At 41.5% G+C, this 71,899-nt stretch overlaps 2 protein-coding genes and 2 pseudogenes across 2 annotated transcripts; 3 read left to right on the top strand and 1 right to left on the bottom strand.

Annotated features, from left to right (window-relative positions):
• Positions 1–10,666: 10,666 nt before the first annotated feature.
• Positions 10,667–11,134, top strand: LOC101607659 (protein S100-A4). The gene has a single exon (XM_004660494.2). It carries the CDS (start codon positions 10,721–10,723, stop codon positions 11,024–11,026), a length of 306 nt encoding a protein of 101 aa, XP_004660551.2. The 5' UTR covers positions 10,667–10,720; the 3' UTR covers positions 11,027–11,134.
• A 21,407-nt stretch (positions 11,135–32,541) lies between these two features.
• On the top strand, positions 32,542–64,936 carry Ddx43 (DEAD-box helicase 43). The gene is made up of 16 exons (XM_004660493.2): positions 32,542–32,791; positions 36,146–36,201; positions 41,269–41,395; positions 42,398–42,529; positions 45,813–45,894; positions 51,187–51,343; positions 51,541–51,659; positions 52,646–52,756; positions 53,417–53,558; positions 54,109–54,209; positions 59,269–59,356; positions 60,351–60,478; positions 60,786–60,895; positions 62,080–62,218; positions 64,158–64,245; positions 64,810–64,936. Exons 1-16 carry the CDS (start codon positions 32,542–32,544, stop codon positions 64,921–64,923), a joined length of 1,944 nt encoding a protein of 647 aa, XP_004660550.1. The 3' UTR covers positions 64,924–64,936.
• Positions 64,937–70,366: 5,430 nt separating this feature from the next.
• LOC101602016 lies at positions 70,367–71,096 on the top strand (annotated as a pseudogene).
• A 540-nt stretch (positions 71,097–71,636) lies between these two features.
• Positions 71,637–71,899, bottom strand: part of LOC101601729 — a 1,323-nt pseudogene continuing 1,060 nt past the window's right edge.

Here is a 71,899-nt window from a genome sequence, read left to right as displayed (position 1 = left end):
CTGGGAGAGCACTCACCCCCCTGTCAACTTCATCAGTGCCCCCACAAGAATTGGGGCTGAGGCTTCAGCAGTGGGCTTGGTGTCTCTTCTGGGTGTAACTGCCAGCACCTGTAAAGGAAGGGGTGAGGAGGGGAGGAAAGACTTCACCCAGGGGAGAGGCTCTTCTATCATGTTCCTCCAGGTCACAATATAAGGGATTTGATCATGGTGTCCTAAAGGGGAGGAAGGAATCTGTGCCATGTTATTGAGTCAGGGGAGGAACGTCTGTAGGATTAGGGCAATGACAAGACACACAAGTATTATACAGACACACAAGCCCCCCCCCCCGCCAAAAAAAAAAAAACAGATGTGCGCTACAGATTCAGATCCCTGGTGGCCAAAAGAGTCTGAGTCCTTAAGGGACAGCTCAATAATGCCAAACACGGTACAGATGGGAGCAGGTCTCCCCAGCAGGTTTGCTTTGTCAGGGACAGAGCCCCCACTCAGATTAGCAGGTTTGCTCTGTCCCAGAGGACAGGGCCCCCACTCAGATTAGCAGGTTTTCTCTGTCCCAGAGGACAGAGCCCCACTCAGATGAGGGGGCAGGATGTCTCCTGCCTCATCCAGGTCTGTCCTTATGGCACGTCCACCAGGACATATGACCTGATCAGAAAACAGATGCGGCTAGCCTACAGAGTGAAAGGAAAAAGAGAGCACTCAAGTGGAAAACATACTGACCGGTAGGAGAAGAAACCTTCGGGGTCTCAGATTCGTTGGAGTCTCTGGGGATCCCGGACGAACCCCCAAGATGTTGTGCCAAGACCCCTGATCAGTAGCCAAGTCCCCCTGTCACCCAGGAGTCACCCAGAGAACCACCACAGAAGCTGAGACACTTGAATGCAAAAGCAACAGGTTTCTTTATTGCAAGCCTAGGCCTGGGCTCCGTCCCCACAGTCCGGCACAGCGGTAGTGAGGGAGAGAGCCCCTTTCTTTTGGGGGAAGGGGTTCATATAGGAATTTGAACAAAGAAGTAGGGGATAGATACATGATTGGTTGATTTAAACAGTTCTGATTGGCTTGGGGTTTCAGCGGGCAAAGTTGGGGACAGGAGCTTGGGGCACTCCAGGCAGATGAAGTCATCTCCATTGTCCTTGAAGTGGAGATTCCTCAGTTTCTTATCTAAGCAGGTGGTCAGAGGCCAGAGACTCCCTCCCCTCTCGCCCCCTGCAGTGGAGTGTTTCTGCAAGTCCTTGAAGTGTAGATTCCTCAGAAACTTTAGGGGGAAAGGCAGCAATTAAGCAAGCAAAGTTTACAGGATCAAAAGGTCAGCACATTGGCCAGCTAGTTCTCTATCTAAGTCAGGCCTGGGCCTTTTTTAAAAAAATGGTTATATTTGGTCTCTCAGTTTCATTTCTGCTTACGATGAAACTTGGGTTTCTGTTAGGTCAAACTGTACCTTCACTACCTGCCTGGAACTCCCCACCCCTGGAGCTTCCTGGTACCTGAGTTAACCCCCACTCTGACAATGCCTTACCTCATACTCTCCTAAGATGTCAGGTCAAGTAATTGTAAACTGTTATTTGCTTCTGTATTTTGCTTGCCAAGTTCCCTATTGGAAATCTCTCAACCTTAGGGTTTGTAAATTATAAAAACCTGCCTTCTTTTGCTCAAGGCAGTTCTCTTAAACCCTGCCTTCAGATGAGACAGCTTCTGTGTACACAATACAGCTTGCTTCAATTTGACTGTATATTTGAGTCGGTGGTCTCTTCTTTGCATCATGAGTTGAACATTTAGTGGGCTTTTTATCTATTTCATTTTTGGGAACACCATGATTAATTAGCCAGTACCAAAGGTCTACATAAGTGTAACAGACAGCCTCATGTTGCTGAAATGAAATTCCAAACCAGACATAGTTGAGGAGGAAGGAATATTTGTTGCTGCTTACAGATCCAGGGGAAGTTCCATAAAGAGAAGAATTTGGCCCACTTTCACAGGTCTAAACAGAGAGAGGAAAAACACAAGCTATCACAAGCAAGCAATCACACTTCCAGAGCTCCAGGCAAAGCTCTTGCACTTTGCATGACTTTAGACTTCCAATCCACCCCGACACCTTAGGGCTGGATCCTAGATTCCACTCACAGTGACACCTCCTCCAGCCAAGTGGTGCAAACGTAAATTACAAACTTTAAAAGTCCTGAATATATTTGGGACCATCTATTCAAATTACCACATTCTACCCCTAGCCCCCAAAAGATTCATAACTATCTCAGATTGTACATTGTCAAATTGAAAGGCCCCAAGTCTTTACCAACTTAAGATAGTTTCAAAGTCCTAATCTCAGCTGATATTTAAGGTCGTCTCTTAGGTGTGAGTTCTATAAAATCAAACAAGTTGTATGCTTTCAACATATAAAGGCACAGACAGTAAATATTTTCAACTGCTATATGGCATAAGAGGGAGAGACTGGAACAATGCAAACTCAATAACCATCAAGCAAACATCAAACTTTTGTAGTTCAAACCCAGTATCATAACCAGTGACTGATAGTCTCCCTATTTTCCAATTCTATCCCGCCAGCTGGGCTGGCTATCAGGGAAAACTTCCATCCTGTGTCAACAGCCTCGATGGTATCCCTAGAACAGTTCTAGTATATCCAAACATCCTTGAGTCTCCACTGTAAACCAAAGTCCATCTTTCAATGGCTTTAGCAGCCTGTTTCTCATGGTCAGCAGTGGCTCCTGGAACCATGTGTGCACTTCTTGACCATTCCTCACATTTTTCATGCTTCTGAAATCAATACCAGGTATGCAGGATACAACCATATTCTTAATTCAGGGAAAAAATAAATCAAAACCTTGAAAAGCAGCCTTCCTTCCCCAGTAAACTCTTTTCCCAAAGAGTTTGCATTTCTATTAGTCTTTCCTCAGGCATTTTCCCAATTGTTTCGATGTTAAGTAATTGGGCCATCTTCCTTAAGATTGCTAATGGATTTAACAATAGCATTTTCAGTAATCTAAAGCCAATCTCTGTGTCAGTAAATTTTAAACTTTTTAAAAATCTTAAAAAAAAAACTTAAAATCTTAAATCTCTCAGTCCCATATCTTTAGCCAAGCACATCAGTCCATTACATTTTTTTTGTTGTTTGTTTCATTTTTCAAGGTAGGGTTCCACTCTAGCTCAGGCCAACCTACAATTCACTATGTACTCTTAGGGTGGCCTCAAACTCACCCTGATCCTCCTATCTCCACCTCCGGGAGTGCTGGGATTGAAGGTATGCACCACCCATGCACAGTGTCCATTACAAATTAAACCTTGACCAAATTCTCTGGCCCTGAGCAGTAGAATGCAGCCAGCCTTATGCCAGTAGCCCAGTTCAACAAGGTGTTCTGATATCTTTCCTTTCCCTTAGAAAATTCATAAGCCAAGCCTCCAAACACACTTCTTTCTGCACTTCACATTTTCAAACTCTTATCAAAAGAGTCCATAAAACTTGGCTTACCACTCAAGAGGCATCTTCAGTTGCAAGCACCAATTTTCCCATTCCTCCAGCACACAGTTTCTAAAAGACAAAGTCTGCATGGTGCCAATTCTGTAGCAGACAACCTCAAGTCACTGGGATGAATTTCAAACCAAGTACAGTTATGGAAAAAGGGATATTTATTGACGCTTATAGATCCAGGGGAGGTTCCATAATGATAGAAGAAGATGGCATGCTTTAACAGGACCAAGCAGAGAGCAAAAGCCACAAGCCACCACAAGCAAGCAAGTGAGCACACTTCTGGAACTCCAGGCAAAGCTCCCACACTTTGCATATCTTTAGACTGAAATTCCAATCCTTCCCACCTTAGGGCTGGACCACAGGTTCCACCCACAGTGATACTTCCACCAGCCAGGTGGCTGTAAATCTAAATAACAAACTTTAATAAAATCCTGAATATATTGGGGGCCACCCACTCAAACTACTACATCAAGTCATAGTGTTATGAGAATTATTTTGCCTATGCTGTCCATTATGATAAACATGCTTACCTTGCCTTTGGTGATTCAGAGCTGCCACTTGGCCCCTGTTACTCCAAGACCCAGTTGGACCCATTGCATCTAAGGTACCCTGTGCAGCAACTGTACTTCCCACTGTAAGGTCTTTTTTACATAAAAAACCAATGATTGGGCACTTTAAGTATGCCGGGACTACCCACATGAATCTGGGGGATGGGAGTTGAAGTTCTATTAAAAAATTTTTGTACATAAATGATTTTTATTTATTTATTTATTTATTTATTTATTTTACTTTTTATTTTTATTTTTTGGTTTTTCAAGGTAGGGTCTCACTCTAGCTCAGGCTGACCTGGAATTCATTTTGCATTCTCAGGGTGGCTTTGAACTCACAGCAATCCTCCTACCTCTGCCTACTGAATGCAGGGATTAAAGGTGTGTGCCACCATGCCTGGCTTGATTTTTTAATGTATAATTTTTTACTGACAACTTCTATACTTCTAGACAATAAAACATGATAATTCCCTCCCCTCATACTTACAACTTCTATACTTCTAGACAATAAAACATGATAATTCCCTCCCCTCAACCACTTTCCTCTTCATAACTCTACTCTCCATCATATCGCCTCCCTCTCTCCATTGGTCTGTCTTTTGTTTTGATGCCATTGTCTTTTTCTCTGTTTTTTTCTTTCCAAATTTTTTTTATTAACAAATTCCATGATTATAAAAAATATCCCATGGTAATACCCTCCCTCCCCCTCCCCCCGCTACTTTCCCCTTTGAAACTCCATTCTCCATCACATTCCCTCCCCATCTCAATCAGTCTCTTTTATTTTAATGTCATGATATTTTCCTCCTCTTATGATGGTCTTGCATAGGTAGTGTCAGGCAATGTGAGGTCATGGATATCCAGGCCATTTTGTGTCTAGGGGGAATACATTGTAAAGAGTCCTATCTTTCCTTTGGCTCTTACATTCTTTCTGCCACCTCTTCCACATTAGACCCTGACCTTCGAAGGTGTGATAGAGATGTTATATACTTTGCACTGCTGCCACTTCTTTCCAGCCTTCTGAGTCATTCCAAGGTCACTGCCATCTGAAAAGAGAAGATTCTCTACCCAAAGTGAGAGTAACATTAATATAAGGGTATAAATATTAAGAGAAGTGCTTACTGGGCAGTTTGATAAGCAGAGCATATACACTTATCTAGACATCAGCAGATGTTACACCCCGAGGGCTCATGACTACCCCTGTTTTAAGTTTTCAGTATCAGGGATGTATTCCGCCCCATGGAGAGGGCCTCCAGTCCAATTGGAGGGCAGTTGGTTTCCACCATGAAAGACGTGCCACAATTGCACCTGTTGGCTCATTTGGGCTGGCTGGCCAATTATAAGGCTTGCAGTGTCCACTGTTGAGTGACTTCACTGGTGGTATCTCTTTCTCCCAATGAACGGCATGTAGAATGGCTTCTTCCAGTTTTCTGTCAGTGGGTCTACATGGAGGAGGTTATCAGCTCAGTTCCAGCAGGATTTCTCAGTGGCCTTGCAGCCAAAGTATGTGGATTCTTCAGCAATAGAGTCTTACCATCTATTCCTGGTGGGAAACCAAGAGCCTCAAGGAGCCCACTTTTATATGTTTATATGTTGATGCCAGGTCATCCTCTCCTTTAAGCAGGTGGCAGCTATGTCAACACACCACCTACTCTTGTCTACCAGCCCTTCACCACCTCTAATCTCCTAAGCAGGCATCAACACACCCTACCTTCCTCTGAGAAACCCCAGGCCATATTAGACTTGTCCACTGTCATGGAAACACATAGGCCAACCTGGGACAACTGCCACCAACTTCTCACCTCACTCTATTACCCTAAAGAAAGGTGAGAAGTCCTTTAGGCAGCAAGATCATGGTTGGTGGCACAGACTCCAGCTGAGACACTGAATCCAGAGGGCTTTGCAAACAATGTTTGCTTTGCAAACCGAATGACTGGCAGAATTGGGACTCGAATACAGTCATGGGAGTCCAGTCTCTCAACCAAGTGAGACAAGCCATCCTTGAAGGGGCTAAAGCAGGGGCCAGAAGTAACATCAATTTGACACATGTGAATGAGGTAACCCAGGGTGAAAAGGAGCCTCCCAGCCAATTTTATGAGAGACTTTGGAATGCTTATCACAGATCTACTCCATTTAGCCATGAGGCACCAGAAAACAGATCAATGGTAAACATAGCTTCTGTTGCTCAGTCAGCCTAATGACATACTCTGTAAGTTCTTCTTAATTCTGTAAGCAATTCTTAGAAGGTTTTGCTGGGAAGAACATAAGAGAGCATCTTGAAATTGCTTCCAAGGTGGTTGCCAATAAGGAGGCCACAGCAAAGAAAGAAATGGACAAACATGATGAGAGAAAGGCTCGCATTCTAGCAGTCACCATGAAAGAAGCTGCAAATATAGCAAAAGGAAGACAAGGGTACAGACAAATCTCCTAACCAAAGATCAATGTGCCTATTGTAGGGAAAAGGGACATTGGAAGAACAAATGTCCAGAACTGGGGAAAGACACAGATACCCCAAAGAGAAAACCCCAAGAAAAGGAAATTATTGTTGAAGACTCCAAGAAAAAGGAAAAACTCAATCATATTCTAGCATTGAGAACCCCAAGTAGGGTTCCAAATCAGACTGAGGATAACCAGGCTCATTTGTGATCAGCTCCCAAGAGCCCATGGTCAGGATTGAACTGAGGGGATAAACCATGGACTTTATTTTGGACATGGGGAGCCAATTCTACTGTGACCCCCCTCCCCGACTGGGAGACTCACCAAAGACTCCATCACCATCATGTTGGCAACAGGGACCACCATGAAGTACCAGTTCTATGAGCCTTGAGAGTGCTCAGTAGGAGGCCACCAGGTCCATCATCAATTTCTGTATGTACCTGAGACCCCAGAGCTTCTACTAGGGAGAGACTTGCTATCTAAACTGAATACTACAGTGTTCATGGACTTGGGTTCTGGAATCAACCCTGACCTCTTACTTGTATTTGTGTTGGAAGTCTACCCAGAAGAGGAGTGGAGGCTTCCCCAGGAAACAACAGGGGAAAAGACTACAGTTGCCACAAATATCATCTGGTACCTAGAGTGGTTTCCCCAGGTCTAGGACATATGGGGGAAATTGGCCTTGCAAGGGGCCACCCACCAATAATAGTGGCACTAAAACCAGGTGCCACCTCAGTGAAACAGACAATATTCGATTTTCCCGGAAGCCTGGATTGGGATGGCCCTTCACATCCAAAGACTCAAAGATGAGGGAGTCCTAAGAGAAATCCATTCTCCATGGAACACCCCCTTGGTCCCAGTAAAAGTCAGGAACCAATGATTATCGGCCAGTCCAAGACCTCTGCAGGGTCAACAAAGCCACTGAGACCCTGCACCTAATGGTCCCCAATCTGTATACTTTGCTGAGTATAATACCCCCAAAGGCTGCTGTCTTTCATGCCTGTACTTGAAGGACATCTTTTTCTGTCTGAAGTTGGCAGAAGTTAGCCAATCCATTTGCCTTCAAATGAGAGGACCCAGAGACTGGTTCAAAGGGGCAACATGAACTCATTTGCCCCAAGCATTTAAGAACTCCCCAACCATATTTGGGTTTTTCAAGGTCAGGTTTCAACTCTAGCCCAGGCTGACCTGGAATTCACTATGTAGTCTCAGGTTGGCCTTGAACTCATTGTGATCCTCCCATCTCTGCCTCTCAAGTGCTAGGATTAAAGGCATGTGCCACCATGCCCAGCGGATATGGAACTTTTTACTGATTGGGGTCAAAGCCTACAACAAGAGGAATATCACACTGGGTATGCAGTGACCATCAGATTATAGAAGAGGGTTGACTGCCAAATCACTGGTCCACTCCAAAGGCCGAACCCCATGCATTAACAACAGCATTATACCTGGTAGGAGGGAAATGAGCCACCATTTATACTGACCCTCAGTCTGCTTTTGATACCCTGCAGATTCATGGGGCAATATGTCGAGAAGGGGCCTGCTCACCTCAGGAGGCAAAGAGATTCAAAACAGTGACCAAATCCTCCAATCCTTAAAAGCCATGTTGGCCTCTTGGGCCATGACAGTGGTTCATTGCTAGGCACACATAAAAGGCTGAGATCGAGTAAGCTGAGGAAACCAGCTGGCAAATAGCCAAGCAAAAGAGAGACTGATTGAGAGGGAGAAGAAGTGTGATGGAGAGTGGAGTTGTGGGGGGAAGGAGGGAATTACCACTGGTTATTGTCTACAATTATAGAAGTTGTCAATTAAAAAAAAAAAGCCACACAAGTGGCCCTCCAGGAAGCAATAACTAAGAAAGTTTGCTTCACACCCCCAGCGCTCCCGGTGCAGCCTGTCTATGATGCAGAAGAAAGAAAAGAAGCAACAGATCAGGGAGCGCCTGAGAATCCTGAGAGCTGGCTAATCGCCTCAAAAGAGGAAATAACAGTCCCAAGGATGCTGCACCTAGCAGGCCCATGAAATGACTCACCTGGGGAAGATGGCCTTACAAGACCAATTGGAGAGATACCTGGTAATTCCAAAATTGGCAATGTTAACCCAGGAAGTCAGCAGAGCCTGCTTATAGTGTGCACAAAAGAACCTTAAGCAGGGGTCTTGGGCCCCATTGTTACTGCAGAAACAGAGATCCTACCCATTTGAACATCTAGAAGCAGACTTTATAGATAACCAGCCCAGCAAAGGGTAAAAATATCAGTACTTTGTGGTCATAGTCTGTACTTTCTTGGGATTGGTAGAGACCTTCCCCACCCACACAGAAAAGACCCAAGAGGAGTTCCATGTTCTGGCCAGAGAAATCTTTCCACATTTTGTGGTCCTGATGAGCACTGGGTAAGACAATGGCCCAGCTTTTGTCAGCAAAATCATTCAGCAAGTGTCCAGGGCAGTGGGACTGACTTGGGACTTACACATGTGGTACCATCCCTGATTTCAGGCTGAGTGGAAAGGATGAACAGGACTTTAAAAACAGCAATGGCCAAGCATGGCCAAGAAACAGGCCTTCCTTGGCCTGATACTCTGTTACTTGTACTATTGTACTATTGCCCCAAGGTGTACTGTTGCACACCTGGAAAATGTGGACACTCTCCTCATGGTATTGTGTGTGGGCAATCACCTCCTTTGCTCCCAACAGACTTGGAAGATCTCCAAGAGATTTGACACACACCCCTTGTTCATGAGGGACTTGGCTAACATTGCTCAAAGAATTGCCAAGCAACTAAATTTGTTCTCCCCTCCAAGGGTTCAGGACCCTCTATATCTCTGGAACCCAGGGGACTTGGTTTGGAAAAAGGTCCCAGTCAGGGGAAACCTAGACCCAAGATGGGAGGGTCCTTGTCAAGTTACCCTCACCACTCCCTCAGCTCTTAAAGTTACAAGTGTCAAGCCATGGATTCATCATTCCAATGAAAAGGCTGCCCCCTCTCCAGACCAGACTTGGGCAACAGCAACAGATCATGAAAGTCCATTGCAACTAAAAGTCTCCAAGAAAGAGCTGTTGGCCACTCAAGAAGCACCCTGATGAGCTTTTTCTTCTCACTTCATGGGATCCATAGAGGAATTTTGCCTCCCCAGATCAGATAGTTCTTTACTATTGCCTTGTATTTTATCTTTTTCCTTCCACAAAAATGTCCGTTTCTTTTTGAGGAATGTGGTGTCATCCCTTCCCTCTAGTTGCAGGAGTGTCTTGTGCTCTCCTCATCACCAGTCACAGTCACTTCCATTAACTGGTATTGTACAGAAACAGTTGTCCTAGCTCTTTTTATTTAGCTTTATTTTATCATAATAATTCTTTTGTGTTGCCATCCACATTTTTTAGGACAGTAACCATAAACCAGTTCCTGCTCCTGGTAGTTGTAATGTTGTATTTAATGGTAATAGTGTCAGTGTTCCCAAGGGTGACTGACATATAATTGACCCTAAAGGTCATTCTCACCCAAATTCTGGAAAGAGTGTCTAGCAGAATTTATCCAGATACCTTCATGACTTTTGTGCAGAGTCCAAAAAATGAATTATGCACTGCCACTTTTAGATGGTGTATGGATTACAACTCTCCCATTATAACAAGTCCAGACCAATGGTGCAGACAGAAAAGTAAGATCTGGAAGGAATATTATGGGCTCTCAACTTTTGCCATTTATGGGTGCCATTTATAGTCTGCCAAGAAAGAGATGGTTTGGGGGGAGATTATTGTGCCCATTTAAAGCTTTGGCCCTGTGTTGATTTCACCAGCAGCACCTTCTTGGGAGTCCCCCCACCACCACCAACAACTAGACAAAGGGTAAAAGAGATAAAAGGGAGATGCACGAGGGGGCGCATGCATCCGGAGTTCGTTTGCAGTGGCTGGAGGCCCTGGTGCGCCCATTCTCTTTCTCTGCCTCTTTCTCTCTCTCAAATAAATAATACCTATATAAGTTATATATATGCCTGAGCTATGGACACTGGGTGATGCTTCCTCCCACCCCCGGGGCTCACCCTTTGCCTGCCTGTCTGCCTAGGAACGGGAAGCTTGGCTCTAGGCTGGCCTGGTGGAGGGGGCTGTGACACTTGCCACAGCAGCCAAACGGTAGGAGGGCAGTGCCTGCGCTCCCCCATCCCCTGCATGGGCAGGGCCTCGAGGGGTATAAATAGGTCAGATTGCTGGGCTCTCCCCAAATCTCTCTCTTCAGCACTTCCTTACTTTGGCCTGGTCCTGACTGTCACCATGGCGTGTCCCCTGGAGAAGGCCCTAGATGTGCTGGTGTCCACCTTCCACAAATACTCGGGCAAAGAGGGTGATAAGTTCAAGCTTAACAAGTCAGAGCTGAAGGAGCTGCTGACTAAGGAGCTGCCCAGCTTCTTAGGGAAAAGGACAGATGATGCTGCTTTCCAGAAGCTGATGAGCAACCTGGACAGCAACAGGGACAACGAGGTAGACTTCCAGGAGTACTGTGTCTTCCTGTCCTGCATCGCCATGATGTGTAATGAATTCTTCGAGGGTTGCCCGGATAAGCAGCCCCGGAAGAAGTGAAGGCTCCTCAGACAGCGTGTGACATCTGCCAGTGGGGCGGGGTCTTCCCTGTTGGCCATGAGCATAGTGCCTTACATTGGCTCTTTCAGACACATGCACAATGCTGACCAAGTTTAATAAAAAAAAAAAAGAAAAAAAAAAGAGATAAAAGGATTTCCCTTGGATAACAAAGGAGGGATTCAGATACAGCTAACTTTGAGTGATACCATCACATGGGACACTTGCACTCTTTGTTTAGGACTATATCTCAGGTGGGGAGCACAGTCCCTAACCATGACCTTCCAGCTGCCAGTTATCCAACAGAAAGTTATCCTCCCAGTAAGCAAAGTAAATTCCCTAGACAACCCCTGGGCTTCTAAGATGGTCCCTAAGCAAGACCAGGATAAACAATTTAATCCTGATGCTCCTATTATTAAAATTATGGCTCTGACAAATGCTAGCCACAAGTTACTTAATTTAACAGAACCCATTCTAGGAAGGGATTGCTGGATATATTTGTATGCAAGTCAAGTCACCTATACTGGAGAATGACTAACCAGAGGTGGGTGTGGTGGTGCATGCCTTTAGTCCCACCACTCTGGAGGCAGAGGTAGGAGGATCACTGTGAGTTCGAGGCCACCCTGAGACTACATAGTGAATTCCAGGTCAGCCTGAGCTAAAGTGGGACCCTACCTCAAAAAAGCAAAAAAAAAAAAAGACTAACCAAAGTTTAACAACACCAAAGGGACTTGTATAACTGGACCACCTATTCAGGTAATAGGAGAAGCCTAATGTGTGTGGAATTAAAAAGGCTTTACTAAAATACTAAGAGAGTGCCAGGCATGGTGGTGCATGCCTTTAATCCCAGCACTCGGGAGGCAGAGGTAGGAAGATCACCATGAGTTTGAAGCCACCCTGAGACTATATTGTGAATTCCAGGTCAGACTGAACTAGAGTGAGACCCTACCTTGAAAAACCAAAATAAATAAACAAATAAACAAAAAAACAATAATAAAAATAAAATAGTAAGAGGGGTTGTGGTCCCTGATGACACATATTTTGTCTGCCCTAAAGGTATCTACACCTGCTACCCAGGGGAGAAAGGTAAATTAGTATTTCTGGCTCCTGATTTAGATGTGATCCCAAATGACAAGGTCCAGCAGTATTTGCATTCCCCAACTTCAAGGAGAAAAAGAGCTCTAGTTCTGCTACTGTTCTTAATAGGCATAGCCTTGGCAGGGACTGCTACCACCAGTGCTGCAGCAATTGGTGTCCAACAAGTCCAGCATAGCCAGCTCTCTGCCCAGATTAAGAAAGATTTAACAACTGTTCAGGGAAATGTAAATGTTCTTCAGAAGCAGCTATCCTTATTAGCAGCAATGGTTCTCCAAAATCATAGGGGATTATATTTGATTACTTCTGAGAACTGAGGTATATTTCAAAATGAAGAATGTTTCTTTTGTGCTAATTAATCAGGAATAGTGCAAAAAAAAATGCTAAGAAATTCAGAAAGGAGCAAGGTGGTACAGGAGTTCCTGCACTTGTGCCAGTATGGGGAAGTTGTCATTCATACTGTAGGGAGATATCTGTCAAGTGGCAGGGCAGCTATTTTAGGGTCACCTACACTCTTTGGATGGTTGTATTCACAGAGCAGCTGGCTCATGTTTGCTTGCCAAATGCCACAACCTGAATGGCTGTGAGACTAGACACATGAAAATCATGTGTGGCTATGACTTATCTGAAGAATGGCACTTACTGAAAATGATGGCCAAGAATCATTTTAGTGCAATTCACCTCAGAAACTTGGGCACAGGTAAGGGCCTGGCCAAATGAGGGTTAAAACAGGCCTGAGCTGCCAGGCACGGCTCAGGGGCCCTGGGCTGCAGGAGGCTACTGCTTCTCCAAGCCCGGGACACCTGGATGTCCTGAGACTTAGGCTTTGCTCATAGCTATGTGATCTTTGGCCAGTTGCCTATGGAACTCTTTATCAGACAGCAGCCTTCACACAGCCCATCCCCCTGCAACCCTCTTCCTGCCACTATATAGATCACCTGATGCTCTTCCTACCTGCTGGAATGAATGATGTTCCCAGGCACTGGCTGGCAAACTTTGAACCCACCAGTCTCCTTAGGACAGTCTTCTGGCTCTCTCTCAACTGCATATGAAAACTCAGTCCCCAAGCCGAGCGTGGTGGCGCACACCTTTAATCCCAGCACTCGGGAGGCAGAGATAGGAGGATTGCTGTGAGTTCGAGGCCACCCTGAGACTTTATAGTGATTTCCAGGTCAGCCTGAGCTAGAGTGAGACCTTACCTTGAAAAAAAACAATTCAGACTACAGACTGAATTCCAGGTCAGCCTGGGCTACAGTAAGACCCTATATCGGAAAAGCAAAAAACAAAAAACAACAACAACAAAAAAAAACTCAGTTCCCAACCGGGCAGGGTGGCACACGCTTTTAATCCCAGCACTTGGGAGGCAGAGGTAGGAGGATTGCCATGAATTCAAGGCCACCCTGAGACTTTATAGTGATTTCCAGGTCAGCCTGAGCTAGAGTGAGACCTTACCTTGAAAAAAAACAAAAAAAAACTCAGTCCCCTGACAAATAAACTGAGCTACTCTCTAAAGTTATCTAGCTAGTGTACTTCCTACTGTGCTCACAGCGGCTCAAGACCCTGCTCCATGGTTTCCTGGACACCTTTGGGGAACTGTGGCCTCAATGATCCAGGGACCCACAGAAACTGGTTGTAACTAGGGCAGAAAAGTAAGCACTGTTTGATACAAATAACCGTATTCTTTTCAGAAGGCTAGTGTCAGGTTTTCTACAGTGCCATTTTATTTTATTTTTTCAGAATGGTCACTCTTTTGTAATGTTTTGATTTTTTTTATTAACAATTTCCATGATTGTAGACAATATCCCATGGTAAAACTCTCCCTCCCCCCACTTCCCTTTGAAATTCCATTCACCATCATATCCCCTCCCCCTCCCAATCAGTCTCTCTTATTTTGATGCCATGATTTTTTCCTCCTATTATGATGGTCTTGGGTAGGTAGTGTCAGGAACTGTGAGGTCATGGATATCCAGGCATTTTGTGTCTGGGGGGAGCAGGTTGTAAGGAGTCCTACCTTCCTTTGGCTCTTACATTCTTCCTGCCACCACTTCCGCAATAGACCCTGAGCCTTGGAAGGTATGATAGAGATGCTACAGTGCTGAGTACTCCTGTCACTTCTTTCCAGCACCATGATGCCATCCCAAGGTCACTGCCATCTGAAAAGAGAAGGTTCTCTACCAAAAGTAAAAGTAGCGGGCTGGAGAGATGGCTTACCGGTTAAGCGCTTGCCTGTGAAGCCTAAGGACCCCGGTTCAAGGCTCGGTTCCCCAGGTCCCACGTTAGCCAGATGCACAAGGGGGCGCACGCGTCTGGAGTTCATTTGCAGAGGCTGGAAGCCCTGGCGCGCCCATTCTCTCTCTCTCCCTCTATCTGTCTTTCTCTCTGTGTCTGTCGCTCTCAAATAAATAAATAAATAAATAAATAAAAGTAAAAAAAAAAAGTAAAAGTAGCATTAATTTATGGGTATGAACATTAAAAGAATTGCTTACAGAGCAGTTTGATAAGCATAGTATATACATTTAGCAGTAGACATTACACCCCTAAGGCTCATGACTACCCCTGTTTTAAGTTTTCAGTATCAGGGATGTATTTCCCCCCCCCCCCCATGGAGTGGGCCTCCAGTCCAATTAGAGGACAGTTGTTTTCAACCAAGACAGACATGCCACTATTGCACCGGTTGGCTCATTTGGCCTGGCTGGCCAAATATAAAGCTTGCAGTGCCCACTGTTGAATATCTTCACTAGGGATTTCTCTCTCTCCCATTAAACTGCATGTTCCATAGCCCATTTTTAAATTTTCTAATTTTAATTCTTATTATTTAATTTTTTGAGTTCTTTGTATATTCTAGATATTAATCTTCTATTGGATACATAGCTGGCAAAGATTTTTTCCCATTCTGTAGGTTGCTACTTTGCTTTATTCAAGGTTTGTTTTGCCAAAGAAAATCTTTGTAATTTCTTGAGGTCCCAGTGGTTAATCCATGGTTTTATTGCCTGAGCAATTGGGGTTATAGTCAGAACATATTGCCAAGACCAATATGTTGAAGGGTTTCCCCTACTTTTTCCTTTAGCAGTTTCAGAGTTTCAGGACTGATGTTAAGGTCTTTAATCCATTTAGACTTAATTCTTGTGCATGGGGAGAGAGAAGAATCTATTTTCATCCTTCTACAGATATATATCCAGTTTTCCCAAAACCATTTGCTGAAGAGGCTGTCTTTTCTCCAGTGAGTATTTTTGGCATTTTCATCAAATATCATGTTGCTATAGCTGCCCGGACTTACATCTGGGCTCCTCTATTCTGTTCCACTGATCTACGTGTCTGTTTTTGTGCCAGTACCATGATGTTTTTGTTACTATGGCTCTATAATATAGGTTAAAATGAGGTATGGTGATACCACCAGCCTTACTTTTGTTGCTCAGTATTGCTTTACATATTTGAGATTTTTTGTGATTCCAAATGAATTTTTGAATTGATTTTCCAGTTTCCTTAAAGAATGGCAATGGAATTTTGATGGGGATTGCATTAAATGTGTAGATCACCATTGGTAAGATTACCATTTTCACAGTATTGATCCTTCCAATCAAGGAACAAGGGATGTTTTTCCATTTTGTAGTGTCTTCTGCAATTTCTCGCTTGAATGTTTTAAAGTTTTCATTGTACAAAGGAGAAAGTGGGGGGTAGGGAGGGAATTAATATGGGATTTTTTTATAATCATGGAAAATGCTAATAAAAATTTTAAAAAAAGTTTTCATTGTAGAGATCCTTCACTACCTTGGTTAGGTTTCTTCCAAGGTACCTTTATTTTTTCTTTTGTGATGCAATTGTAAATGGGAGTATTTCTCTGATTTCATCCTCTGGTTTTTGTTGTTAGCATGTAGGAAGGTTACTGATTTCTGTGTTCATTTTGTATCCTTCTACATGGTTGTAGGTGTTTATCAGCTCTAATGGTTTGCTGGTAGTAGAGTCTTTAGTGTCCTTTATGTATAGAATCATTTCATTTGCAAATAATGATAACTTGATCTCTCCCTTTCCAATTTGTATCCCTTTTATGTGTGTCTCTTGCCTTATTGCTATGGCTAAGCCTTCCAGTACTATATTAAATAAAAGTGGGGACAGTGGACACCCTTGTCTTGTTCCTGAATTTAGTGGAAAAGCTTCGCTTTTCCCCATTTAGTAATATGTTGGCTGTCAGTTTGTCATAAATGGCCTTTGTTATATTGAGATATGTTCCTTCTATTCCCAGTCTCTGTAGGACTTTTATCATGAAGGGATATTGGATTTTGTCAATGCTTTCTATGCATCTAATGAAATGATCATGTGATTTTTTTTTAATTTTTATTTATTTATTTGAGAGCGACAGACACAGAGAGAAAGACAGATAGAGGGAGAGAGAGAATGGGCGCGCCAGGGCTTCCAGCCTCTGCAGATGAACTCCAGACGCGTGCGCCCCCTTGTGCATCTGGCTAACGTGGGACCTGGGGAACCGAGCCTTGAACCGGGGTCCTTAGGCTTCACAGGCAAGCGCTTAACCGCTAAGCCATCTCTCCAGCCCGATCATGTGATTTTTATCCTTCAGTCCATTTATATAATGTATTACATTTATCGATTTGCATATGTTGAACCATACCTGAATCTCTGTGATAAAGCCTACTTGGTTGGGGTGAACAATCTTTCTGATATATTCTTGTATTCTGTTTGCCAATATTTTGTTGAGAATTTTTCCTTCTATGTTCATGACAGAGATTGGTCTGTAATTTTCTTTCTTTCTTTCTTTCTCTCTCTCTCTTTTTTTTTTTTTTTTTTGTTCTATCTTTGCCTGGTTTTATTTTCAGGGCAATGCTGGCTTCATACAAGGAGTTTGGTAGGATTCCTTGTTTTTCTATTTAATGGAAAAACTTAAGAAATAATGGTGTAGTTCTTCCATAAAGGGCTGGAAAAATTCACCAGTGAATCCATCTGGGCATATATGTTTTAGTTGGGAGATTATTTTATTTTATTTTTGTCAATTTTTATTTATTTATTTGAGAGCAACAGACAGAGAAAGAGGCAGAGAGAGAGAATGGGCACGCCAGGGCTTCCAGCCAATGTAAACGAACTCCAGACACATGCACCCCCTTGTGCATCTGGCTAATGTGGGTTCTGGGGAATCAAGCCTTGAACCGGGGACCTTAGGCTTCACAGGCAATCACTTAACTGCTAAGCCATCTCTCCCGCCCCTATTTGGGAGATTTTTGATAAGAGCTTGGATCTCCATAATTCTTATAGTTCTATTTCTGTGATTAATCTCATCTTGATTTTTTTTGTTATTGTTGTTTTTAGTTTTTCAAGGTAGGGTCTAGCTCTAACCCAGGCTGACCTGGAATTCACTATGTAGTCTCAGGGTACCCTTGAACTCACAGTGATCCTCCTACCTCTGCCTCCCTAGTGCTGGGATTAAAGCCATGTGCCACCATGCCCTGCTTTCATCTTGATTTAACTTAGGTAGGTCATATAAATCAAGGAAATCATCAATTTCTTTTTATTTTATTTTATTTATTTTATTTTTAATTTTTATTAGCATTTTCCATGATTATAAAAAAAATCCCAGGAGACAGAAAGGGTAGAAAAAGGGAGGAGGAGGATACTTAATAGGTTGATATTGTATATATGTAATTACAATGATTGTAATGGGGAGGTAATATGATGGAGAATGGAATTTCAAATGGGAAAGTGTGGGGGTGGGAAGGGAGGGAATCACCATGGGATATATTTTATAATCATGGAAAAAGTTAATAAAAATTTTTAATTAAAAAAAAAATCCCATGGTAATTCCCTCCCCCCCACACTTTCCCCTTTGAATCAATTACTTTCAAATTTTTATACTTAGTATATTTTTATAGTATGTCCCTATGATTTTTTTAATTTCTCTGGTATCTGTTGTGATGCTGCCTTTTTCATCTCTAATTTCATTAATTTGTGTCTCTTCTCTCTTTCTTTTAGTCAGATTTTCTAAGGGTTTATCAATCTTGTTTATTCTTTCAAAGAACCAACTCTTTGTTTCTTTGATTCTTTGGATTTTTTTTTTTGGGGGGGGGGCTTCTGTTTCATTACTTTCTGCCCTAATGTTTATTATTTCTTCCCATCTACTGATTTTTTCGTTTGCCTTGTTCCTCTTTTTCCAAAGCTTTAAGGTGAAGCATTAGTTCATTTACTTGTGACTTTCCTAATTTCTTTAATTATAGGCACTTAAATCTATAAATTTCCCTCTTAGGATGGCCTTCATTGTGTCCTAAAGGTTTTGTACATTGTGTGCTCATTATCATTTGACTCTGAATATTTTGATTTCCATCTGATTTTTTTTTCAGTTACTTTTTTTTTTTTAACTTTTTATTAGCTTTTCCCATGATTATAAAAAAATATCCCATGGTAATTCCCTCCCTCCCCCCCCCCCCCGCCACACGTTCCCCTTTGAAATTCCATTCTCCATCATATTACCTCCCCATCACAATCACAATCATTGTACTTACACATATACAATATCAACCTATTAAGTACATTCCTTCCTTCCTTTCTCCTCCCTTTATGTCTCCTTTTTAAGTTACTGGCCTCTGCTACTAAGTATTTTCATTCTCACGCAGAAGCCCAATCATCTGTAGCTAGGATCCACATATGAGAGAGAACATGTGGCGCTTGGCTTTCTGGGCCTGGGTAACCTCACTAAGTATAATCCTTTCCACATCCATCCATTTTTCTACAAATTTCATAACTTCATTTTTCTTTATTCCATTGTATAAATGTGCCACATCTTCATGATCCACTCATCAGTTGAGGGACATCTAGGCTGGACCAGATTGCATTCCCACCAGCAGTGTAGAAGGGTTCCTTTTTTCCCACATCCACACCAACATTTATGATCATTTGTTTTCATGATGGTGGCCAATCTGACAGGAGTGAGATGGAATCTCAATGTAGTTTTTTTTTTTTAAATTTTTTTTTTTGTTGTTGTTTATTTTCATTTATTTGAAAGTGACAGAGAGACAAAGAGGCAGATAGAGAGAGAGAGAGAATGGGAGAGCCAGGGCTTCCAGCCTCTGCAAACTAACTCCAGATGCGTGCGCCCCCTTGTGCATCTGGCTAAAGTGGGACCTGGGGAACCGAGCCTCGACTGGGGTCCTTAGGCTTCACAGGCAAGCGCTTAACCGCTAAGCCGTTTCTCCAGCCCCTCAATGTAGTTTTAATCTGCATTTCCCTGATGGCTAGTGACGAAGAACATTTTTTTAGATGCTTATATGCCATTCATATTTCTTCCTTTGAGAATGCTCTATTTAGCTACATAGCCCATTTTCTGATTAGCTTGTTTAATTCCTTATTATTTAACTTTTTGAGTTCTTTGTATATCCTAGATATTAACCCTCTATCAGATATATAGCTGGCGAAGATTTTTTCCCATTCTTTAGGTTGCCTCTTTGCTTTTCTCACTGTGTCCTTTGCAGTGAAAATCTTTGTAATTTCATGAGGTCCCAGTGATTAATCTGTGGTTTTATTGCCTGAGCAATTGGGTTTGTATTCAGAAAGTCTTTTCCAAGACCAATATGTTGGAGGGTTTCCCCTACTTTTTCCTCTAGCAGTTTCAGAGTTTCAGGTCTGATGTTAAGGTCTTTACTCCATTTGGAGTATTTTGGGCATTTTTATCAAATATCAGGTAGCTATAGCTACTTGGGCATACATCTGGGTCCTCTATACTGTTCCACTGATCTACATGTCTGTTTTTGTGCCAGTACCAAGCTGTTTGGGTTACTATAGCTCTGTAGTATAGGTTAAAATCAGGTATGGTGATGCCACCAGCCTTATTTTTGTTGCTCAGTATTATTTTAGATATTTGAGGTTTTTTGTGATTCCAAATGAATTTTTGGATTGTTTTTTCTATTTCCATGAAGAATGCTTTTGGAATTTTGATAGGGATTGCATTAAATGTGTAGATTGCTTTTGGTAAGATTGCCATTTTCACAATATTGATTCTTCCAATCCAGGAACAGGGGATATTTCTCCACTTTCTAGTGTCTTCTGCAATTTCTTGCTTGAGTGTTTTAAAGTTCTCATTGTAGAGATTCTTTACTTCCTTGGTTAGGCTTATTCCAAGGTACTTTATTTTTTTGCAATTGTGAATGGGAGTGATTCTCTGATTTCATCCTCTGTGTGTTTGTTGGTAGCATATATGAAGGCTACTGATTTCTGTGTATTTATTTTGTATCCTGCTACATGGCTGTAGGTTTTGATCAGCTCTAACAGCTTGCTAGTAGAGTCTTCAGGGTCCTTTATGTATAGAAGCCTACTTGGTCATGGTGAATGATCTTTTTGATATACTCTTGTATTCTGTTTGCCAATATTTTGTTGAGAATTTTTGCATCTATGTTCATGAGGGAGATTGGTCTGTAATTTTCTTTTTTTGTTCTATCTTTGCCTGGTTTGGGTATCAGGGTGATGCTGGCCTCATAGAAGGAGTTCGGTAGAATTCCTTCTTTTTCTATTTCCTGGAAAAGCTTAAGAAGCAATGGTGTTAGCTCTTCCTTAAAGGTCTGGTAAAATTCAGCAGTGAATCGATCTGGGCCTGGGCTTTTTTTAGTTGGGAGATTATTGATAACTGTTTGGATCTCCATGTTTGTTATAGGTCTATTTAAGTGATTAATCTCATTTTGATTTAATTTATGTAGGTCATATAAATCAAGGAAATCATCCATTTCTTTCAGATTTTCATACTTTGTGGAGTATATGCTTTTATAGTATGTCCCTATGATTTTTTGAATTTCTCTGGAATCTGTTGTGATGTTACCTTGTTCATCTCTGATTTTATTAATTTGTGTCTCTTCTCTCTTTCTTTTGGTCAGATTTGCTAAGGGTTTATCAATCTTGTTTATCCTTTCAAAGAACCAACTCTTTGTTTCATTAATTCTTTGGGGTGTTTTTTGTTGTTGTTGTTTATATTTCATTAATTTCTTTCCTAATCTTTATTATTTCTTCCTGCCTACAGATTTTCTGTTTGCCTTGTTCTTCTTTTTCCAAGGCTTTAAGGTGAAGCATTAGGTAGTTTACTTGCAACCTTTCTAATTTCTTAATATAGGCACTTAAGGCTATAAATTTACCTCTTAGAACTGCCTTCATTGTGTCCCAGAGATTTTGATATGTTGTGTTTTCATTATCATTTGACTCTATAATTTTTTTGATTTCCTTCATGATGTCTTCATTGACCCATTCATCATTCAGTAGTGTATTGTTTAGTTTCCATGATTTTGTGTATGCTCTATAGCCTTTCTTGCTACTGATTTGTTGTTTAATTCTATTGTGGTCAGATAGAATGTAAGGAATTATTTCAATTTTTCTGTATTTGTTAAGATTTTCTTTGTGTCCTAATATATGGTCTATTTTAGAGAATGTTCCATGTGCTGCTGAAAAGAATGTATATTCTGCAGCCTTTGGATGAAATGTCCTGTATATATCTGTTAGGTCCATTCCTTCTATGACCTCATTTAGTCCAGATGCCTCTCTGTTTATTTTTTCCCAGGCTGACCTGTCAATTGATGAGAGTGGGGTGTTAAAGTCACCCACTACCACTGTGTTTGGTGTTATCTGTGTCCTTAGTTCTAATAGTGTTTGTATGACGAATTTGGGAGCCCCCATGTTAGGTGCATATATGTTTAGGTTTGTAATGTCTTCCTGTTGGAGTGTGCCCTTAATCAATATAAAGTGACCTTCCTTATCTTTCTTGACTAACGATGGACTAAAGTCTACCTTGTCAGATATTAGGATAGCAACCCCTGCTTGTTTTCTAGGTCCATTTGCTTGAAACACCGTCTTCCAACCTTTCACCCTAAGATAATGTCTATCGTTTGTAGAAAGGTGAGTTTCTTGGAGAAAGCAAATTGTAGGATCCTGCTTTTTAACCCAGTCTGTAAACCTATGTCTTTTTGTTGGGGCATTGAGGCCATTGATATTAAGAGATATTATTGAAAAGTGTGTATTTATGTTTGCAATTTTTTTTTTTGTGGTTCCGGTTCTACGTTTGCTCTCTTGTGTTAACTAATATTTGAGTATTGCTTGTTTTTTTCCAGGTTCCTTATATGTGTACTTTGCCTTTTCTTTAGCAAGGAGGATTCTATCAAGTATTTTCTGTAGAGCTGGTTTTGTCTTCAAATACTCCTTTAACCTGCTTTTGTCGTGGAATGTCCTTATTTCTCCATGTATTTGAATGGATAGCTTTGCAGGATAAGTAACCTTGGTTGACAGTTGTTATCTTTCAGAACTTGGAATATATCACTCCAAGCCCTTCTGCCTTTTAAAGTTTGTGTGGAATAATCTGCTGTAATCCTGATGGGCTTGCTTTTGTAGGTAACTTGATTTTTCTCTCTAACTGCTTTCAATATTTTTTCTTTAGTTTGTGTGTTTGGAAGTTTGATTATAATATGGCGAGGAGAGGTTCTTTCTGGGTTTTGTCTTGCTGGGGTTCTAAAGGCTTCCTGTATCTGCATTGGCACCTCTTTCCCAATTGGGGGATGTTTTCTTCTATGATTTTGTTGAGGACACTTACTGTGCCTTTGGAGTGGAATTCTTCTCCTTCTATGATGCCTTGAATTCTTATATTTGATCTTTTCATACTTTCCCGAATATCTTGAAATTCCCACTCATACTTTTCTATGTTTGTCTTTCTCCTTGTTGGCCTGTATTAGATCTGCCACCTGGTCTTCTAGCTTAGATATTCTGTCCTCTCCTTCATCCATTCTACTGGTGAGATTTTCTATAGAGTTTTTTATTTCATTAACTGTGTTCTTCATTGCTAGTAATTCTGACTGGTTTTTCTTTATTATTTCTATTTCCTTATTTATGTCTTGTATTGCCTTCTTTATTTCATGAAATTGGTGTCCTGCATCTTCTTGATTCCTTTGATTTCCTCTTTAAGTTCCTCTTTGACTCCTTTGATTTGTTCTCTGACTTCTTTGAACATATTTATAATCATTCTTTTGAAATCTTTCTCAGGCATTTCCTCTAACTCGTTCTCACTGGAGGTCATTTCTGATGCATTAATACTTTTAGGTGGATTTACATCATCTTGCTTTTTAGTGTTTCTTGTGTTATAATGTATATATTTTTGCATCTTGGATTAAGTTAATGCTTGGATTTTCTAGTTTGCTGGGTATTCTTAGCTGTATCAATTGATTTGATGTTATATATTTTCAGGGTAGGAGCTTAAGGTGTTAGGTGTGGCTCTTAATACTCTCAGAGTATCTACAAAGGTGCTCCTAGGGGTTGAGTTTCCCTGCTATGGGAGTATTCAAGCAGGCTGAATGGAGTAAAATACAGGTAGATTCTAAAATTTAACTAAACACTGTACCCATTCAATCAAAAACAGCCCCAAGTATGTATGCCAGACTAGTTATTATAACAACCAGCTCCTCTATCAACATAGAGGTTAAGATTTCTGGTCTGTTGAGGGATCCAAGTCAGCTTGTGACCAAGTGAGACCCTTCCTTGGTGCAATCCCAGTTACTTTGGATGATTTTGGTCTCAGTCAAGTTGCTGCCTGGGTCATCAGGCTGCTGTTCTGATTTCTAGAGCTGGGCACTGGCTTTTCCTGCAGGACAAACCGAGCCTGGCAACTGTGGCCCTGCAGATCAGCACACCTGCTGCTGGAACTGCTGCTGCTAAAGCTGCCTCTTCTGAGTCTGTCAGCAGCTGAAGCTGCTGCTGCCTTTGCTGCTGCTGCTGCTGTAGCTGCCGCTTCTTGAGCCACTGCTGCTGCTGAAGCTGCTGCTGGGTCCACTGCCGCTGCTGCCACTGAAGCTGCTGTTGCTGGGTCTGCCAGTGCTGCTGCTACTGGGTCTGTTGCTGCTGGGGCCGCTGTTACCGGTGCTGGAGGTGCTGATGTTGCTGCCAGACTCTGCTCCTGCTTGGGTCCCGCTGTTGGCCCGAGTTGGTGTAGTCAGGTCCCGGGACTGCTACTCTGTTTTCTGGAGCTGGGCTCAGGTGATGGGGGAGGGGAGGGAGCCATAGCTGCTCTAGTTCTCTCGCTGTTCCACGTGTTCTTCTTCCTCCTGGTCTGCTCCTCCGTTGCTCACTGCTGCTCTCCCTTCATGTTTCCTGAGTTGTGGAGAGCGCCGTTGTGAGGGGAAAATCCCCGCACCTGGCTTTTCCTGCAGCTGGTGCCAAGTCTTGCAGCTTTCTGGTGCACACACCACCGCAGTTGGCAGAGCTGCCGGAGCCGCTTTTGCCGGCCTGTGTGGGCTCTGGATGCTCTGGATCTCTCCTACTTCTCTGCCGCTTCAATTTCCTATACACCTCACTTTTTAGTAAAAGTGTGTATTTTGCTGAGTTTTTTTGGTCTTTTTCCCCCCTAGGCTGCTTTTGCGTGGAACCTACGCCGCCATCTTAACCGAAAGTCTCCTTCTGATTTCTTCATTGACCCACTCATCATTTAGTAGTGTGTTTGATTCCCTGTGGTCAGGTAGAATGTAAGGAATTATTTCAATTTTTCTGTATTTGTTAATATTTGCTTTGTGCCCTAATATATGATCTATTTTAAAGAATGTTCCACGTGCTGATGAAAAGAATGTATATTCTGCAGCATTTGGATGAAATGTCCTGTATATATCTGTTAGGTCCATTTCTTCTATGACCTCATTTAATACAGATGCTTCTCTGTTTATTTTTTGCTGGGATGACCTGTCAATTGATGAGTGTGTGGTTTTGAAGTCACCCACTACCACCGTGTTTGGTGTTATGTGTAACCTTAGTTCTAATAGCATTTGTTTGAGGAAGTTGGGAGCCCCACGTTAGATGCATATATATTTAGCATTGTAATATCCTCCTGTTGGAGTGTGCGTTTAGTCAATATAAAGTAACCTTTCTTATCTTTCCTAACCAATGTTGGACTGAAGTCTACTTTGTCAGATATTAGGGTAGCAACCCCTGCTTGTTTTCTAGGCCCATTTGCTTGAAACACCATTTTCCAACCTTTCACCCTAAGATAGTGTCCATCCTTTGTAGAAAGGTGAGTTTCTTGGAAGCAACAAATTGAAGGATCCTGCTTTTTATCCCAGTCTGCATACCTATGTCTTTTGGTTGAGGCATTGAGATATTGAAATATTGAGATATTATTGAGATATTATTGAAAAGTATGTTTTTATTTTTGCCATTTTTTGTAGTTCTTCTGGTTTTACCTTTGCTCTCTTGTATTAACTAGCATTAACTATGGTTTATATTTTCAGGTTACTTACATGTGTGCTTTTCTTTCTCTTCAGCATGGAGGATTCTTTCAAGAGTTTTCTGTAGAGCTGGTTCTGCCTTCAAATAGTCCTTTAGCCTGTTTTTATTGTAGAATGTCCTTGTTTCTCCATCTATTTGAATGGATAGCTTTGTAGGATAGATTAACCTTATTTGATAGTTGGCTTTTAAAGTTTGTGTTGAGCAATCTGCTGTGATGCTGATGGGCTTGCCTTTGTAGGTAACTTAATTTTTCTCTCTAACTGGTTAAAATATATTTTCTTTGGTATGTATATTTGGTAATTTAATTATAATATGGCGAGGAGAGGTTTTTCCCCAGGTTTTGTCTGGTTGGTGTTCTAAAGGATCTGCTTTGGCACCTCTTTTCCCATTTGGGGGAAGTTTTCTTCTCTGGTTTTGTTGAAAATGCCTACTATGCCTTTAGAGTGAAATTCTTCTCCTTCTATTATACCCTGAATTCTTATGTTTGATCTTTTCATAGTGTCCCAAATATCTTTAAATTCCCATTCCTACTTTCCTATTAGTTTGTCTTTCTCTTTGTTGGACTTTATTAGATGTGCCACCTGGTCTTCTTGTTTAGATATTCTGTCCCTTCCTTCATCCATTCTACTGGTCAGATTTTCTACAGAGTTTTGTATTTCGTTGACTGTGTTCTTCATTGCTAGTAATTCCGACTGGTTTTTCTTTGTTATTTCTATTTCCTTATTTATGTATTGACCTTTTTATTTTATTAAATTGGTTTCCTGTGTCTTTTTCAATTGCTTTGATTTCCTCTTTGACTTCCTTGAGCATATTTATAATCATTCTTTTGTAATTTTTCTCAGGCATTTCCTCTAGCTCATTCTCACTAGAGGTCAGTTCTGATGCATTGATACTTTTTGATGGATTTATATTGTCCTGATTTTTGGAGTTTCTTGTGTTTTAATATATATATATTTGCATCTTGGATTAATTTAATGCTTGGATTTTCTAGTTAGTTGCAGTATTATTAGATGTATCAATCAATCTGATATTATATATTTTCAGGGTAGGAGCTTAAGATGCTAGGTGTGGCTCTTAAGACTCTCAGAGTATCTACAAAAGTGACTCTTGATTTTGCATTTGCCTGCTATGAGAGTATTCAAGTAGGCTGAGTGGAACAAAATGCAAGCAGATTCTAAAATTTAACTCAACAATGTACACATTCCATGAAAAACAGCACAGGGAATTTATGCAAGAGTTGATATTATGACAACCACATCCTCTAACAAAGTCACTGTCCCTTAGGGTGTATATTGCCCTACACCCTTAATCCTGTCAACAAGAAAGTTAAGATTTCTGGTCTGTTGAGGGTTCCATCAGCTTGTGACCAAGTTAGACCCTTCCCTAATGAAGAACAGAAGAAGAAACAAAGACACTATAAATCAGGAAGCAACAAATAAGAAGCCCAAAATATAGCTTATTTAAGAATGGCAAATCTGACCATCCATCAGATTTAATATTTAATTTATCCTGATATGGATGGTGCAATTAGTACTTCTGGATCAGGCCTATATACCACCCTTATTTGACCTGTACTGACCTTGTGCAATCCCGGTTACCTTTTGGGATAATTTTGGTCTCAGTTATGCCACACTCCTGCTTGGGTCCTTCTTTGCTGCACTGTGGGTCTAAGTAGGTTGGCTGGGTCACTGGATCAGAGCTCTGGTCGCTGGTGCTGGGTGTTGTGAGCTCCCTTCCCCAGGCCTCTGGTGCTTGCTGGTGCTTGTGCTTGTGGTGGAGGAGGGGAGGCTGTGGATGGTGGTTCTTGTTCTCCATGTGATCCTCTATCTCATGATTTGCTCTTCTATTGTTCACTGAAGTCCTATCTTCACATTTCTTGTGTTTTTGAGGAGCTCCAGTGTGAGTGGAAAATACCCTCACCTGGCCTTTCCTCTGCTGAAACCAAACCTTGAAACTGTGGCCCTGCAAACCTGCTGCTGCTGGGGACCTGGTGTCACTACTGCTGGAACAGCTTCTGCCTATGTGGGCTGTAGATGTTCTGGATCTCTCCTACTTCTCTGCTGCCATTGGTAATTTCTTATACACCTCACTTTTTAGTAAAAGAGTGCATTTTGGTGGTGTTTTTTTGTTGTTGTTGTTTTCTTTTTCTCCCCTAGGGGCCTCTTTGGTGTGGCTCCTATGCCTGCATCTTAACCGGCAGTCCCTGTATTGCCATTTTCATCTTTATTCAATGTCAATAAAAATTACTTAAAAAATAAAAATAAAGAGAGAGAGAAAAGAAGGTAAGGAAAAAAGGAAGGAAGGGTCTAGGGAAGAGGTACAAATGAAGCTCAATAGAATTCAATGTGGACTACATCAGGACCCTGGATATCTCTTTTAATGGGGCTTCTCATAATAATTATGCTGGGACTTATGTTAGGACCCTGTGTTCTAGATGCTCTGTCCAGTTTCATCCAATATGGTATGGAAGTGATTAAGCTATAGTTGATTCTCCAGGAGTACCAACCATTACATTCAAGATCATGAAGTATTATGATGCTGAAGAGCAGAGAATGTGATAGAAAAGAAGTTGGAAGTTGAATTGATACACTTACTTACTGTAAGAGTTAACTGCTGAGTTGCTGAACATATCCTTGTCAGCAGATGGAAAATCCCAAATGAGACCTTTCCAGGAAGGGCCCAGAGGGGTGGTAAAAGGGAAGAATGGTATAGACTAAAATGGAGTTCACCCTTAGTAAGGTCAGGGTGACCCAGCCACAGTCATGATTGATATGTTTTGTAAAATGTTTTAAAATCACATAGACCACACAAGCAAACTTGCTTTACTGCCAAGTTTTATTTCTCTAAATCCCTGCTTCCTGCTTGCTTATGCTCCTGCTCCTCCCACAGCTATGAAAACTATAAAATGAAAGTAACATCTCAGCTTAAGGCTGAAGCTTTTTGGGAGTTATTCCAGCTCTTTGGCTTCTGAGAATAAACTCCTCTACCTTCACTCATACTGGGGTTAGAGTTATCTTTCTAGAGAAATTCTGCAACATCTTGTCCCTGTGGAAGAACCTACACTGAAGGCCTTTATTATGCAAAATCCATAGTTTATAATAGAGTACACAATCCCTGATAGCTCTATTCTAGCCTAGTAGAATGAGTTAGGATGTGATCTCTCTGTGTTTATTTTGTTGTTGTTTTCTTTTTGTCTTCTCTCTGTATTTATTTTTTGTTAGACATTCTGTGAAGCCAGCACTACCCTAATGCCAAAAACTAGACAAAGATATTTTGAGAAAAGAAAGCTACCAAACAAAATTTTCTTATGAGTAAAGACACAAAACAAATCCTTCATTATTTTAGAAAATTTACCCTTTCAGCTTGTTGTTAAGTACTCATTTCTGATAAAGGATTAGAGGCTAAGTGAAATGTGTAGCATATTCATTTGACAGTTTAAGTACTCATGTTACTTCAGTAGCACTTTATTCATGTTCCTTTGGAGATGATTATGTTAAGGCTTACTATTGTTACAATCAGGCTTGGTGTGACACATCTGCAATCCCCATCACCTGAAAAGCTGAGGCAATAGCATCAATTCAAGGAGGACATCCTCTGGGCCAGTCTAACTTACATGAGGCCTTATCTCTAAAACAAACAAACAGGTAGTCATCTCTGTGCTAGTAGTCCTTCCTATGGAAATACTCACTGAATTGGGCCAGTAAAAGGAGAAGATCTAAGATTATTGGGACAGAGGGAAAGTGGCTCCTGGGAGTAGACCATTCAGCAAAAATTGAAGTTCCAGCCCTCAACCTCTCTGATTGCATGTGAGACAAAGTGTGGGGACTGAATAGCTGAAAGAAAACCTTCAAAGGCCCCTTAATTCACAGTGGGTAAGAACATGCATTTTAATCTTTACTCTGCTCCCTGGGCAATGGGGGAAGGTCAGTGGTAGAAAGACCTGAAAAGCCCTGTGGTCATACCAATTTTCTAGTTTATCCTACTTGGAATCTAAGATAAAATATTTTACTACTTTTTATCTTAAAGGTTTGCTGTCACAGGTCTGGGGACAATGGACTGAGCCAACCTGATCTGGTTTTAGGTGCTGCAAGGCAAGCTGTGTACTCAAAACAGACTTTTAGGGAAATCCCTATTTATCATCATAAGCCTACATGTAGTTGTGTGTGCATATGATTAAAATTAGGTACATAGGTTGGAGAGATGGCACATCAATTAAAGGTGCTTGTCCATAAAACCGCCTGCCATTGTTTGATTCCCTAGTAGCCATCTAAAGCACAGGGTGGTGCATGCATCTGGGGTTTGTTTGCAGTGGTTAGAGGTCCTGGTGAAACTATTCACACACACACACTCTCTCTCTCTCCTTGCAAATAAATAAATAAATATATGTTTAGAGCTGGGAGTGGTGGTGCATGCCTTTAATCCCAGCACTCAAGAGGCTGAGGTAGGAGGATCACTGTGAGTTCCAGGCCAGCCTGAGACTACATAGTGAATTCCAGGTCAGCCTGGGCTAAAATGAGACCCTACCTCAAAAAAAAATAAATAAATAAATAAACTATATATATTTTAAAGATTAAATCAGATACAACATGGGAAAGAACACATGATATGAACATAGGCTTATAGAATCCAAGCCTGTCAATCAAAATTATTTATTTATCTGACACAGAAAAGAGGGGAATCAAACCACTGGGCTGTCAGGCTTTGAAAGCAAGTAATTTTAAACACTGAGCCATCTGTAGCGTTCCCCATGCACACAAACACACACCCATACCCACAAGGCTGTAAATCAAAACAGAACATCATCCATACTCCAACTCTAGCAAGCAACTTCAATTCCTTGGACCAGGAAGCAATCCCATGTGTGTCCCTGATGCATGTCTCCCTCTTCCATCTCCATTTCTGTCTCATTCTGATCCTTATGGCTGTGGCCATTCAAAGATGACAGCCAAAGCAGGGACACTTAGAGCTTCGTTCCCAGCCCTGGAGTACTAAGTCCAGCCACAGAACTAGGTTGCAATGAGAAGAATGCTTCCAGCATTGATTCAATTTACTTATTTATTTACTTATTTACTTGTAGTATTGGGAATTGAACCTAGGTCCTCACACATGTTAGAAAAGTGCTGTGCTACTGAGCCATATTCAAGGTAGGGTTTCACTCAAGCCAGGCTGGCCTTGAGCTCACAGCAATCCTCCTTCCTCTTCCTACCAAGTTCTGATGGTAGTGTGTAAAAGATTGAACAAAGTTGGGGCCGGGCGTGGTGGCGCACGCCTTTAATCCCAGCACTCGGGAGGCAGAGGTAGGAGGATCGCTGAGAGTTCGAGGCCACCCTGAGAATACATAGTGAATTCCAGGTCAGCCTGAGCTAGAGTGAGACCCTACCTTAAAAAAAAAAAAAAAAAAAAAAAAAAAAGATTGAACAAAGTCTCTCAAGTCAATAATATTTAGGAGGGGGAGGGAGATGTTTGTTTTGACAAAGTCTTGCTATGTAGTCCAGATTGGCCTATACCTCTACCTCTCTTCATAACTGAGGCTGACCTCAAATCCCCCATCCTCCTGCCTCAGCCTCCTGAGTACTGGAAATGCCAGTGATACAAGCACCACACACACTTTAGCCAGGAATTTTACACTTTGGATTAAGTTAATTTTGTGAGCTAAAAATTTTAGTGCCAGTGATGGGATACCTTCCAGTGAGTTGTTGGCCAGGGAGTTTCCTTATACCCCCAAAACATTACAGATCATTGCCAAGGCTACTGGTCTCCCGCCAGAACTAGATGGTGAAACCCTATTGCTAAAGACTCCACATGCTTGGGCTGCAGGTCAATGAGAAATTAAGCTGGAGCTGAGCTGAAAACCTCCTTCCTGTGAACCTGCTGACAGAAAGCTAGAAAAAAGCTATGCTGCATGCAGCCCAATGGGAGAGAGAAGTCATCAAGAGTGATAAACAACAGTGGACAGTACAAGCCTTAAGATTGGCCATACAAGGGCTGGAGACAGGCTGACCTGGAATTCACTGTGTAGTCTCAGAGTGGCCTTGAACTGTTGGCGATCCTCCTACCTCTGCCTCCCCAGTGCTGGAATTAAAAGCATTTGCCACCATGCCCCACTACTCTCACTTTTGGTTAGAGAAGCTTCTCTTTTAAGATCAAAAGACTATAGTGCTTAGAAGTGACAAAATGTTCAGCAATGAGACAACTCTATCACACCTTCCAATGCTCAGGGTCCATTGTGGAAGAGATGGCCGAAAGAATTTAAGAGCCAGGGCTTAGTGGTTAAGTGCTTGCCTGTGAAGCCTAAGGACCCCAGTTTGAGGCTTGATTCCCCAGGACCCACGTTAGCCAGATGCACAAGGGGCCCACGCTTCTAGAGTTCGTTTGCAGTGGCTGGAAGCCCTGGCGCACCCATTCTCTCTCTCTCCCTCTCTCTGCCTTTTTCTCTCTGTGTCACTCTCAATCAAATAAATAAATTAATTAAATTTAAAAAAAATTTTAAAAAGAACTTAAGAGCCAAAGGAAGGGCTGGATCCTTACAATGCAATCTTCCAGACACAAAATGGCCTAGGTATCCTTACCTCGCAAGACTAATTGAGAGGGAGAGGGAATATGAGGAGGGGGAATTTGTGAGGGTTAAAGTGGTGGAGGGGAGAGAATTAACATGGCTTATTGTCTGTAATTATGGAAACTGTCAATAAAGTTCTTTTTAAATTATGGGTTAAGATCATTTTTGGCTGCAGTAGCCACTGGGAGCGTGCAGACTGAGTCTGTTGCCAGTGCCAGGTGATTGGGGTCCCTAGGCGAGTTAACTGCAGAGTTCCTGGGATGTGCTGGCCTTGAATTTATGATCCTTCCCACCTCAGCCTCCGGCACCACCAAACCCTTAGCAAACTTGAGTTTTCGGGCACCGTTGGAAAGCCCGATGGAAACATTTCAGAGGCCCAGAAGCACCACAATCACTGTGGGTGTTTAATTCTAGATGTGAGAGAAATCACCCTCTTAAGAGGAGTCCAGGCTCTGAGCGCTGACTGGGTGCAGGCGCCCTTCTGAGAGCGGATTGGCCGAGCTAGGAAGGCCCCGCCCATGCCGCTCGTCTGCCAATGACCGCGCGTCTAGCGCGGCTGCGTGGGCGTCCAGGAGGGTTCTCTTCGAGAGCGCGGCCTGGTGGTGCAGAGGCGGAAGCGCAGATTCTTCTCCGAACCATGTCTGGGCGCGAAGCAGCAGCCAACGCTTCCTCTGGGGTCGTTGCTTCCCGGCGAAGCTCCACGGTGTCCCGGGGCGCGGAGAGAAGGCCGGCGGAGGAACCTGGTCGAAGAGGTCGGGGAGGTAGTCGGGGCACCCGAAGGAGCGGCTGGAGAGACCCCACTGGTGTCCCCGTGGCCGCAGCGGCTGGGCGTGGGGAACCGCCGCTCTGCTTCGGAGTGAAGACGGAGCTGGTGGGCGCCGTCATAGGTGAGAGCGAGCTAGGCCCGGGCCCGCCGGCCCCATCGCGGCCCAGATGGGAGCGCCAGAGCTCTCCTGGGGCTACTGAGACCTGCTGGTAGAATAGATGCGCCTCCTTGGGTTCCCACACACTTTTCACAGTGTTTGGGGAGAGCAATCTTTTGGAAAGAGAAGGACACTAGCAAGGTCTTTTGACAGACCCCTCAGTAGAGCAACCAGTGTCGAAATGGGTCTGCTTGTATGAGCATTGGTTACAGCTTTTAAAGAAAAGCGGGGTGTTCCCGTAGAGCTGGGCAGAGCCCCAGCATACCTTTCCCTTAGTTTAACAATACATGCTGGAACACCGTACACGTTAAGTTTTTACAAGTTCAGTTAATTATTTTGATATGCACTTAAAAATTATCCACTCTCCCCCCCCCCCCGTTTATTTGTTTCCCATAAGTTGTATAGTCATCACAACGTCTTTCCTGTTTGGTATTAGAGTGGTTTTATTTTGTTTTTACTTTTTCAGTCTTTATTTTATTTATTTGCAAGCAGAGAGAGAGAAAGAGTGTGGACGGCCACTGCAAACAAACTCCATGCGCCATTTTGTGTATCTGGCTTTACATGGGTACTGGGAAATTGAACCTTGGTCGTTAGGCTTTGCAGGCAAATGCTTTAACAATTGAGACGTCTCTACAGCCCTTAGTCTTTTTACTGTTTCAAAATTATTTCAATGAAAGCACAGAGAGAGAATATGAGAATGGGTACGCCAGGGGCTATTTTTTTTTATTATTTTAGTTTATTTATTCACTTACAAACAGAGAGAGACAAAGGGAGAATAGGCAGACCAGGGTATCTACCCACTGCAGATAAACTCCACATTGCCAGCACCACTTTCTGCATCTGACTTTTCATGGGTACTGGAGAATCAAATTCAGGTAGGCAAGCACCTTAACCTCTGAGCCATCGCACCAGCCCTGTTTTTACTTCGTTTAACTCATGCCGAGAAAATGAAACCATTTTGCTAGCTATTTAATATTGGACTATGAAGCCAATTGCTTGACATGCCAAAGATTCATTGACCTTTTAAAAAGTTTAGGCACAAAAGATCTGAAGACTGCTTCACAAGTCCAGTGTAAATCCCATCTCAACACTCAGCAAGCAACAGAGAAATACAGGCCTCGGTGCCACACTCATGCCAGGTTGGATCTGGACGCATTTTACGCATTTGATGCTGGGGACTGAACAAATACTAGGCCCACTCTACCATGGTGCCACACATCTCTAGCTATGGAACTATTTTTTTTTTTAAGTTTAGAGAGACTATTTTTATATTAAGAGAGGGAAAAAGAGAATATGAAGAGGTCCTGCCCATGAGAAGGCAGGAGGGGTGTAAAGCCCAACTAGAGACCAAAACTGGGGTCATTAATAGGAAACCATTTTTCTGTGGTTAAAAAAAAAAAAAAAAAAAAAAAAAAAACAGCTGGGCATAGTGGCTCATACCTGTAATCCCAGAACTCAGGAGGCTGAGGCAGGTGGATCAACATCACTTAAAGGCCAACCTAGTCTCTATGTTGTGAATTCAGAATAGCCTGGGCGACAGAGTAAAAGCCCATATCATTTAATAAATTTATTTTTCTTTCCCTCCCTTCATTCCTTGCTTCTTTCCTTCTTTCTTCCTTCTTCCCTCCCTTCCTTCCCCAGGACACATCAGGGCCTCCAGCCACTGCAAACGAACTCCAAAATCGTGCTTACGTGGGTCCTGGGGAATCAAACCTGGGTCCTTTGGCTTTGTAGGCAAATGCCTTAACCGCTAAGCCATCCCTCCAGCCCCTCTCTTATTTTTAAGTATATGATTCAGTATTAATGATAAAAGGCAAGGTTGCTTCCCAGATTTCTAGAACTTTCAGGACTAAAACTATCCAGGGCTGGAGAAATGGGTCAGCAGTTATAGATCCTTGCTTGCAATGGGCGTGATGGTCCACACCTTTAATCCCAGCACTTGGGAGGCAGAGATAGGAGGATTGCCATGAGTTTGAGGCAACCCTGAGAGGACATAGTGAATTTCAGGTCAGCCTGAGCTAGAGTGAGACCCTATCTCGAACCTCCCCCCCAAAAAGATGCTTGCTTGCAAAGGCTTGGATTCGACTCCCCAATACCCATGTAAAGCCAGATGCACAAAGTGGCACATTCATCTGGAGTTCATTTGCAGTGGCAAGAGGTCCTGACGTACCTATTCGTTCTTTTCCTCCCTTTCTCTCTCCCCTTGCAAATAACTTAAAATTTTTAAAACTGTACCCATTTCTCAGCTCCCCATTTCTCATGCTCTTATTCCTCAAAACCACCATACTATGTTCTGTTTAAGTTTATAACTTTAAATGCTCAAGTACAGGCAAATCATAATTTTTTAATATTTTATTTTTTCTATTTAAGAGAAAGGGGGGAAGAGAGAATGGGTGGGTACACATACTCCAACTTGTGCATCTGGCTTCAGTATATCCTGGGGAATTGAACCTGGGTCCTTTGGCTTTGCAAACAAGCTCATTAAATTCTAAGCCATCTCTCCAGCTGTCAAGTCATCGTTGTTTTTGTTTTTTAAGGTAGAGTCTCACTCTAGAGAGTGAGAATTCACTCTGTAGTCTCAGGATGGCCTCGAACTCATGGCGATCCTCCTATTTGTGCCTCTTGGCTTTAAAGGTGTGTGACACCATGCCCAGCTTAATTATTATTTTTGTTCTTTTTTTTTTTTTTTTTTTGAGGTAGGGTCTCACTCTAGTCCCAGTCAGGCCTCAAAATCACAGTGATCCTCCTACCTCTGTCTCCTAAGTACTGAATTAAAAGCCATGCTCAAGTCTAGTTTTTATATGTGTTGTTATTAGCACCCTTAATCTCCACCTCTAGAAAAGAAGCCTCCTACTACTTGTAAATGTTTTCAATAGAAAGCCAGGCTTGGTGGCACACGCCTTTAATCTTAGCACTCAGGAGGCATAAGTAGGAGGATCGTTGTGAGTTCAAGGTCACCCTGAGACTACATAGTTAATTCCAGGTCAGCCTGAGCTAGAATGAAACCCTACCTCGTAAAAAACAAAAAAGTTTTCAATCGAGGGGCCAGGTGTGGTGCATGCCTTTAATCCCAGCACTCAGGAGGCAGAGGTAGGAAGATAGCTGTGATTTTGAGGCCAGCCTGAGACTATATAGTGAATTCCAGGTCAGCCTGGGCTAGAAAAGGCCCTACCTTGAAAAAAAATTTTTTTAAGTTTTTCAACAGAAACTTCCCTCTTTGCAAAGTTTCCTTTGACTGATTTATGTATGAGGAAATGACAAGAGTCCCATTTATTTCAACTTATAACCACATATTCCTCTATTTAAAAATAAAAACAGGTCGTGGTGGATCAAAAATAAGAGAAATTGAGAAAACAACAAACACCAGAATCCAGGTAAGTCATGTGTTCTTGACCTTGAAAGCATAGTTTATTCACAAGGCAGTGTCTAACTGTTGTTTGCTCAGATATGCCCAGCTTGTTCTCTGTTATAAGAATGGTATCTGCTGGGCATGGGAGACAGAGGTAGGCGGATCACCTTGAGTTGGAGGCCACCCTGAGACTAAAGTGAATTCCAGGTCAGCCAGGGCTAGAGCAAGACCCTACCTGGAAAAAATAAACAAATAAAAAACATAGGTGTCTCAGCAGTGTTGTGGCTGATGCCTGTAACCCTCACAGCTGTGGGAGGATATGGAAGGTGGCAGATCTTGAATTCAAACCAGCATAGGCTACAGAGAAATTCCTTGTCTGAAAATAGTTGTCCTTTTGGGATATTCATCATGCTCAGGTGACTACCTGTGTGAGTCCTCTGTCTCAAGTCTTCAGCAGCTCCTGTGTTCCCATCTGGGGTCATTTTTCTGTGGTACTTCCTTCTCCCTATCTGCCAATGACTTGTTGATATCCTGTACTTTTCCAGGTTATGTCAGCATTTTCATTTTTTCTTAGCTGCCACCCTGTTTCTTGTTTACTCTAGCCATTCTTCACTGCACTCAGGGCAGTCTTCCTGAACCAAAAATTATATGCTTCCTTCCTGCATAAAAACTTTCATACTGGCTTTTTTGTTTTTGTTTTTGTTTTTCGAGGTAGGGTCTCACCCTAGCTCCAGCTGACCTGGAATTCACTATGTAGCCTCAGGGTGATCTTGAACTCATGATGATCCTCCTACCTCTGCCTCCCGAGTGCTTGGATTAGACTTTTTTTGTTGTTGTTTGTTTGTTTATTTGTTGTTTTTGAGGTAGGGTCTTACTCTAGCCCAGGCTGATCTGGAATTCACTATGGTAATCTCAGGGTGGCCTCCTACCTCTGTCTCCCAAATGCTGGGATTAAAGGTGTGCGCTACCACGCCTGGCAAAACTTTTATACCAGCTTTTAATTAATTATTTGTTTGCATTGCTCAGAATTAAACTCAGCCTTACGCTCATTATGCCGGGAAAGCATTCTTCTACAGAGCTATATCCTCAGCCTTTGTTTTTTTTCTTAATTTTTATTGACCGTTTCCATAAGTCTAGACAATAAACCCTGCTAGTTTCCTTCTTCCACTTCCATTCTCCCTCTCTGAAATCCACCCTCCATCAAATTCCCTCTACCTTCTAAATAGTCTGTCTTCTATTTTGATAGCATTATCTTTTCTTCCTATTATGAAGGTCTTATGTAGGTACTGTCAGGTATTGCGAGGTATTGCATTGTAAGCAGTACTACTTTTCCTTTGGCGTGTGTGTGTGTGTGTGTGTGTGTTGTGTGTTTTATATATATTTTTGTTTTGTTTTGTTTTTCAAGGTAGGTTCTCACTCTAGCCCAGGCTGACCTGGAATTCACTATGTAGTCTCAGGATAGCCTCAAACTCACAGCAATCCTCCTACCTCTGCCTCCCGAGTGCTAGGATTAAAGGTGTATATGTGTGTGTGTGTGTGTGTGTGTGTGTGTGTGTGTGTGTGTGTAGTATATATATGTATTTTTTTGTTTTGTTTTTTAAGGTAGGTTCTCATCTAGCCCAGGCTGACCTGGATGTGTAGTCTCAGGATAGCCTCAAACTCATAGCAATCCTCCTACCTCTGCCTCCCGAGTGCTAGGATTAAAGGCGTGTGCTGGTGCCCAGCTTGGCTCTTACATTCTTTCTGCCACCTCTTCCACAATGGACGCTGAACCTTGGAAGGTGTGATAGAGATGTTTCAGTGCTGAAAAGAAGTAACATAGGAGTGTTCAGCAGTGCTTTTGAGTAGTGATTTTTGAGTTGTCATCACCATCTGAAGGGAAGCTTTTCTAACAGATTGAGAGTTGCATTAATATTTTGGGTATAAACATTTTTTTAAAAATGCTTACAGGGCAGTTTAGTGGGCATTCAACTAGCCAGACAATAGCAGGCATTACTCCTGTAGAGCTCCTGACTTACACAGCTTTTGACAAGGTTTTCCATACCAAACTTGTATTCCCTCCCATGGAGCAGGCCTCTAGTCCAATTAGAGAGTGGTTAGTTTCCCACATAACAGACATGCAACTATTGCCCCAGTTGGCATATTTAGCCTGGCTCATCAGTCTTAAGGCTTTCAGGGTTCACTGCTGTTTAACACCATTGGTGAGTTCTCTCTCCCAAAGAACTATGTATAGCATAGTTCTTTCTAACTTTCTGACAACCAGTCAACAGGGAAGTTTCCAGCTCAGCTCCAACCTGATTTCTCAGTGACCTGCAGCACAAGCATGTGGAGTCTTCAGCAGTGGGAATCTCACCATGTAGTTCTGGTGGTCAACTAAAAGCCTTGGCAATGGTCTGTAATATTTTGGGGGCATCAGGGACCTCCCTAGCCAACAACTTACTAGAAGGTATCCCATCCCTTGATTTGAAATTTTCCTAGTAACAATCTGTGGCTTCTGGGTATGCCATTATCCAACAAAGCAAGTTTCTATATGGCTTATCCATAACATCTTAAATTTCGATTAACCCTCCCACTCACCCTTCCTTTACTTACCTTCCCCTGCCCCCACTTAGACCATTCCATCCCCAGTAATCTTCCTTTGTACTTACATATCTACAATATCCTCCCCTTAAGTCCTCCCCTCTCCCTCCTCCCTTATAACCCCTTCCTAGAGTCCTGTCCTCTACTACTGAGTTTCACTCCCAACTCACATACAAGTCTAAACATTTGTAGCTAGGATCCACATAGGAGAGAGCACATGCAGCATTTGGCCTTCTGGGTCTGGTTTAACTTAGTATAATCCTTTCCAGATCCATCCATTTCTCTGCAAATCTCATAATTTCATGCTTCTTTACCACTGAATAGAACTTCATCTTCATTATCCATCAGTTGAAGGAAATCTAGGTATTCCTAGCTATTGTGAGTAGAGCTGCAATAAACATGGATGAACAAGTATCTTTAAGATAGTGAGTAGAGTCCTTAAGATATCTGTCAAGGAGTACTATAGCTGGGTCATGGTAAATCTATTTTTAGCTGTCTCAGGAACCTCCACACTTACTTCCATGATGTCTAGACCATTTTACATTCCCACCAACAATAGAGAAGGGTTCCTCTGTTCCTACACCCTCATCAGCATTTATTGTCATTTGTTTCCTTTTTGTTTGGTTTTCTGGGGTAGGGTCTCACTTTAGCCCAGGCTGACCTGGAATTCACTCTATAGTGTCAGGCTGGCCTCAAACTCATAGAGATCCTCCTACCTCTGCCTCCTGAGTGCTGGGATTAAAGGCTTTTTAGTCTTGTTTTTTCTTTAATATTTTCTTTGTTTAAAACAAGAGCAAGGAAAGAGAGAGATTTATTTGCAAGGAGAGAGAGAATGGATGTACCAGGGCCTCTACCCACTGCAAACAAACTCCAGATGCATGTGCCACCTTCTGCATCTGGCTTATATGAGTACTGGGAATCTAACTTGGATTCCTAAGCTTTATAGGCAAGTACCTTAACTACTAAGCAATCTCACCAACCTCATGGGTGTTTTTTTTTTAATTTTTTATTTTATTTTTTGTTATTTTTTTGCAAGCAAAGAGTGATAGAGAAGAGAGGCAGAGAATGGGCATACCAGGGCCTCCAGCTGCTGCAAACAAACTCAGATACATGCACCAGTCTGTGCATCTGGCTTTACATGGGTACTGGGGAATCAGAGAATGGACATGCCAGACACATGCATCTGGCTTATGTGGGTACTGTAGAATTGAACCTAGGTTCTTAGGCTTCACAGGCAAGTGCCTTAATTGCTAAGCCATCTCTCCAGCCCTGCTGGGTTTTTTGTTGTTGTTGTTTGTTTGATTTTTAAGATCAAGTCTTAGTATATAGCCTTAGTTAGCCTTGAACTTGGTTTGTAGTTCAGTCTTATCTGAAACTAGATTCTTCTGTGCTACCATCCTGAATAGTGAAGTTAAGTAGGCACCACTCCAGGCAGCTGGTTTCTGAGCCTCTAAGCCCAGACTTCTCAGTGTAGTCCATTTGACCTCCGGCCTGTTTTAACCTTCCTAGTCCCTCACAAATACTACCATCTACTTTCTCACATTTTCCTGTTGTAATAATCTCCTTGCAGGCAGCACCCACTCAGATTTCTGGTAAGCCCAGTTAGCATTTCCAGGGAGATCTAAGGCCTCCTGCTCCAGTTTATGTAGGTTTCTCTTCCATCTTAAACATCTCATAATTTCCTCATTTCAGTACTTAACATAGAGTGGTCTGTGTGTGAACCCTGGTGATGATAAACATTGAATAACAAACCTAAGAAGACATTTGGTACATATTCATTGTTTCTGAGGTCATGCATTTACAAAGGTGTTACTTGACAGCTTTGTGCCTCTGGTCTATAATGCTTGCTACTCAGAAGGATCACAAGTTTATGGAGTGCCTGGACTAGTGTGAGCTCTAGGTCAACCTTGGAAATTTAGTGAGACTATCTCAAGTTGAAATGTAAGAAGAGGGCTGGAGATACAGCTTCAGGGTAGAGCACTTATAGCCAGTATATATGAAAACCTAGGTTCAATAACTGCAATAAGTAATTAGATATATGTTACTTATAGATTTTAGCTTCAGTGTTGTAACACCAGCTTTGTTGAAAACTTAGCTCCTTCATAGTGTACATGTGTAAATAGAGAATTCCATCAAGTTAAAACTTTGCATAACTACCTACTTATTCAGTAAACTCTTAACTATATAGTATATAGTTTAATCTACTCCAGCTATATAATTCTGTAAGATAAACCACAAAAGTACCATATCATAGGTGAAAGAACACAGACTCATAGTAATTCATAGTAATGTCATGTTAATATTTTAATTGTCCTTCTAACACTATTTAATTTACTCTCTGTTTTTTGTTTCTTTGTTTTTTGAGGTAGGGTCTGTTGCCCAGGCTTACCTGGAACTGGACATTGAATAATAGTAATACTATCTTATTTTATTTTCACACTATTAGAAGCTAAGTGACTATTGCAACCTGGTGAGACTTCACTCTCACATATTTTCTTCCCTTCATGTCTAGGTAATAAAAGGAAACCCTGAGGCAGAAATCAAAATTTTTGGCAATAAGGAAATGCAGACAAAAGCAAAAGCAGTGATAGATAATATTGTTAAGAAACAACAAAATTACACCCCAGAACACAGCATCAGTAAGTAGTTTTTCCCACTGAAACACTTTAGAAATTCAAATTTTTCTTTCAATATCTTTTAAATTTTGTTTTATTATAAAATATAAGTCAGCTAAAACTTAATCTTTTGGGCTGGAGAGAGAGCTCAGAAGTTAAAAGGTGTTTGCTTGCAAAGCCTGCAGGCCAAGATTCAGTTCTCTTATATACTAAAGCCAGAGACACACAAAGTAGCAAAGGGTTTGGAGTTTGTTTGCAGTGGCAAGAGACCATTTATTCTCATCCTTTCTCAAATAAATAAATAACAAAAATACTTAAACAGTCTTTTACCATTAACACGGAAGTATCTGTATTAAAGGGTTATTTTATTTTTACTTACCTATGGCTAAAATTAAACCATGATATTAAATAGCCACAGATATTATGTAAATTTTTTAATTAATTAATTTATTTGCAAGCAGAGAGAGGAGAGAGATGAAGAGAATAGATGTATCAGGGCCTCCAGTCACTGGAAACGAACTTTAGATTTATGCGCCCCTGTGCATCTGGCTTTATTTGGGTACTGAGGAATCAAACTCGGGTTTTTAGGCTTTTCAGGCAAATGCCTTAGCCACTGAGCCATCTCTCCAGCCCATATTATTTAAAATTTAAAGAAACAAAGTAATGTGGGATTTTGTAGAAAAAATGTGCTTGTAGCTTATGGATATCTAAAGCTTTGCAGGATAAATAGAAGCAAGTATGAACCTTGTAACAATGAAAATAGCCAACCTATAATCCCATACTCACAAGGCTGAGGCAAAAAGAGTGTGAGATTGAGGTTAGCCTGGGCTACATGTGACTCTGTCTCAAAACAAACAAACAAACAAAAAAAACCCATAAATAAATAATGACAGAATGATAGGATTGTCATGGTAATGTAGTATGAAAACTGTATGTTTTCTATTTTAGGCGTTAGTGTCTAGCTCTTGAGTACATGCTGATTTGGGAATTTATGGTAAAATGAAAGTTGTAAAAATATTTTAACAGGTATTGTTGCATTCCAACCTAGTGTTGGAAAAGACACCAGCGCAAACAACAGCATAGCAGAAGACCACCCTTTGATAGACTGGGATCAGATCCGAGAGGACGCTTTGAAATGGGAAAAACAAAAGTGGGCAGGTCAGTACTGTACCCTGACATTTGAAGGTTATATAAAAACATGAGAGTCATGAAAAATTTAACAAAAGTAACAAGCTTTTGAACACGGAATAACCAAAAAATAACAAAATCAAACAGATAGGGCTGGGGGTATGGCTAGTGGTTAAAGGCACTTGCTTGCAGAGCCTACCATCCCAGGTTCAATTCCCCAGAATCCATGTAAAGCCTGATACAAAGTGAACCACACATCTATGATTCCAACTTGACTACAACAGTGGGAGCCGAAACAGGAGAATTGAAGCTTGCTTGCCAGCTAGTCTGACATTCATTTGCAGTCTGATAGATTGTTTGCAACAGCATGAGACTCTTTCTCAAAGAAGACAGAGCGCAGACACCTTGAAGTTGTCCAGTGACTTCTTTGTGTACTGAGTGCATACATATGTACATGCCACACACACATAGAGACACTTTTAAAAATATTTTAAAATATTTGTATTTATTTCTTGCGGGGTTGGGAAGCAGATAGAGAATGGGTGCACCAGGACTTCCAGCCACTGCAAACAAACTCCAGTCACGTGTGTCACCTTGTACATCTAGCTTATACATGGGTACTGGGTCCTTAGGCTTCGCAGGCAAGGACCTTAACTGATAAGCCATCTCTCCAGCCCCACAGACACTGTTGAAAATCAAACACGTAATGATGTGAGGTGCTTCTGTCAGCACTCATCCAAGTTGCATCACACTGCACTACAGCCCTTGTTCTGAACACACGTTCATTTTGTGCTGTGCATGCTGTCGCGCCGCGAAGCACTAAAACACTTCAGCTTAGATTTGATGAGATGTCCTATGTTATGAATCTCATTCTTTTTTAAAAAATATATTTTATTTATTTAAGAGAGAGAGAAGAAAGTTAGTATGGGTGTGCCAGGGCCTTCTGCTACTACAAATGAACTCCGTACATGTGTTTCACTCTGCATCTGGCTTTATGTAGGTAGTGGGGAATTGAACCTAGGCAGTCAGGCTTTGCAAAAAAAAGTACCTTTAACCTCTGAGCTCTCTCTTGAGCCCTAGTTATTTTTCTTAATTTTTTATTTTTTGGGGGAAACGCTGGCCCAAAGCCAGGGGACATCTGGTTAGCTCTCTGCTTGGTAGTTCCCACTGGATCTGTGTCCACAGCTTCCTAACATGGTCCCTGGACATCCAGACTCTACCAAGCCTGGACTCACCTCTGTCCCTTAGGTGACTTTCAGGAAGGACAGTGGGGAGCTCTGAGATGCGTGGGGCCATCACCTTTATAGGAACCCTTTAGCACTCACGTGGTTGTTTAAAGCACCTTCAAAATATGTCTTTAAATTTTTTTTGCTGTTGTAGAATTTTTAGTTAATATACAGAGACTTAGGCATCATTTATTTTGATAAATAATGGCCACAAATGGTACATGTATCTAGAGTCTGTTTGCAGGGCCTGGAGGTCCTGACACGCCCATCTTTTCTGTCTCTTTTCTGTATCTCTCTGCTTGCAAATAAGAATAAAAGCAACAACTTTTAAAATATATACTTTGGAGCTGGAGAAAGGGCTTAGCAGTTAAGGCACTTGCCTGTGAAGCCAAAGACCGCTTGTTTGTCTCTACAGGTCCCACGTGTAGCCAGATGCAAAAATGATGCAAGCATGCAAACATACCCACCAGGGGGCACACATATCTAGAGTTTGTTGGCAATGACGGAAAGGCCCTGGCATGCCCATTCTCTCTCTCTCTCTGCCTCTTTCTCCCTTTCTCTCTCAAATATGTGTGTGTGTGTATATGTGTGTATAATGTTTTGTTTTTTTTTTTCAAGGTAGCATCTCACTCTAGCCCAGGCTGACCTGGAATTCATTCAGTATTCTCAGGGTAGCCTCAAACTCATGGTGCTCCCCTTACCTCTGCCACCTGAATGCTGGGATTAAAGGCATCCGCCACCACTCCCAGCTCATTTTGATGAAATTTTAGTCTCCTCAGTAGTTTCCTTTTGAAGCTTCTCTGACTTTTGGTGAAAGCAGTACTAATGTAAACATAAATCGTTAAAGGGTAAATTGAGAAGCATAACATTCATTTAGCCAAGCAACAGAAGGAGCTTGCCTCTTAAGGCCATAACATTCCCAGTCAAAGGCCTTTGATTAGGTTATTAGAAGTTCATCCTAGGGAGAGCAGGCCTTAAATCCAATCAAAGAGAAGTTGGTTACCCCATAACAGTCATGCCATTATTGCATCAGTGGGCACATCTTAACTGGTTGTGTAGCTCATGGGGTCCACTGCTGGTTAAGACTATTGATAACTTTTCTCTCCCAGGAGCCTATCTGCCCAGAAAGCACTTTACAGCATTATGACAGATAGCAGGAGGGAAGCTCTGAGCTGTTTCTGAAAATGAAGTATGTGGTGTCTTCAGCAATAGGGTCTTATCATCTAGTTCTTTTTTTTTTATTTTTTAATTTTTTTTCTCAATTTTTATTAACATTTTCCATGATTATAAAAAGTATCCCATGGTAATACCCTCCCTTCCTCCCTCCTCCCTACTTTCCCCTTGAAATTCCATTCTCCATCATATCCCCGCCCCATCTCAATCAGTCTCTCTTTTATTTTGATGTCATGGTCCTTTCCTCCTCTTATGATGGTCTTGTGTAGGTAGTGTCAGGCACTATGAGGTCATGGATATCCAGGCCATTTTATGTCTGGAGGGAGCACATTGTATGTAGTCCTACCCTTCCTTTCTCTCTTACATTCTTTTTGCCACCTCTTCCACATTAGACCCTGAGCCTTGGAAGGTGTGATCGAGATGTTACTCAGTACTCCAGTCACTTCTTTCCAGCACTGTGATACCTTCTGAGTCATCTCAAAGTCACTGCCATCTGAAAAGAGAAGATTCTCTACCCAAAGTGAGAGTAGCGTTAATATAAGGGTATAAATATTAAGAGTAGTGCTTACAGGGCAGTTTGATAAGTATAGTATATACATTTTTCCAGACATCAGCAGGTGTATCATCTAGTTCTTTTGGGCAACCAAGAATGTTGGGGATAGACTATATTATTGGGGGACCTAGGGGCCTTCCTAATCAGCAGTGAAAAAGGTAGCTGAAAAACCAACCAAAAGAAGCTATTTTAGACAGGTGAAAGCCTGAGTGACAAAGTGTAGCACTGTCTAAAACTATGCATAGAGTACTTACATATATTTTAGTTTGATAACTGTAGCTTCAAATAAATGTTAATGAATTATTTATCATTTTTAATCATTATTTATCAAAGTCTGGATATTCTTCTTTGTCCCATGCAGATTTACCTCCAATTAAGAAAAATTTTTACATAGAGTCAGCAACAACAAGCTCAATGTCACAAGTACAAATAGACAATTGGAGGTGGGTAGTTTCATTTTTCACCTGTTGTTTGTGATGCTAATCTCTGTTGTCAGTTTGACAGGATTTAGAATCACCATGGAAACAAATCTCTAGGCAAATCGGTGAGGTAGTTTCTAGAAAGGTTAACTGAGGTGGAAAGAGGATACCTTGAAGATGGCACCAGTCCTTGGGCTGGAGTCCTGAGAAATCATCCATTTCTCTTTGCTTCATAGTAGACTAAATGGTCCTGCCATGATGAACTGTGTGCTCTTAAACTGTAAGCTAAAATAGGCCCTTCTTCCTTAAGAAAAGTAACTAATACAGTTCTCTTCTGCAGTTCTTAGTATTACCTCTATAAGCAAGAATTTTAAATAATTTTATTTGAATACTATTCACACCTTCCATGTTTATTCATTTTAAAACCTGACTACATTTTACATGGTAAATTTTAGAACATTGGTATTGGTGTACTACAGCCAGGCATGGTGGCACATGCCTACAGTCCTAGTAACAGGGTCATGAAAGCAAGACTGTCTCAGACAAAAGAATAGAAATTGGTCTGTAGGTATCAATGAATTTGGAGCTGCCTTTTTTAGAACAGATTGGCAGTGAGGGGAGCCTCAAGGATTCTTCTGTCTCACTTTCCCCTCAGCACTGGGATTTACAAGATGCGTGGCCATATCTGGCTTTTAACTTAGGTACATACAACTATTAGGCACTTGATACAGCTGCTACAACTGAGGAACTAAGTATAAGCATATGTTGCTGCTGGGGATATTCAGTCAACTATGGACTGTAGGATAGGAGCTCCTTGAGTATGTAATAGAGATTAAATACTACTATTTTTTTTTTCTAGTGATTATGGTTATAACAGTGCAGTGCATTACTCACATGTTTGTGGTGATAATGGTATAAACAAACGTACTCTGCTGCTGATCAAATGTATAGCATAATTATACATAGAATTTAATACGTTACTGGTTTATGCATTTGCTATACTTTTACCATTATTTTAGAATATACTTCTGTTGATTAAAAAAGTTTACTAGGAGATGGCTCAGTGGGTAATAGCACTTACAGCACAAGCATGAGGACCTGAGTTTAATCCCTAGCCCATGTTAAAAGCCAGGAATGGCCCCACAAGCTTCAAACCCTAGTGCTAAGGGGAAAGTAAGATAGGAGAATCCCTGAGGCTTGCTGGTCTGCCAGTCAGCTCCAAGCTCATTGAGAGATTCTATCTCAAGGAAATAAACCTGGAAGCAGTAGAAGAGGATACCTAATGTCCTCTGGCCTCCACAGGCATGTCCATGGAGTATGCATATCTAGACACATACACACATGAACACATACACCACACACACACCCCACATATGCATACATGAACACACAAGCTTACTAGGGTTGGGGGTGTCACTCAGTGTTTGAATGCCTGCCTGGCATGTGTAAGACCCTACACTTGGCCCCCCACACTTAAAGAAAACAAGAAAAAACTTAAAAATAAAATATGCTTTATTATGCTACTAGTAAACTCGTAAGTCTTGACTGTACCTCACACTTACTGAGTGCATTAAGAAGCAAGTTATGGGGGGATGGCTTAGCTGTTAAGGTGTTTGCCTGTGAAGCCTAAAGACCCAGGTTTGATTCTCCAGAACCCATGTAGGCCAGATGCACATGGTGGTACCTGCATCTGGAGGTCATTTGCAGTGGGTGGAGGCCTTGGTTCATCCATTCTTTCTCTCTTCCCCTCCCCCAATAAATAATTAAAAACAAAATATACAGAAAGGAAGCAAGTTATACCAGGTGTGGTGGTGCACACCTTTAATCCCAGTGCTCGGAAGCTCATGTAGGAGGATCACTAAGTTTGAGGCCAGCTTGAAACTACATAGTGAATTCCAGGTCAGTTTGGACTAGAGCAAGAGCCTACATGGAAAAACCAAAAAAAGAAGAAGGGGAGGGGGAGGAAAGAGGAAGCAAGTTATTGGGAGAGGTCTATGCAGAGGATAAATAAGAACACGAACACACTGCCAGTGTAGTAGCTCGTATATGTGATCCCAACTCACTTGGGAGGCTGAAGCTGGAGTATCATCACCATGAGTGAGTTCAAGACTGGCTCAGGTTAAAATGTGATGTCCAGGTCAGTCTCCCTCAAAAAAAAAAAAAAAAGAAAAAGAAACAGGCAAAAGGTAAGATGACATACATGTAAATGCCATAGTGAAACCTATCACCCTGTGCTTAACTTAAAATTTAATTTTAGGAGCTGGAGAGATGGCTTAGCAGTTAAAGGCACTTTTCTGCCAAGCCAAAAGACCCAGGTTCAGTCCTCCAGAACCCTTGTAAGCCAGATGCACAAGGTGGCACATGCATACCCGCCCATTCTCTCCCTCCCTCCTTCCCTCTCTCTCTTTCTCTTTTTTTTCCTCTTCCTCTTTATCTCTCTCAAATAAATATTTATTTATTTATTTTTATATATTTGACAGAAAAAGAGGGAGAGAGCAAGAGCACGCATGCGCATGAGACAGAGAGAGAGAGAGAGAGAGAGAGGGAGGGAGGGAGGGAGGGAGGGAGGGAGGGAGGATGGGCGTGCTAGGGCCTCCAGCCACTGTAAACGAACTCCAGATGCATGCACCCCTTGTGCATCTGACTAACGTGGATCTAGAGAATTAAACCAGGGTCCTTCAGCTTTGGAGGCAAACACCTTAACTGCTACACCATCCCTCCAGCCCCAAAATAAATATTTTTTTAAATTTAATTTTAGGGCTGGAGAGATGGCTGAGCAGTTAAAGGCACTTGCTTGCATAGCCTGATGGCCTAGATTCCGTTCCCCAGTACCCATGTAAAGCCAGATGCACAAAGTTACCCATGTATCTGTAGTTCATTTGAAGTGGCAAGAGGCTCTGGCATTCCTACTCATTCTTCTATTCCCCCTCTCTCCTTGCAAATAAATAATTTTTTTCTTTGATTTTTCAAGGTAGGGTCTCACTCTAGCCCTGGCTGACCTGGAATTTAGTATGTAGTCTTAGGGTGGCCTTGAAGTCACAGTGATCCTCCTACCTCTACTTCCCAAGTGCTGGGATTAAAGGTATGTGCCACCATGCCCAGCCAAAAATTTTTTTTACATTTTTAGGTGTTTTTAATTTGTTTATTTCAAAGAGAGAAAGAGACAGATAAAGTGAGAGAGAGAATGGGTGCATCAGGGCCTTCAGCTACTACAAAGGAACTCCAGATGGATGTGTCACCTTGTGTATCTGGCTTACATGGGTCCTAGGGAATTGAACCTTGGTGTCTTGGCTTTGCAGGCAAGCGCCTTAACCGCTAAGCCATCTTTCCAGGCCTTTATAAAAATTAATTTAAAAAAGAAGTTTGAATGGGCTGGAGAGGTGGCTTAGTGGTTAAGATGCTTGCCTGTGAAGCCTAAGGACCCAAGTTTGATTCCCCCAATGCCCACATAAGCCAGATGCACAAGGTGGCACATGCATCTGGAGTTCCTTTGCAGTTGCTGGAGGCCCTGGCATGCCCATTCTCTCTGTCTCTCTTTCTCTTTATCTCAAATAATAAAAGTAAAATATTTTAAAAAAACAGATTAAATAGTTGCCAATAACATGTAGACTTGAGTAAGTACACAACAGAGGAATTACCTAGCAATGCATTTCTCAGAATACATCCCATCATGAATTGACAAATGACTGCATTTTAATTATAAATATAAATAATCATATGTGAGTGGTGCCTGCTGGGTAACAGTTTCAGATATTTTCTCCCAACAGTGGAAAATTTATTTTATTTTATTTTTGATACCGGGACACCTGTACCCTAAGTGGACTTTGAACTTGCTATGTAGTTGGGATGATCTTGAACTCCTGATCATCCTGCTTTCACCTCACTCATTCTGTGATTACAAGTATGTACCACCACGTCTGATTTATGAATTGCTGGGAACAGAACCCAGGACTGTGGACAGGCTGGGCTACCCCTTTTCATTGAGCTGCATCCCCAGCTAACAGTGGAAAAATATTTTTCAGTTTTATTTTTGAGGTAAGATCTTGCTCTAGCCCAGGTTTACCTAGAATTTACTGTGTAGTCTCTGCTGGTCTCGAAATCACCGTGATTCTCCTACCTCTGACTCACAAGTGCTGGTATTAAAGTTGTGTGTTAGGCTAGAGAGATGGATCAGCAGTTAAGGTACTTGCATGCAAAGCCTAGCAACCTGGGTTCAATTCCCCAGAACCCACATAAGCCAGCTGCAGGTCCTGGCACACCTATTCTCTCTGTTTTTCTCTTTGTATCTCTCTGCTTGTAAATAAACAAAACTACTTTCTTAAAAAGTCGTGTGTCACCGTGCCCAACCAGAAATATATTTTTTTATGTGGGTACTGGAGAATCGAACCCAGGTCATTATTTTGTTTTTTTTTGAGGTAAGGTCTCTAGCTCATGTCCACCTTAAGTTTGTTTGCAGCAGTAGGAAGCCCTCGTGTGCCCATTTCATAATCTCCCTTTCTGTATAGCAGGAAGATGGTTAAAGTAAGACCCAAACCTTTGGCAGACAGCTAATCTTAGGGTCATGTGTTCATCTGATTTCTTATTATAATGCATGATTTGGGGGCTCCATTTTCTATAATCTTTCATACTTGAAAAAGTATCAGCTCATTCATCCATGTAATTAAAAAGATTCTCCCTTGTTTCTGTTCTTATTCTCTCATAAGGGAGAGATGGAGTCCTGTGTCTATTTCTTTTAAGTTTTTTTTTTCCTATTTTTATTTATTTATTTGAGAAAGCGAAAAAAAGAGGCAGGTAGATAGTGGCCTCCAGCCACTGCAAACAAATTCCAGATATATATGCCACCTTATGCACATGGGTCTGGGGAATCAAACCTTGGTCCTTTGGCTTTGCAGGCAAGTGCTTTAACCACTAAGCAATTTCTGCAGCCCTCCTGTATCTATTTCTGTTTATTTGTTTTGAGACAGATTGTGTATCCCAGACCTGCCTCAAACTGGTCCTCTCATTTTTTTAGTATATTTCACTGTAAGTATTCTACCAGTCTGGTTCAAGCAGGTGCAGTTAAATTTTTAGGTATACCTGAAGTGATTGTAAGAATATATTTTCTTTACTTGTGGAGTAAAGTGAACAAAGCCACTAACCCTTGTTTTGTTTTCTTTCTCAAGGTAGGGTTTTTCTAGCCCAGGCTAACCTGGAATTCATTCAGTAGTCTCAGGGTGGCCTCAAACTCACAGCGATCCTCCTACCTTTGCCTCCCAAGTACTGGGATTAAAGGTGTGCACCACCACACCTGGTTAATCCTTGTATTTTTTTATAAAGGAAGGAAAATTTCAATATAACATGTGATGACTTGAAAGATGGTGAGAAACGTCCTATCCCCAATCCTACTTGTAAATTTGAAGATGCCTTTCAAAGTTACCCAGAAGTTATGGAAAACATTAAAAAAGCAGGCTTTCAAAAGCCAACACCAATTCAGGTATGCTCTTATTAATTCTAGTATCTCACTGTCCCATTCTCCCCACACACACACCAAACAAGATCTAGTAGAAGTTAAATCACCAGGGAGTACCTATCTAACACTCAAGACCTGTTGAAAGAAACTTGCAGCTGAAGGGCAGGAATAGATGACAAGAAGTGTGCTTTTTGTTTCAGTGTTTTGTCATTCTTTTCCAGTCACAGGCATGGCCAATAATTCTACAAGGAATAGATCTTATTGGAGTAGCACAAACTGGAACGGGGAAGACATTGTCCTACTTAATGCCTGGACTTATTCATCTAGACTCTCAACCACTGTAAGAATTCTTTGGGCTGGGTTCTCTTATTGGGGCTTAATAGGCATAAACACCAAAAATATAGCTATTTTTTTTCCACTCTTGCATTAGTCAGAAAGTAATGTCTCTTAGGCAGGATGCAAGGAAGCATAAATATAATTTGAAAAAAAAACATTTTTAGGAAACAGTACTAGGTGATGTCTACCAAAGGCCTTTTTAAAAAACATTAGAATCAGGCTAAAGAGGTGGCTTAGCAGTTAAGCACATGCCTGTGAAGCCTAAGGACCCCGGTTCAAGGCTCGATTCCCCAGTACCCATGTTAGCCAGATGCACAGGGGGTCCGCACACATCTGGGGTTCATTTGCAGTGGCTGGAGGCCCTGGCGCACCCATTCTGTCTCTCTCTGTGCCTCTTTTTCTGTCTGTCGCTCTCAAATAAACAAAAATAAGCAAAAACAATTAAAAAAAACTTTAGAATCAAATTCATGTCAAGTTGTTTAAATAAACTTGTAAGAATTGTCTAATACAGTTCATTCAGTAAGAAAATGTTCAACATTAAGTGAATGTTAATGAAAAAAGTCATGTTATATGAAAAAATAGTTATTCGAGACACTGAGTTTATGTGATCTATGGCTTGTTTTCTAGATTTCACCACTTTGTGATAACTCTTGTTTTTGTAATCCAGAAAAAATTTATAGAAACCCATACCAGTATCTTATTTTTAGATATATGAATTATGGTTAGCAAATCAAAATTTGTAGGAAGAATTTTTTTGTTTATCTGTCTGTTTTTTTTGAGGTAGGACCTTACTCTTGCCCAAGCTGACCTGGAATTCACTATGTAATCTCAGGCTGGCCTCAAAATCATGGTGATCCTCTGTAGGAGAAACTTTTTATCATATAATTCACAAGAAATACAAATGTGTCTGATTGACTATGTCTGATTTTGACATTCATTGTTAGGTTTAATGAATGTATCATGCATCTGATTACTGTTTCCTTTTCAAAGAGCTAGAGAGAAAAGGAATGGACCAGGCATGTTAGTCCTTACACCTACTCGGGAATTAGCTCTTCAAGTGGAAGCTGAATGCTCTAAATATTCATACAGAGGTCTTAAGAGGTAATTTTATATATACACATTTGAGATCATTTTATTTATTTTATTTATTTCAATTTTATGGGTTTGGGAACTGAATTTACAGCCCTATGCATATTATCCTAGTGCTCCAACACTGAGCTGTAACCCCAACCCTATAAATTTATTTTTATCTGGTACATAAAAACAAAGTCATACACATTAGTAGGGTACCATGTGATTTTTTTTCAGTGTATATATGCATTGTTCAATGTATAAATCAAGTTAAACCTTTCCTCAAGCCTGAGTTTATGTTTCAGAACATTCAAGAGCCTTTCTGTGTAAATGATTACTTGTAACCACCTGATTTCACTGAGTGTTATGAGTTTATATTTTTTAATCATTTGTAACTTTTCATATCCTCTCCATTATTTTTACACCTTTAGAATCTGAGTGACTTAACAGATGACTTCTGACAGTAGCCATGTAGTGGCATGAAATAATGGTACAAACATGGTTCTTTAGGAAACAACACTATGGGTTGATGGGTGTGAATAGTTCTCAGAAAGGAGCAGATACCCCTAAAGTTATCTGGTACTCTCTTATTCCATCTTATCCTGTATCCAGAATACTTAGGTTGGTTGGGATTTGAGGTAATGATGGTATATTCTTTGCCTAAACATGAACCTCTGAATTTTTTTTAAGTGTTTGTGTATATGGTGGTGGCGATAGAGATGGACAAATACAAGACGTTTCAAAGGGTGTAGATATCATTATTGCAACTCCTGGAAGATTGAATGATCTACAAATGAATAACTTCATCGACCTAAAAAGTGTAACCTATTTGGTAATCATGGAGTAGGGGGTTTGGAGTCCTGGGAGGAAAAATAACTGAACTCATATTTAGTCTTTTTTTATTTTAGAGAGAGAAAGACAGAGAGAGAGAGAATTGGCATGCCAGGGCCTCAGCCACTGTAATCAAACTAGGTGGTACTTGCACCACCTAGTGGGCTTATGCAAACTTGTGCTTGCCTCAACATTGTGTGTCTGGCTTACATTAACACTTGTGCTTGCCTCAACATTGTGTGTCTGGCACATTAACCACTAAGCCATTTCTCCAGCCCAAGGATGATTATTTTGTAATGATTTTAGATCCTAGGAATATTTCCCACTCTTTAGCATGATAAAGATCAGAAATTTTAGCTATCCAGGTTTTCTAACTCAGTAGTCCTAGAAGCTATTGAAAAGCCAAGTAAAACATAGCAATCCGTATTCCTTATGACTGCAGATAGCTTATACTGGTCTCTGGAGATACTGAAGAGTATTAGGCAATAGGGAATGAGTGATGAGAGCTACTTCTTCTATCTGATTGGCCACATTCTTCCCTGTGTATGCAGGTATTAGATGAAGCAGACAAAATGTTGGACATGGGATTTGAACCCCAGATAATGAAGATTTTGTTAGATGTACGCCCAGACAGGCAGACTATTATGACAAGGTATGTATGCCTAATTATATATTCAGAATAGAAGTCAGTGGAGTAGAAAACCATTCTGTTTGGTTGATTTCTCCATATTTTAGAGAGCATTACTTCCAAGTACTTTGAGATTTTGTTCTTTATTTATTTATTTTGGTTTTTCCAGGTAGGGTCATCCAGGCTGACTTGGAATTCACTATGTAGTCTCAGGGTGGCCTCGAACTCATGTTGATCCTACCTCTGCCTCCCAAGTGCTGGGATTAAAGGTGTGTGCCACCATAACTGGCTAGATTCTGTTCACTAAAGAAAAAAATGGTTTTTTATATGCAAGCAAAGAGAGAGAGAAGGCGAATGTACATGCCAGGACCTCCAGCCACTGCAAATGAACTCCAGATGCATGCACCACTGTGAGCTAGCTTCACCTGGGCATTGAGGATCAAACTCTGGTTGTTAGCCTTTGCAGGCAAGCACCTTAACTGCTAAGCCATCTCTCCAGCTCCCTACTTTGACATTCTTTTTTTTTTTTTGGTTTATTTTTATTTATTTATTTGAGAGCGTAAGATAGAGAGAATGGGTGCACCAGGGCCTCCAGCCACTGTAAATGAACTCCAGATGTGTGCATCCCCTTGTGCATCTGGCTAATGTTGGACCTGGGGAATTGAGCCTTGAACTGGGGTCCTTAGGCTTCACAGGCAAGTGCTTAACCACTAAGCCATCTCTGCAGCCCAGGATTCTTTTTTATTTTTTTTATTTATTTTTTTTTAATTTTTATTAACATTTTCCATGATTATAAAATATATCCCATGGTAATTCCCTCCCTCCCCACCCCCACACTTTCCCATTTGAAATTCCATTCTCCATCATATTACCTCCCCATTACAATCATTGTAATTACATATATACAATATCAACCTATTAAGTATCCTCCTCCCTTCCTTTCTCCACCCTTTATGTCTCCTTTTCAACTTACTGGCCTCTGCTACTAAGTATTTTCATTCTCACACAGAAGCCCAGTCATCTGTAGCTAGGATCCACATATGAGGGAGAACATGTGGCGCTTGGCTTTCTGGGCCTGGATTACCTGACTTAGTATAATACTTTCCAGGTCCATCCATTTTTCTGCAAATTTCATAACTTCATTTTTCTTTACTGCTGAGTAGAACTCCATTGTATAAATGTACCACATCTTCATTATCCACTCATCTGTTGAGGGACATCTAGGCTGGTTCCATTTCCCAGCTATTATAAATTGAGCAGCAATAAACATGGTTGAGCATGTACTTCTAAGGAAATGAGATGAGTCCTTTGGATATATGCCTAGGAGTGCTATAGCTGGGTCATATGGTAGATGAATCTCTAGCTGTTTTAGGAACCTCCACACTGATTTCCACAATGGCTGGACCAGATTGCATTCCCACCAGCAGTGCAGAAGGGTTCCTTTTTTTCCACATCCCCGCCAACATTTATGATCATTTGTTTTCATGATGGTGGCCAATCTGACAGGAGTGAGATGGAATCTCAATGTAGTTTTAATCTGCATTTCCCTGATGACTAGTGACGTAGAACATTTTTTTAGGTGCTTATATGCCATTCGTATTTCTTCCTTTGAGAACTCTCTATTTAGCTCCATAGCCCATTTTTTCATTGGCTTGTTTGATTCCTTATTATTTAACTTTTTGAGTTCTTTGTATATCCTAGATATTAATCCTCTATCAGATATATAGCTGGCAAAGATTTTTTCCCATTCTGTAGGTTGCCTCTTTGCTCTGTGTCCTTTGCGGTGCAAAATCTTTGTAATTTCATTAGGTCCCAGTGGTTAATCTGTGGTTTTATTGCCTGAGCAATTGGGGTTGTATTCAGAAAGTCTTTGCCAAGACCAATATGTTGAAGGGTTTCCCCTACTTTTTCCTCTAGCAGTTTCAAAGTTTCCAGTCTGATGTTAAGGTCTTTAATCCATTTGGACTTAATTCTTGTGCATGGCGAGAGAGAAGAATCTATTTTCATCCTTCTGCAGATATTTATCCAGTTTTCAAAACACCATTTGCTGAAGAGACTGTCTCTTCTCCAATGAGTGTTTGTGGCATTTTTATTGAATATCAGGTCAGCCCAGGATTCTTGACTAGTGGGTCTTCTATATTATAGATACAATTTTATATTAACACATTTAATTTGCATATAAAGATCTTAACTTGGACTAAGGAACCACTTGTTAGAGATAAATAGCAATTTCTGAACATGGACTAAAGGTTCACTTATTAGAGTTAAATAGTGATTTCTGAATATTTGTTTCCTCAGATTACAATGAGAAAGCAATAATTATTTGAGTAATTCATAAAGATGAATTTCTCCTAGGTGTTAGCTAACTCATTACTACTAAGAACAGTGTATAAGCAGGGAACCATGGCTTGAACCTATAATCCCAGCATTTGGAAGGCTACACCTGAATAGGAGCATCACCAGAATTGAGGGCCTGCAATAAAGTGAGATAGAGGTCAGAGTGAGACCCTGCCTCAAAATAAAGATAGTATATGAGTAAAAAAGTATTCTAAATCTCCTCACTTTATTTTCCGTAATCTCAATGTTAGATTTTGTTGTGATTACTATCATGATACAAAAGATGGCAGTTTTCATCATTTTAAATATGGTTGAAGAAACATTTAAATTTATATGCCTTTTGGATGGCATACTTAAAATTATTTGTATTTGTAGGCTAGAGAGATGGGTCAGTGGTTAAAGGCATTGGTTTGCAAAGCCTGATGGTCTGGGTTCAATTCCCTAGTTTCCCCATAAAGTCAGATGCATGAAGTGGTACATATATCTGGAGTTTGTTAGCATTGTCAAGAGGCCCTGGAAGTGCCCATTCTCTCTTTCTATTTGCCTCTTTCTCTCTCTCAAATAAAGGCATAAATACAAATTTTAAAAAACTATTAAAAATAAAAGTTTTTTAAAAAAATATTATTTATTTAATTGAGAAAGAGAGAATGGGTACACCAAGATCTCCATCTGCCACAAATGAACTCCAGATGCATGCTCCACCTTGTGCATATGGCTTCTTTGGGTTCTGGGGAATTGAACCTGGGTCCTTTGGCTTTGGAGGCAGGCGCCTCAACTAGTAAGCATTCCTCCAGCCCATTAAAAATATTTCTAAAATATTTGTAGTTAGCATAAGCACATTGTAGGAAAGATAGGATTGAATCTTTCATTAAAAAAGCTAACATGGGGGCTGGAGAGATGGCTTAGCGGTTAAGCGCTTGCCTGTGAAGCCTAAGGACCCCGGTTCGAGGCTCGGTTCCCCAGGTCCCACGTTAGCCAGATGCACAAGGGGGCGCACGTGTCTGGAGTTCGTTTGCAGTGGCTGGAGGCCCTGGCGCGCCCATTCTCTCTCTCTCTCCCTCTATCTGTCTTTCTCTCTGTGTCTGTCGCTCTCAAATAAATAAATAAAAAATTAAAAAAAAAAAAACACTTTAAAAAAAAAAAAAGCTAACATGGGCTGAAGAGATGGCTTAGCGGTTAAGCGCTTGCCTGTGAAGCCTGAGGACCCCGGTTCGAGGCTTGGTTCCCCAGGTCCCACGTTAGCCAGATGCACAAGGGGGCGCACGCGTCGGGAGTTCGTTTGCAGAGGCTGGAAGCCCTGGCGCACCCATTCTCTCTCTCCCCCTCTATCTGTCTTTCTCTCTGTGTCTGTCGCTCACAAATAAATAAATAAATAATTTAAAAAAAAAAGCTAACATTAAAGTAACCTAATACAGATTCTTTTAATACCTTTTTAAAGAATATATGAGAGTGAAGTGGCAAACCAGGGCCTCCACCCTCTACAGTTGGAACTCCATATGCATGTGCCACCTTGTACACATGTGTGACCTTGCACATGCATGGGTTACAAGGGATCTGTGGAATCAAACATGGGTTTTTAGGCTTCACAGGCAAGTGCTTTAACCACTAAACCATCTCTCTAGCCCTAATACCTTTTCATAGGTTAGAATTCACTTGAAAGTATATAACAGAACAACTTTTATTAGCATGTACTTGTGTATGCATGCATGCAAAGGCCAGAGGAGAATATCAGGTGTCCTCCACTATCACTCTTCCACCTTATTTCCTTGATACAGCGTCTCACTAAACCTAGACTGGCTTTTTATGTGGATGTTAGGGATTGAATTCAGGTCCTCATGCTTGCATAGCAAAACCTCTTACCCACTGAGCCAACCCCTAAAAAAACCTTTTGTTTTAAAACATTTTCCATGATTATATAAAAAAAAACCTTTTTTTTTTTAAAGATTTTATTTTTATTTATTTATTAGACACAGAGAGATGGAGGGAGAGAGAGTTGGCACACCAGGGCCTCTAGCCACTGCAACCAAACTCCAGATGCATGTGCCACCATGTACATCTGGCTTACATGGGACGTGGAGAATCAAATCTGGGTCCTTAGGCTTCTCAGGCATGTGCCTTAACTGCTAAGCCATCTCTCCAGACCTCTTTTTTAAAATTATTTTATTTTACTTATTTATTTTAGAGAGAATGGGTGCACCAGGGCCTCCAGCCATTGCAAACAAACTCCAGATACATGCACCCCTTTGTGCATCTGGTTTAAGTGGGTACTGGGGAATCAAACCAGGGTCCTCTGGTTTTGCACACAAATGCTTTAAACTGCTAAACCATTTATCCCGCCCCCTAAAAAAACTTTTTATTAGACTTATTTAGGGGCTGTTAAAGGTGTTTGCTTGCAAAACTTGCCTGCCTGGCTTCAGTTCCCCAGTACCCACATAAAGCCAGGTATACAAAGTGGTGCATTTATCTAGAATTTGTTTGCAGTGGCAAGAGGCCCTGTCATACCCACACTCAGTCTCTCTTCTCTGTCTTTCTCAAATAAATAAAAACTCAAATATTTACTTAAGGTTTTATCAAGTAGCTTTGGTATAGTTAACAGCTTTGAAGAACTCACCTGTATAACTTGTTTCACTTATTGAAATGATAGGGAGTTGTCATTCGTGAGTGATGTAGTTCATAGTATGCTTAAGTACATTTTGTATTGTACTGTAATAAAATGTTAATGTTGGTGTATCTTGTTTGTTTCTAGTGCTACTTGGCCATATGCTGTCCGTCGACTTGCACAGTCTTATTTAAAAGAGCCAATGATTGTCTATGTTGGTACTTTGGATCTAGTTGTAAGTTTGTTGTTTATTATGATTAAAACTTTTCTTATGACATTTAAAGCACATAGTTAAAGAGTGAGATGTGTAACTCATTAATTGAATCCATATTTAGCATATATGAGGCTCTGGGTTCAGTCTCTAACCCCCGGGGAAAACACCCATAGAATCAGAGGGAATCACCCCATAAAATGCATAGCAAATTTTGGCATATCTGCCCACTCATGAATTTACCATCAGCATATAGTAACAAATATAAAATAATAGTTATTTTATAAAGTGAACATAAAACATCTGGGAAAGATGTGTTTAAGTGTTATTAAAAAATCTATTTTAGCTAAAGAACTAATTTTTTCATTGTAGGTTAAAGAATGGTAGCAATCAGTCTGTATTGCCAAAATATTGAATTGACACTTCTGTAACCATCTTTCACTGAAAGGGTGATTTAAATTTCAGGAAGGTAATTCTTGCAAGCACAGCATACTTCATAGTTATTGCCCTGCAGTAGCAGCAGTTGCTTTCAGCATATTCTTCCAAGAATCCAGATGTTCTAAGATTTAGTTTGGGTTAAATAAGTGATCAAAATGAAAGGCTGAAAGCTGGATATGGTGGGACATGCGTTCAGTCCCAGCACTTGGGAGGCAGAGGTAGGAACAATCACCATGAGTTCAAGGTCACCCTGAGACTACATAGTGAATTCCAGGTTAGCCTGAACTAGAGTGAAACTCTACCTCAAAAAAAAAAAAAAAAAAAAAAAGGCTGAGCTTTAAGTCTTGAGTAGGAATAGGCAATTTTGCTATGAGCTCTAATTTTTTGTTTTCACAATAAATTAACCAATTAATAAATGAGTTTTGAGCCAGTGGTGAGGTTTCACCTTTGTGGTAATGTAATATTTTTTATGTTTTTTTATATGATTTTTAACAACATATTTCTTATGGATCCATCACGTGTTGGTACACTCTTTTCCCTTTTCCCTCATAATGTACTGTTTGATCTTTGACTTGCTTAGGCTGTAAGTACAGTGAAGCAGAATATAATCATCACCACAGAGGAGGAGAAACGAACTCATATCCAAGCCTTCCTAGAGAGTATGTCGCCTAAAGACAAGGTCATTGTCTTTGTCAGCAGAAAAGCTGTGTAGGTGTTTTCTTGTACTTGCATTATCCTCTTTAACCAAATTGTCTTGTTTATAATTATATCCAAGCCTTCCAAGCCTTCCTAGGACAGTATGTCGCCTAAAGACAAGGTCATTGTCTTTGTCAACAGGAAAGCTGTGTAGGTGTTTTCTTGTATTTGCATTGTCCTTATTAACCAAATTGGCTTGTTTATAATTATCTCTACCATATATACCAATTCAAAAGAGGCAGTTAAATTAGTAAGGCTAGTTAATTGATGGTGGTGTGGAATAAGCACTTAGAACCATTAATTTCATCTTCTGCTTCAGTGCTGATCACTTATCTAGTGACCTGATTCTCCGACACATATCAGTAGAGTCCCTGCATGGCAACAGAGAACAAAGCGACCGAGAGAAAGCACTGGAGAACTTTAAAACAGGTATAGCTATGTAATTGGTATCTTTTACTCTTTGAAGTAAGTAAAGTACCTGGGCTTCACAGAGTGACAGTATCTTTTCCTGGCACCCATTTGTATGGCCTGTCCTCAGCTTGCATATCTCTCCAAATATATTTATTAGGACTCTAAATAATCTGCCTCCAAGAAATAACTAGCTAAACTCCAGACCTGTATGTATAAACTTAATGTCAAGATACTTATGTTGCCAGGTGTGGTGGCACATGCCTGTAATCCCAGCACTTGGGAGGCAGAGGTAGGAGGATTGCTGTGAGTTCAAGGCCATCCTGAGACTACATAGTGAATTCCAGGTCAGCCTGAGCCAGAGTGAGACCCTACCTCAGGGTTAAAAAAAAAAAAAGATACTTATGTATAATGGGGACTATATCTGTTTACCTGAAATGTGTATATCTTTATGACATAGTTCAGATAGTTCAGGGACCATAAGCAGCAGTAATTTAGCTCATAAAATAATGAGAGTAAATATACTTTTTACATGTCTTGAACTTGCTTGTACCAAAATGATTAAATGTATAGTCTTTTTAAATTTTTTTTTTTTCTGAGGTAGGATCTCACTCTAGCTCAGGCTAACCTAGAATTCACTATGTAGTCTCGGGGATCTTAAATACAAATTTATTTATTTAAGAGAGAGAATGGCTGTGCCAGGGCCTTCTGTCATTGCAGATGAACTCCAGACACATGTGCCATTTTGTGCATCTGACTTTACATGGGTACTGGGGAATTGAACCTGGATCAGCAGATTTTGCAAGCAAGTGCCTTTAACCACTAAGCAATCTCTCCAGCTCCCACTCCAATTTTATTGAGGTCTCACTCTAGCCAATGCTGACCTGAAACGTACTCTGTAGTTCCAGGCTGGTTTTGAATTCACAGTGATACTCCTACCTCTGCCTGAGTGCTAAGATTAAAGGTGTGAGCTACAATGCCTAGCCAGTTTTTTTTGTTGTTGTTGCTGTTGTTTTTGCATGCATGTGTGTGTGAATGGACATCCCACGGCCTCTTGGCATAGCAAACAAATGCCAAGATGCCTGGTTTGACATGCATGGTTGGCTTGGGAATTGAATCAGGGCCTACACACTTTGCAAGCAAGTGCCTTTAACTATTGAGTCATTTTCCCAGCCCCTTAATATTTGTTTCACTTTCCTCTTTAGGTAAAGTGAGGATACTAATTGCTACTGACTTGGCATCTCGAGGTCTTGATGTACATGATATCACACATGTCTATAATTATGATTTTCCACGAAACATTGAAGAATATGTGCACAGAGTAGGACGCACAGGAAGAGCGGGGTATGTAAGCCTGGTTTACCTTTGAGAGGCTAATTCTGGATTCTCATTACTCTGAGAGACTCTTATCCAGAAAGGATTTTGTACATCTGGCTTTACGTGGGTACTGGGGAATCAAACCAGGGTTGTTGGGCTTTGTAGGCAGGCATCATAACTGCTGAGCCATCCTCCAGCACTCAGAAAGGATTTTGTTTTTCTGCTCTTCCTAGACTCTGATTGGCTCCTTTACCTTTCTTCATGTGCATGAACTTAGATCCTGCTACAGTTAGCTTCTTGTCATTGTTTTATTTGGTACTAGAAATTGAACCTAAGGCCTTTTACATACTAGGCAAGTGGTCTGCCAGTGAGATAACAGCTCTATGCCTCTTTATACTTTTTTTACCCTTATTTTCTAAGACAAAGTCTCACTAAGTTGCCCAAGATAGCCTTGAACTTTGTGATCTTCCTGCCTCAGTTTCCCAAGCATGTGATTGTTTTTGATATTGCTGCTTTAGACCTATAGTGTCCCAGTAATTAACTTGTTATTGTCCACATTGGCATGAGTATGAGAAACCTTTTTGCCCCTATTGTAACCCACTTTGGCAGTTTAAAGCAACTACACACTATATTAAACTTTTTTTTTGAGGTAGGGCCTCACTGTAGCCCAGGCTGACCTGGAATTCACTCTGTAGTCTCAGGGTGGCCTCAGAACTCACAGTGATCCTCCTGCTTCTGCCACCCGAGTACTGGGATTAAAGGCATGCACCACACCAGGCTCAAAATACTTTTAATATATGGTTGGTAACTGAGGACACAGAAACTCTGGATTCAAAAGTTTAATATAGCCGGACGTGGTAGTACATGCCTTTAATACCAGCACTCGGGAGGCAGAGGTAGGAGGATTGCTGTGAGTTCGAGGCCACCCTGAGCCAGAGTGAGACCCTACCTCGGGGGAAAAAAAAAAAAAACAAAAAAACCCAGCATTTTGACCAGGAGCAAGGTGTGGTGAAACATGCCTTTAAATCCCAGCACTTGGGAGGCAGAGATAGGAAGATTGCTGTGAGTTCCAGGCCAGCCTTACACTACATAGTGAATTCCAGGTCAGCCTAAGCTAAAGTGAAACCCTACCTCAAAATAAATAAATAAATAAATAAATAAGAAAGAGATGGGGAGGTAATATGATGAAGAAGGGAATTTCAAAGGGGAAAGTGTGGGGGGGAATTACCATGGGATTATTTTTATAATCGTGGAAAATGCTAATAAAAATTAAAAAATAAGAAAGAAATAATTCTGTTTCAATAAATAAATAAAAATAAATCAGAAAAAAAGGGGGGCTGGAGAGATGGCTTATTGGTTAAGGTGCTTGCCTGTGAAGCCTGAAGACCTAGGTTCAATTCTCCAGGACCCATGTAAGCCAAATGCACATGGTGGTAATTAGTCTAGAGGTCATTTGCAGTGGCTGGAGGCCCTGGTGTGCCCATTCTTTCTCTCTCTCTCTCCCTCCCTCTCTCTCTCAAATAAATAAATAAAAAGTAAATCAGAGTAAAAAAAGACAAAAAAATTTTTGGCAGAGCGTGGTGGTATATGCCTTTAATCCCGGCACTTGGGAGGCAAAGGAGGAGGATCGCTGTGAGTTTGAGGACAGCCTGGGACTACATAGTAAATTCCAGGTCAGCCTGGGCTAGAGCAAGACTATACCAAGTTATCTATTTAGGAAGATGAGTATATGTTATATGTCAGTGTTGTATCATTTTATATAAGGAACCTGGGCATCCATAGATTCTGATATCCTCATGGAATTCTAAAGCCAACCTAGTCAGATATTGGAGGATGACTGTATTTAGATTATAAATTTGGGCTTGTGTGAAAAAGTTAAGTTTTCTTGATTTGCTCAATTTTTTATTAACTGAATCATGAGTACATTATAAAAGAAATTACATGAACTCTTCCCTCCCTCTTCAAGGAGAACTGGCATGTCAATTACCCTTGTCACTAGAAATGACTGGAGAGTTGCCACTGAACTGATAAATATCCTGGAAAGAGCAAATCAGGTGAGAATATACACTTAACCTTTTAGTGTTTCAGCCATATATTATGCCCGGTGCTGAGGAGGCATTGCATGTCAGGAATGATAAAGATAAGTTTTGAAAACTATTTGAGGGTTATAACATTGCAATGGTCATGAGCTATGGAAGATAAAATTGGGGAACCTAACCTAATGTGAATGAGCACCAGAAACCCTGCTGAGAAAAAACAATTGAGAGAGGGTGGGGGATGTAAGGAGTAGTAGATCAATACATATTCTAGCAGTGGGAACATGCTCAGGTCCAGGGGAGAGGCAGGATACATAGGTGGTGGTACCAGATAAAAGGATGGCTTATTAAGGGAATTAGGAGGCAGCTGAAGGGGCATAGGAACAGGAAGTAGCATAATCATGGTTATTTTAAAAGCCAGTTGCAGTGTATACCTTGGAAATACATTTAGGACTTAAGGGGTGGGACATTCCATTTTTTCAGAAGATGCAATGCAGTTGTAGAATTTGGAGGCAGTTTTTAACACCCTGCATGTACAAAGGAAAGAATTTGGAATCCTAATGAAATGTTTCATAATTTCAGAGTATTCCAGAGGAGCTTGTCTTAATGGCTGAGAGATACAAGGCAAATAAGGTGAAAAGAGAATCTGAAAAAAAGTCAGGAAGACCTCCAGCAAAGCCCCAGAAGTATTATTAATGTCTTATAAAACAGTAACCTCCCAGAGGTAAAATTTATATAACATAGACACTGCATTTTTGACTTCCAAAACTAGTCTTTGACAGAGTATTTATTATTATCTCTTAAGAACTACTAGCCTATCAAATTACTAGGTGTTATTCTTTCACCTGTCAGAAAAAGTCTAGTTCATGTATTTTTAAAAAATGGGGCTGGAGCTGGGCATGGTGGCTCACTTCAGATGCCTAATCCCAGCACTCGGGAGGCAGAGGTAGAAGGATAGCAGAGAGTTCGAGGCTACACTGAGACTACATAGTGAATTCCAGGCTGTCCTGGGTTACAGCAAGACCCTACCTTGAAAAAAAAAAAAAATGGGGCTGGAGAGATGGCTCAGCAGTTAAAGGTGTTTTTTGCAAAGCCTGATGGTCAAGGTTTAATTCCCCAGTTCCCAAGTAAAGCCAGATGTACCAAGTGGTACATGCATCTGGAGTTCATTTGCAGTGGGTGTACCAGGGCCTCTTGCCTTTGCATGTGCTACTTTGCACAACTGACTTTACATGGGTATTGGGAAATCAAATGCAGATTGGCAGGCTTTGCAAGTAGTTCATTTATTTATTTATTTATTTATTTGAGAGTGACAGAGAGAGAAAGAGGCAGACAGAGAGAGAGAGAATGGGCGTGCCAGGGCCTCCAGCCACTGCAAACAAACTCCAGATGCGTGCGCCCCCTTGTGCATCTGGCTAACATGGGTCCTGGGGAATCGAGCCTTGAACCGGGTTCTTTAGGCTTCAAAGGCAAGTGCCTTAACTGCTAAGCCATCTCTCCAGCCCGTAAGTAAGCACTTATAACCACTGGTCAATCTCCTCATCCCTAGTTTATGTACTCAAACCTGAGATTCTCATGGCATAGGTTTCAATATGATGTGATTCCACATGTGTAGTAGAATAAACGTTTAAAAAATAAACTTGCAACTAGGTGTAATGGTACCTGCCTTTAGTCCCAACACTCAGGCGTCTGAAGTATCCCCATGACTTTCAGAGCAGCCTAGGCTACAGTAAAACCCTGCCTCAAAACAAAACAAAAGCAAAGATTATATATATATAAAACAAATGATTTAGATTTAGGTGTAATGACCACACAATGTAGAAAGGAATCGTTTCAACAACTTACACTGGGGAATTGTATTTATTTCAAAGAACAAAGTTGGATCCTAATAAACATAAGATGGATTAAGGACCCAAATAAAAAAATAGAAGACCCAGCCGGGTGTGGTGACACTCACCTTTAATCCCAGCACTCGAGAGGCAGGGATAAGAGGATTGCTGTGAGTTAAAGGCCACCCTGAGAGTACATAGTGAATTCCAGGTCAGCCTTAGCTAGAGTGAGACTTTACCTTGAAAAACCAAAACAGAAAAAGAAAATAAAAATAGAAGACCCAGAATTAGAAAACTCTTAGAAACACAGGCAAGCCAGGTGTGGTGGCCCACACCTATATAGTTCCAACACTCAGAAGGCTGAACTAGGGGGATTGCCATGAGGTTCAGGCCAGCCTGGGCTAGAGTGATACCTGACACAATACACAGGTGGTATGACAGTCATTTTGAAGCATTTGTGCAGCAAAAAAAAAAAAAAAAAGTGTGTGCCGGGCGTGGTGGCGAATGCCTTTAATCCCAGCACTTGGGAGGCAGCAGTAAGAGGATTGCTGTGAGTCTGAGGTCACCTTGGGACTCCATAGTGAATTCCAGGTCAGCCTGGGCTAGAGTGAGACCCTACCTTAAAAAATAAACAAACAAACAAACAAAAAACCCAGAGTGAAAAGGCAACCTTGGATTGAGAGAAAATATTTGCATATATCATTAAGAGTTGTGCTTTGAACATGAGATGCTCCCACAAGTTGTTGTATATTGAGGGCTTGGCTCCCAAATGATGGGCTTTGGGGAAGTGACAGGATCCCAACACCTCTGGCCTAATCAGTGAATTAGTCCCCTGATGGAGTCATAATATGATGGCATTATTTAGAGGTGGGGGTAAGATTCAGGGCCTAATAGGGGGAAGTAGGTCACTTGCAGAAATCCCTAGATTTGATCCCCAGAATACCCTTCAACAAAGGTGGGTACTAGCAAAAGCAAACACATGACAAGTGTTGGGGAGCATGTAGAGAAACTATCCTTGTTGGTAGAATTGTGAAATGATGTATCTGCTACAGAAAACGTTATGGTGCTTCCTGAGAAAATTAAAAGTAGAGCAATATATGATGCCACAAATCTGCTTTTAGATAGAACAGGAGGAAACAGGGTCTCAAAGATATGTATGCACATGTTTATTTTATTTACCTTTATTCAATTGTAAGGAACCCATATGTCCATGAATAAATTGGGGTATTCAAACTTGAAAGATTGTCAACTTGTTCCAGCCTGGGTAAACTTTTTTTTTTTTTTTTTTTTTTTTTCGAGGTAGGGTCTCACTCTGTCTCAGGCTGACCTGGATTTAACTGTGTAGACTCAGGGTGGCCTCAAACTCACAGCGATCCTCCTACCTCTGCCTCCCGAGTGCTGGGATTAAAGGCGTGTGCCACCATGCCCGGAACTTTTTTTTAAAAAGGGACAGATACAGGGAATGGGCACACCAGGTGCCCTAGCCCACACGTGCCCCCTTGTGCATCATGCGTGTGTACATCCCAGGGATTCGAACCTGGGTCCTTTGGCTTCAGAGTCAGATGCTGTAAACGCTAAGCTATCTCCCAGTTCCCGCGCCTTCTGCAAACTTTTTTTTCAATGTTTATTTATTTATTTGATAGAGAAAGAGGGAGAGAGAGAATAAGTGGGCACACTAGGGCTTCCAGCCACTGCAGACGAACTCCAGACGCATGTGCCCCCTTGTGCATCTGGCTAATGTGGGTCCTGGGGAATTGAACCTGGATCCTTTGGCTTTGGAGGCAAATGCCTTAACCGCTAAGCCATCCCTTCAGCCCCTTTTTAAAAATATTTTATTTTTATATATTTGACAGAGGGAGGGAGGGAGGGAGAATGAGTGTCAGTCTGGGTGAACTTTGAGTACATTATGCTTGAAGGGAAAAAAAAGACACAATACTGCATGAGTGCCCTTAAGAGGTATCTGAAAAATCAAGTCAAGTTCAGGTAGGGACACTGCTACTTGAGGTGCAGTTTCAAAAAATGTATAGAAATAGTAGAATAGGGCTGGAGATATGGCTTAGCGGTTAAATGCTTGCCTGTGAAGCCTAAGGACCCTGGTCAGAGGCTCAATTCCCCAGGACCCACGTTAGACAGATGGACAAAGGGGCGCATGCATCTGGAGTTCGTTTACAGTGGCTGGAAGCCCTGGCAGGCCCATTCCCTCCCTACCTCCCTCCCTCCCCCCCCCTCTCTCTCCCCCTCCCTCCCCAATCCCTCCCTCTGTCACTCTCAAGTAAATAAAAATAAACAAAAAAAATTTTTTTAAAGAAATAGTATAATAAGCCGGGCGTGGCGGTGCACGTCTTTAATCCCAGCACTCGGGAGGCAGAGGTAGGAGGATCACCATGAGTTCAAGGCCACCCTGAGACTACATAGTTAATTCCAGGTCAGCCTGGACCAGGGTGAGACCCTACCTCGAAAAACCAAAAAAAAAAAAAAAAAAAGAAATAGTATAATAATGGTTATGAAGGACTGGTGGGATGCAAATGAAGAAGAGTTACTGTTTAATGGTACAGAGTTTCAGCTTTGCAAGACAGGAGCCCTGGAAATGACATAATAATGAATGTATTAGCACTATTGAATTGCATGCACACTTGAAAACAATTAAGGTGGCATATTATTTACTTTTGTCACATGTAAGCTTTGAAAACAAAATTTTGGAAATAATTTACCTTATTCCTGCTTATTTTTCAGAATCAAGAATTTTTTTAGAAATATGCAAAATGTCATTGTTGAAGCATACTGTCAGTATGAAGAGACTTGACTGATTCTTATAATAATAGTGTTTAAATATAGCATTCAGCTGGATGTGGTGGCTCACACCTTTAATTCCAGCACTCTGGAGGCCGAGGTAAGAGGGTCGCTGTAAGTTCAAGGCCAGCCTGGGACTACAGAGTGAGTTCCAGGTTAGCCTGGACTGTAGTGAGATCCTACCTCAAACAAAAAAAAAAAAAAAAAAAAAAGAAAGAAAGAAAGAAAGAAAAGAAAAAGAAGAAGTAAATATACAATTCAATATTTTATACTTTCTTTAATAAAATCAAAAGTATTTAAAGTTGTTGAAGTTTTTTTCTTCCTTTTTAAATATTTTATTTATTTATTTATTAGAGAAGGAGGAGGAGAGAGAGAGAGAGAGAGAGAGAGCGAGCGAGAGAGCGCGCGCGAATGGGCATGCCAGGGCCTCCAACCACTGCAAAAGAACTCCAGACGTGCGCCCCCTTGTGCATCTGGCTTATGTGGGTCCTGGGGAATCAAACCTGGGTCCTTAGGCCTCGCAGGCATGCACCTTTACCGCTCAGCCATCCCTCTAGCCCTTCATGGGTATTTTTGTACCATTGGTACTGAGGATGTAGCTCAGTGTTAGAGGGCTTGCCTAGCACAAGTTCCTGGGTTCAATCACCAGCACTGGAAGAAGTAAAATGAAAATTTTCATAAAAAATTTCCTGTAATATTGCTGTACTAAGGTCAGTTTTTAAAGAGTTTGATGGTTGTTCATACATCATCAGAGTGAAAAAGATACTGCTAACAAAATAACTATTAATTTTTGCAATGAAAGAAATGTTGGTATTTGTGTTTCTGCATGTGCTGGAATTTGTTTGCAGTGGCAAGAGATCCTGCTATATCCAACCCCTACCCCTCCCCTCTTCCTGCAAATATACTTTTAAAAGATATATAAGGGCTGGAGAGATGGCTTAGTGGTTAAGCGCTTGCCTGTGAAGCCTAAGGACCCTGGTTCAAGGCTCGGTTCCCCAGGTCCCACGTTAGCCAGATACACAAGGGGACGCACGCGTCTGGAGTTTGTTTGCAGAGGCTGGAAGCCCTGGTGTGCCCATTCTCTCTCTCTCCATCTGTCTTTCTCTCTGTGTTTGTCACTCTCAAATAAATAAAAAAAAAAATTAAAAAAAAAGATATATAAGATATATATATATATAAGATTATTTTTTCATTTTAGCTCCTGACTCCATTGAAATCACATTGCATTAATGTTTCTTTAGGTGCATTTAATGCATCCTTCCCATATGGTTTTGTTTCCTGTTCCTCCATAGATAACAGTTACTTATTTTTTATTTTATTTTTTGGTTTTTCAAGGTAGGATCTCACCCTAGCCCAAGCAGACCTGGAATTCACTCTCTAGTCTTAGGGCGGCCTCGAACTCATGGTAATCCTCCTACTTCTATCTCCCAGTGTACACCACCACACCCACCTTATTTTTTATTTTTTTAATGTCTTTTATTTATTTGAGAGAGAAAGAAAGAAAGGCAGATAAGGAGCGAATGGGGTCACATGACTTCAGGAAGAAGGCTGCCCTCACTGTGGAGCACTTCGCTGCGCTGCACAGTCTGTTGAAGGCCTCGTCGAAAGATGCTGTCAGGCAGCTGTGTCAAGAAAGCTTTTCCCGTTCAGCCCTCGGCTCAAAAAGTCTCTTGGATATTACATGCTCCAGCCTGTCTGTGACCAGGAGGAGGCCGAGCAACTGCTTCAGGCTCTGCACCGCCTCACTAGGCTAGTGACGTTCTGCCGAGGCAATTCTCACTCTCTTTCCAGAAAATTTCCACCAAAACCTCAAAAACCTGCTGACAAAAATCATCCTAGAACACCTAACTGCTTGGAGGACTGAAGCCCAAGCTAGCCAGATCTCTCTGCCACGCCTGGTTGACCTGAACTGGAGAGTGGATATCAAAACCTCCTCAGACAGCATCAGCAGCATGGCCGTCCCCACCTGCCTGCTCCAGATGAAGATCCAAGAGGATCCCAGTCTGTGTGGGGACAAACCTTCCATCTCGGCTGTGACTGTGGAGCTGAGCAAAGAGACGCTGGACACCATGTTAGATGGGCTAGGCTGCATCCGGGACCAGCTCTCTGCTGTGGCCAGTAAATGAGCCAAGCAGCTACCAGTGCCAATTCTGTGCCCCAGTGGCTGGTCAGCAAAGATGCACTTCTCATTACGGGGCTGATCGCCATCAGCAGGCACAGGGAGATGACAGGAAGCAGTCAGGCCCCTGGCTGTCCTCCTCCTCTGTCTCCCCTGAAGCTGATGATCAGAAGCCTCCATTTATTTTTTTATTTATTTGAGAGTGACAGACAGAGAGAAAGACAGAGGGAGAGAGAGAATGGGCGTGCCAGGGCTTCCAGCCTCTGCAAACGAACTCCAGACGCATGCGCCCCCTTGTGCATCTGGCTAACGTGGGACCTGGGGAACCGAGCCTTGAACCGGGGTCCTTAGGCTTCACAGGCAAGTGCTTAACTGCTGAGCCATCTCTCCAGCCCAGAAGCCTCCATTTTTGAAAGGCCTTGTGCAGCTGAACCAGTGCTGTGTTGGAGGGAGCGTGTTCCTTGTCAGCTGCCTGTGCTGGAAACCCAGGCCTGACTGTGGAGCTGACGTGATGAATTCAGATCCAGCATTGCCACTACTGAGCTCATCCCAGCCCCGGAGCACATGGAGGAACAGGGGATGATCACGGTACCTGCTGTCTGTCAGACAAGCCCAGCAGATGCCAGGACAGGGCCTCCTAAGCATGGTCCTCCGGAGCCTTCCCTGAGTCCTCACGGTCCTGCTGGGCCATCGCTCAAGTTCAGAAAATCCCAGACCACATTGTTGCCCACCACTCCTGGGTGGAAGAATTACAAAAAACTCCAGCTTTTGTAATTCTAAAAAAAAAAAAGAAAAAAAAAAGTGAATGGGTGTGCCAGAGCTTCTAGCCAGGCAAATGAATTCCAGACGCATGCACCGCCTTGTGCATCTGGCTTACATGGGTCCTGGGGAATCAAACCAGGGTTCTTGTAAAAAACAAAAAAGAAAAAGAACC

The sequence above is a fragment of the Jaculus jaculus genome, chromosome 10, assembly GCF_020740685.1.
Source record: "Jaculus jaculus isolate mJacJac1 chromosome 10, mJacJac1.mat.Y.cur, whole genome shotgun sequence".
NCBI lineage: Eukaryota > Metazoa > Chordata > Mammalia > Rodentia > Dipodidae > Jaculus > Jaculus jaculus.
The sequence above is the reverse complement of the archived record's forward strand: the minus strand, read 5'-3'. Positions and strand labels throughout refer to the sequence as shown.

Excerpts from the sequence above, each read along its gene's own strand:
- LOC101607659 (XM_004660494.2), top strand. The coding sequence starts at position 10,721 with ATGGCGTGTCCCCTGGAGAAGGCCCTAGATGTGCTGGTGTCCACCTTC.
- Ddx43 (XM_004660493.2), top strand. The coding sequence starts at position 32,542 with ATGTCTGGGCGCGAAGCAGCAGCCAACGCTTCCTCTGGGGTCGTTGCT. Across the intron at positions 42,530-45,812 it reads GGAAAAACAAAAGTGGGCAG|ATTTACCTCCAATTAAGAAA; the intron begins GTCAGTACTGTA and ends TGTCCCATGCAG. Across the intron at positions 64,246-64,809 it reads TCCTGGAAAGAGCAAATCAG|AGTATTCCAGAGGAGCTTGT; the intron begins GTGAGAATATAC and ends TCATAATTTCAG.